A 72089-nucleotide genomic window follows, 5' to 3' on the forward strand; every position below is an offset into this window, starting at 1 on the left:
CTTTACACCTTTCTGTTCGGTAAGGTCAGCTGTTTATTCTGATATATGGTTTGTTATGTGTTGAACGAAGGGTTCGTAAAGTATCCCACCGATATGAACGGGTAGGGAGATGGGCGCAGAACCTTCAGTAGAATTTATGATTAAATTGAATTATATTATTTACTTTTCTCATGAACCGTTCACCACAGCAATTAACAGCTAACATCGTTTAAAAGCTGAGAAAAAGCTCTTTCATGTGATGTGATAGGCTACTTGTGATGTCTGTGTGATGAGTAGGCTCGTTTGTGAGTAGTTCAAGTGAGAAGAATGGGTGAATTTGGATGCACTTTCTTTCTTGCCGTGTGCTGTCACTTTCTCCAATGCGTAAAATACTAAATCAATTTACGCTGTGAACGCTTATTTTGACAGGCCATAGGCTAAATAAAAATTGTTATTAGTCGGACGCAAAACAAAATATCGAAAGAAGGGGACACCAAGGCCACCGTGGCCTGTAAACCTCTGATTTTCAAAGGGGCATCATGGCCACCTCGGGCAACGATGGCCATGGCCGTCGTGAAATTCCTACCCTGCACACACATACTGCACACACAATAACGAAGCCAACTCAGGATGCTAACGATCGACATGGTTCGTGAAGTTAGTTGTATTGCCAACGTGCTTGTTTTTAGTGTGGCAGGTTTTACACACCGCGTACTTCTTGTCTAGTTTCCCATTAACTCATTGAATGCCAAGCTGTTTTCAGGAGCGTTGTCCTAGAGTGCCAGCAATCTAGACCATTGTTGATGATTTTTGTACAGCCACAGCATATTCTGTGTTATAGCTATGAACACGTACAATAGCTCGATTAAAAGGTGAGACTTTAAGCTCTCGGTGGGTGCAAACCGTGTATTTCTACACACCTCTGTTCCTGAGAAATCGCAAGCTAAACAGTGGCTAGTTTTTACCAAAATCACAGTTTTTTCTAGAAATGGAGATATAACGTCTTTCATGAAATATGAAGTGTTGCCTGTTACTTACTTGTGTGAACTTTCCAGGAAGTGATCATCGAGACCTGGAGAGACTGCCACCTAGTGATAGACCCACGAAAATGGCCTGGTTTTGACCTGACGTGCATGCGTCACTGATTCGACCCAAAGCGGCAACCGAGTTATGATAAAATGTCCTAGCCTGGCTAGCGCCACCAGCTCATCATCGTCTTGCTTGTTCTGTGATTGGTCTCCTATCTCAGGCGAAAATTTGCTCCATGGTCTCCAGGCTGCCTTAGCAGCATGAAGCAAATCGTGCGCAAGGCAGCATGGGAACACCCAGGCTAAAATATCCAGATAAAATGTCCAGATTGTGCGTTTTCATGAGTTTCACGATCGTCATATATTGAATTTCCATTCATCACAGAGTTCCCAAAATCACATATAAGGTGTGTTAGAGTGTCTAGTTTCGTAATTAAAAAAAAAGCTAAAAACGTAATATTACGTTTTTGGCACTCAATGAGTTAACTTCGTAGAATCCGAAATGTGTCCAGATGTCCGCTTTGCAAGCTTTGGCTGCGTTTTTAATTACCCGTCTATCACGTTCATCTCCCTCCTTCATCTTGATTCTTTAGTATTGTTGTTATGCTAACTAGTGCGGCCGCTTAGCATGTAGCTACAGGCTGCGCATGTCACTACAACGTTGCTCCGGAAATGCCCCCAGAAGTAATTGAAACTTCACAACTTTATTGTCCACTCAAGGCCAGAAAATAAACAGTGACATAATCGATTATGGCACGTTGCCGCATCGATGCTGAATCGTGCATGCCCCGCATTGCAATGCATCGCCGAATCGATTATTGTTGACACCACTAGTGTTTACATCCATATTGGACACGTCTCAGAGTAATAGAGACCAACACACTGGGTGCAGATTTGCAATTACTACCCAAATTTTTGTACAGACTGTGCTCCACCTAGTGCAGGGGTCGGCAACCTTTTTTGCCTGGAGAGCCACTTTAACCAAATGTATTATTTTTTTAATCTCAGAAGAGCCACATAAAGACGGTTAAAAGAAAAAGTTTGGATATTTAACGTACAGTTACTTTCATTCAACAGAGGATTTGTAAATACATTTTCTACTCGTTTTAAAAGTAATGTGCAAGTAACTTGAAATGTAAAGTGGAATGACAGAAGTATCGGCCTTAGGCTCCCCATGCAGGCTGAACACCACCCCCTATTTTCCCAGTGTCCTTTGGTAGGCTATGCAAAGTAACATCATAGGTAACACAACACTCAATTTTTGTTGACATGTTATTTTGCGAAATTGAACATTAGGCCTACCAGAGATTAGATTTGGTGATGGCCTTGGAGTCTGGCTGGCTCATATTCAGTGAGGTGAAGTTTCATGCAAGAATTGAGGCTGTCACCATTTAAGAGCAACTCCACGCAAAACTGGCATATCCATAACGCCAACGAAATAGGCTACCATGGCATTGTATTGGCGTTATATGGATGTGACAGTTTTGCGCAGAATTGCCCTTAATAAACGTGAGTGCAGGTTTGTCTTTATATTTTTCATATGTGAGAAAGATTTCTCACATGCAAGTGGAACCGAACAGGGTTAACACAGCAAACTAACTCGTTGCAGTGTGTGATATATAACGGGCAGTCCATTTCGCGTTTTCAGAATCAGTCTTCGGATGGAAACTTTCCCATTTCAGCCCGCTTGTGTTTGCACTCACAAGCTGTGGTCGCTGACGTTTCCTTTTTGACATTTTCCTTATCTAGTCTACAGCAAGCGCACACATCAACAATAACAATTAAAGTGTTCTCGTTGACTGGAGGGAAATCTGTGATTTTGTTTGATATTGACATGGCAACAAACCACGAATGTAACAATATTGTGCAGCTACAGTTACAGAGTCAAGTGAGGTGGAAAGATATATAGGCTAAATTACTCAGATAGACCTACAATATTATATTTTGAAAATGAACGAACTAAAATAAAAGAAATTTTAATTAAATACTCATTAATTATTTTAAAAAGCTGAGCCGCATCAGAGGGATTAAAGAGCTGCATGCGGCTCCGGAGCCGCGGGTTGCTGACCCCTGACCTAGTGGATGTGTGTGTATGTCTATGTGCTTGTGTGTGTGTGTACAACATATCACCACAATTTTTGCTTCTCCTCAGAGTCCAAAGGGGTTTCCACTGGTGTACCTCTGCTGTTTTCTCCTGGTGATGACATCACACTGCCCTGTCACCTGTCAGCCCTAATCCCTGCTCTCCCCTTGGAGATCAGGTGGTTCAGAAACACAGACTGCATCTACCTGTACAGGAATGGTCAGGTGACAGAGGGGAGGGGCTACGAGGGCCGAGTGAGTGTGGACCCCCAGGAGCTGCAGAGAGGAGACGTGTCTCTGAGACTGAGGGGTACACAGGAGACAGACAGAGGATGGTTCCTGTGTCAGGTCATCCAAGGAGAACACCAGGAGGAGGCGAGAGTGGGGTTCTTGTATCCTCGTAAGTCTCCTGTCTCTGTACTTCAGTGCTATCCAGGGCCTTTAGCTCAGTGCTGACTAAAGGTGATATGGGCAGTGCAGGCATAGCATATGCAGATACATATTTGCACATACACAGAAGGATGGAAAATATCAATAACCTCATAACATTGGCACATTTATCTACCAGTAACCTCATAACATTGGCCAGGGTTGGGTCAGATTACTTTGAAATGTAATCCATGACTACAAATTACATGGCAATTTTTGTAATCAGTAACGTAATCAGTTGGATTACCAAAAACATGTAACGTAATCTGATTACTTTAGGATTACTTTTAGATTACTTCAATAAATATGTCCCTTAAGTAAAAGACACCACCACTGAATCGATGAAAGAATTCTCATTATATTTTCCTCTTTATTATTTCATTACATCTAAGAAATCTCTTTGCTCTGAGTAAAGCATTCCTGTGTGAATTAACTGATCTTTTCCTCCAAAAATCTTAATGTAGCCCCTTGTTTTAGTGTTACCATTTACTTTGAGGTCACCAGGTCCCAATGTCTGACACCCAACACCCAAAACTAATACATATCTATAGCTATTCTCCACTTTGGGGGTGGTGTTTTGGTGGTTGAAATTTTCACCCCATCCCAAAATTCATCACTTAGTCATCATGGATGTGATCATGGATCACTATTCTCTAAACATGCACAACCCAGCTTAACCTTTATAAGGGCACACCTGGACAATGAATTTAGCTTTCGCTGGATTTTTTTGACCCAGGGACATGGCCTGAGATTGAATGACACCATGTCCATTTCAATTGTGGGGGTGAGAAATGTATTCCTTTGGGATGTTTTCAACCAGGGGGACCTGCTGACTTTCTCAAAGTAAACGGTAACACTAAAACAAGAGGCTACATTAAGATTAGAAGGAAAATATCAGGCTGTGTGCCGAGAGACCTGCTGATCATAGATACTCTTTGATCCTGTGAGGGAAATTTGGTCTCCCAATCCGTGAATTAGTGAAGCACACAGAGCACACAGTGAGATGAAGCACACAATGAGCACCTCACTGTGTGCTCATTGTGTGCTTCATCTCACTGTGTGTTCACTGTGTGCTCTGACCCGGAGCAGTGAGCTGTCTGCTACATTGGCACATTTGTCTACCAATAACCTCATAACATTGGCACATTTATCTAAAATACCAGTAACCTCATAACATTGGCACATTTATCTACCAGTAACCTTATAACATTAATTTATCTACCAATAACCTCATAACATTGGTACATTTATCACATTTATCTACCAATAAGTATAAGTATATATACTTTTTTGATCCCGTGAGGGAAATTTGGTCTCTGCATTTAACCCATTCGGTGAATTAGTGAAACACAAACAGCACACAGTGAACACACAGTGAGGTGAAGCACACACTAATCCCGGCACAGTGAGCTGCCTGCTTCAACGGCGGCGCTCGGGGAGCAGTGAGGGGTTAGGTGCCTTGCTCAAGGGCACTTCAGCCGCGGCCCACTGGTCGGGGCTCGAACCGGCAACCCTCCGGTTACAAGTCCAGAGTGCTAACCAGTGGGCCACGGCTGCCCCATAAATAAGTTAATAACCTCATAATATTGGGACATTTATCTAAAATACCAATAACCTCATAACATTGGTACACTTATCTACCAATAAAATCATAACATTGGCACATTTATCTAAAATACCAGTAACCTCATAACCTTGGCACATTTATCTACCAATAACCTCATAACATTGGCACATTTATCTACCAATAACCTCATAACATTGGCAAATTTATCTAAAACTAGTGAGAAACATCAGATTTGCTTTCCAGCAAACATAAGTAACAGGAAAGCATGCACTGAAAACTAAACTTAGGTTGCTTATATACTGTATGCAATACAATTAAGTGAGCATAGAAGTTACAGTATGTCTGCAAATAAGCATGCAGGAATGGAATGGAATCATCTTTGTGTCCATTCCAGAGGTGCGACCATCTTTGTGTCATGGCTATCTTGTCCTGGTCTGCTTTATTCATGTCATATTTCATAAACAGTTAATATTGTGGAGGTACTTCTAGAAAGTTGTACTTGAGGAATTATTTACATTTCTGCAAATTCAATTGCTAATTCCGGATAATGGAATCCACAGTGTTCTACAGCTTTCACTTAACTAGTAATAATGCACTTTGATGTTACAAGATTACATACAAAACAGCACACTACCTTGTTTGTATTATGATGTGTGACCCAGCTGTTTTAATAATGTAGTCAATCTAATACTCAATATTACCTTATATCACTGTTTCTTTAGGGGAAAGAGGTGCCATACAACCTGGTAAGTGCTAGGCATTTTAGTTTTTACGATATACATTTCAACTCTAAAATCTAATATCTTAGCCACACGTTAAAAAAGACAGCTTGAATTAAATAATCAAAAATGAAATGGACTCCATAGAGTAGTATATGTACACATGGTAATATAAGTCTAGCCTACATTATATTACATTCACTTAAGTCAGGTGTATTGCATCCTGAAAAAAGACATTCTGTTAAAATGCTTGTGTGTGTGTGTGTGTGTGTGTGTGTGTGTGTGTGTGAGTGTGTGTGTTTCTTTGCACAAATGATCACAATCCTTCTTCAGGAGAGAGAGGCTACAACAGAGCTGGTGAGTGAAGAGGGAAGTTGGCAGTTTGGATGGCTATTTTGAATTTACTGATTTGTTTGTTTTGTTGTTCCCTCACACACACATTAATACTGGTAAAATCAAAGCCCTTAACTATGTCTGCAAAATTGAAAGTATATGTTCTACTGTGAAGTTATTCTCCCTATGTAGCACAGCTTTAACTACTAACCAGAAGTAGAAAAGTCCAGCTTCAGACAGTAGAAGTCCTACCACATATCTGTGCCTACCATTCACTGACAATAAACCAACTGATTTTAATTAGCACAACTTTTCGGCCAGGTAGAGCATTTAATTGATGAGTTCACCTGTGTTACATTAGTGGCACCTTTGTTAAAGTTGGCTAAAAACAGGCATAAAAAATTAATGTTTTTACATTATAAATAATAAATTTGCTTCCCATCAATCCTTATAAAATAAAAACTATAGGAATCTTGTAGTATTTGGGGGGGGGGGGGGGGTGAGTAATCTCATTGGAATACTATAGGAATACTATAATATTTTGGGACATACTATACAATTACTACTAAGACTACTATAGAAACACTATAGGCGGCTAAGGATATTATAGAGGTATTACAGAACATCACAGAAGTATTATACACTACCATAAAATTCTAATAGGATTACTATAGTTATTTTTTGTAAGGGAAGGTTGAATTTGTCTCCTTGTTGTTTCCATTGTGAGATTACAATAAATCACCAAAATATTATTTTTTATACTTTACCAAAGGCGTCAATTATTCTGGAAGGTACTGTAAGTGCACAGGTAGAGCCAATACATGGTTGGACCTTTACTTTCTGAAGCTGTATATTCCCACCTCTGCTACTAACTATACAAATCAGTGGGCACGTTGGACTTATTGCAGCTCTGTGCAGATCTGGCTGAATCATACAGTGCAGACACGCATCACGTTCAGCCAGATTGGCAAAATGCTGGAAGAAGTTGAACGCGCCAACTGATTTGACATCCGAAACACAAAGTAAGGCAATGCGTGCCTTCAGAAACAGCCCTTTCCTCATAGCCGTGGGAAGTAGGGGTGCTGCCGCACCCCCTGCAGGAAAGCACGCGTATTTATATGTCATACCACTCACGATCAGAAAAAAAGAAGCTCTCCGTCCCCCTGTCTATTATTTTATTATGCACTAAAAAATTTTAGGCCTACATTAGACCTGGGAGATCTAAACAAAAACTAAACAAATTAACAAAACAAACCTGAGGGAGATATCCTATGACGCTAGCTTTATGGTACGACAATATGCCATATTAAGTAGGCTAGCTGAATATTACCGTGAGTTTCCCAAGGAGCTGAACACGGGCCGCCTCAATCTTCAGCTTAAAATGATGCATAGTGTTAATTATCGGGGAGTCTCGGTGCACCACGGTGAAAGGTGGCATGGATATTAAGTAAGCTCCATCCACAAACAAGAGCTCTCTTCAGCGAGGTAGATGAACTTATTAATTCATCTGTGTCTTTGCGTGCCTGTTTCAGTGGCCTCCTCAGAGCGTTCTTTCTCTTCTTTTTGAAAGTGTAGGTTAAAGGCTACGCTGTGCGTTTATGATGTCAGCATTTGTTGTAGGCTATATTTGTGATATGTGGATCAATTTAATGTAGGCTAGCCTATGAATATTGCGTTGTGTAGGCCTATGTTATGCATATGTTTTGAGTCAATGTGTTCTGTCTAATATGCTGTGCGATAGGGTCTAGCCTGTTTTGACACCCATGTCAGAAGCGTCAATAATTATTACGTTTTATTAATGTTGGTGTTCAACAGTTTTATATTTCTCGTGTTCACCGTCGATTTCGGTGCAAGGCTACAGCAACTTTGTTACCTTACTAGTGTAGCGTCAGATAGCAGACGGTTACTTTGTTTGCGTTAGTATCAATCTGTGGATTGCGACATTTTGTCGCATTTTTTCTGTAGTGTAGCCCCGCCCCCCCAACCAAAACTCACTTCCCACGGCCCTGCCTTTCCTATCCGAAAATAAGTCCCAACAGGGCGAACAAGACCCTGATGCGCCAGCAGTAATGCCGGAAACGTCACATTAAATTAATTACTTATTGGGAGCCATTGGTGTAGCGGACTTTCTTCATTCATTCAGTATTGCCCTTTTCGTGCAGCCCCCAACTTTAAAATTTGGATGTGCATGCTTTATAGTTATTTTTCACAGTTATCGTTAATTTGTTTTTTAATGTGGTGTTTTTTTTTTAACTATTTTTTTTCTCTGTGCACTCTTGCTGCAGCTCGCAGAGGGATTACAGCAGAAGAGAGAGAGGTGATGGAGGAATCTGTCAGGGCGCTTAAGATATGTAAGCAAGTTTCCCCCTACGCTCTCAGTCTTCATTTATTGGGAATTCAGGATCCCTCAGGTCCTGAAACAGTGGCCTAAAGTTGGCGATGTATACAAGCTAGTTACCATACAATAGGTGAATACCAACCTCAAAGTGCTTGGTGGTGGTGGTGGAGCATCGTCTTGTCATGACAGATAGATTTATTAATCTGTCTATCTATATGATCTATTTATGATCCTCAATGCATTTCATATGAGTAATGTCTGTAGGCTTTAGGCCTAGAATACCAAAAGCTGCAGAGAAAACAAAAAGTATGATAGCAAATTATAAAAATGTACAAATTCCATTTATTTATACACTTCACTGACAAAGTGGCATTTAGGACACATTTGAGGCAAATAGTTTGGTTACACTTTACTTGACAGTATCGACATAAGAGTGAGAGTGACATGACACTGCCATGAATGTGTCATAAACAAGTCATAAACATTTATGACATAACACTTCTGTTGTGGCATTCGGTTTTTGTCATAACAAGTTAGGGTTAAGGTTAGGGTTAGAGTTAGGGTTAGGCTTCATGTGTCATGACGGTGTCATGTCACTCTTATGTCGATACTGTCAAGTAAAGTGTTACCAATAGTTAATATGTTAAATGTTATCCATCAAATTTAAACTCTTTATGTTTTGAATATGTTGTATGTTAAGGTGTAACTGTAGTTTGTTTGAAGTTGAACATGTAAATTCTTATTGATAGGGAACAGCCATTTGATTTTGTGGTTGATTTTTTAATTTTGTTTCCAGTGGGAGAAGTAACTGGAGGGCCCTCTGAGCCCATATTCTGCGATCAAGATCCTCCTCACAGTAGAAAACGGAGGAGTTTTGATCTTCCTCTAAACTGTAAGTCTAATTTACAACTAAGTACATTTACAATTTCAAACTCTATTCAGTTTACAGTTTTACATCTGGTGTGTGTGTGTGTCTGTAGTAAATTGTGTCTGTGTTTCCAGTTGGAGGAGAGAGTCCTGGTCCTGCTGTGTCTGAGCTGAGGCTGGTGCTGCTGGGGGGGAGCACAGCTGGGAAGAGGGCAGCAGGAAACACCATCCTAGGCACACACACACTCACCTGGGCACTCACACACACATCCACAGAGACCCAGCACAGTGAGAGCAGACAAGGGGAGGTGGCTGGGAGACGGATGACCGTGGTGGACACTCCAGACTGGTTCTGCATTGGACTCTCTGAGAAGGACATGAGAGAGGACGTGGGGCTTTGTGTCCGTCTGTCTGCCCCAGGACCTCACGCCTTCCTCCTGGTGATTCCAGCGGAGCCGTCTGAAGGGGAGGAGAGGAGGATGCTGGAGAAAATGGAGGATATTTTTGGGGAGGGCTGTTGGGGACACACACTGATCCTCTTCACCCATGCTGAGGGGCTGAGAGAGAGGAGTGTGGAGGAGTTGCTCCAAACAGGGAGCCAGGACCTCCAGCAGCTGGTAGAGAAATGTGGGAACAGGTGTCACCTTCTCAACGTTAAGGGCAGGCCTGATGACACTGAGATCACACAGTTGCTAATAAAGATAGAAGAGATGGTGTCAGGAAACAGAGAGAGATTCTACAGCAATGAGACTTACCAGGAGGCAGAGAGACAACTCAGAGAGATAGAGAGAAGGATGCAGAAAGAACGAGAGGTGAAGGAGAGGAAACTGATGGAGGAGAGAGAGAGAAGAGAGGAGCATTTCAGAAATGTGCAGGAGTCTCTGAAGAGGATGGAGGGAGAGATCCAAACGCTGAGTGAGAGAATGCAAGCTCAAGGCAGTGAGGGATGGGACGAGAAGAAGAGGAAAGAGACAGATACAGAGTTACACAGACTAGCTGCAGTACGAGCTGAAATGGAGGGAAAGTTGAGCAGAGAGAGAAAACAAGTGGAGAAGGAACAGAGACACGAGGAGGAGAGAGCGATGCGAGAGGGTTATGAGAGAGAGGCCAGAGCTGAGGTGGACAGCAGCCTCAGGAGCATCCTGCTCCCTGAGCTCCTCAGAATCAGCACCGTGAAGGCCGACATGGAGAGAGAGTTCAGCAGACAGATGGAGGAGAAGAACAGAGAGATGGAGGAGAAGAACAGACAGATGCAGGAGAAGAACAGAGAGATGGACAGAATGAGGCAAATGCTTGATGACAGAAAGTCAGAGTCCGAGGATATGAGGCAGGCCATCCAGAGACTCAGCACGTCTCTCCTCAAGGTCATGAGCTCAGAGGAACAGCTCAGAGGAGATGGAGCTGCTCACAGTTAAACGGCTGTGTGCTGAAATGTAGAGAGAAATAAAGAGAGAGAGAGAGCATGTCTCCCAGTGTTATGGCATCAGGAACAGGAGAGAGAGAGAGAGAGAGAGAGAGCATGTCTCCCAGTGTTATGGCATCAGGAACAGGAGAGAGAGAGAGAGAGAATGTCTCCCAGTGTTATGGCATCAGGAACAGGAGAGAGAGAGAGAGAGAGAGCATGTCTCCCAGTGTTATGGCATCAGGAACAACACAGGAGAGAGAGAGAGAGAGAGAGAGAGAGAGAGAATGTCTCCCAGTGTTATGGCATCAGGAACAGGAGAGAGAGAGAGAGAGCATGTCTCCCAGTGTTATGGCATCAGGAACAACACAGGAGAGAGAGAGAGAGAGAGAGAGCATGTCTCCCAGTGTTATGGCATCAGGAACAGGAGAGAGAGAGAGAGAGAGAGAGAGAGACACTCTCCCAGTGTTATGGCATCAGGAACAACACAGAGGAGATGGAGCTGTTCTCAGTTAAACACTGGGAGGGAAGTTCCGGCTGACTATGTTTATACACATAACAGACAGACAGACAGATAGATACTGTAGATAGATACAGTAGATATGACTCATTTGAATACTATGCTATCACAATGATGGCCCCGGTCAAACTCTATGCGATAGTCATTTACCGCCCACCAGGCCAACTAGGTGGATTTATGGACGGGCTGGACACTGCTATCCTCCATCCCTGAGCATGACTGTCTGCTACTCGTCCTCGGCGATATGAACATACCCTTAGGCGCCCCAGGCTCAGCGGACCTTATGGACCTGATCCACTCTTTTTTATTTTAAGTATATTTTTTGGGCTTTTTGCCTTTATTTGGACAGGACAGTGGAGAGTGAGACAGGAAGCAAGTGGGAGAGAGAGATGGGGTGGGATCGGGAAATGACCGCAGGTCGGATTCGAACCTGGGTCCCCATGGGCACTCGGACCCGTATATGGTACGGGCGCTGTAGCCTGCTGCGCCACAGCACCCCCCACTCTTTTGACCTCAAACTGGTTTGCAGCCCACCTACTCACAAAGCTGGCAAAGAGCTTGACTTGATCCTCACTCAGAAATGCACCACAGACACCATCATGGTGATGCCTTTCCATCTTTCTGACCACTTCTTCATCTGGTTCAACGTCAGCCTGACAGAACAGCCTCTCGGCTCCTCAGCCGATGGTCACATCCGCAACCTGTGTCCAACCCACTTCTCCTCTGTGCTCGCCTCTGGTCTCCCTCCACTCAGCACTTTCTCCTCTCTGGACATTAATGATGGCACAGACTCGCTCCACACTGAGCTCAAGCCTGGACAAACTGTGCCCTCTCGATCAGCTCGATCCAAACACTCTCACCCATGGCTAATTGATACCCTCCGAACCAAACTCAGAGCCGCAGAGAGGAAATGGCACAAATATAAACTAACCGACGACCTCCAAAATGACCAGACACTCCTATCCTCCTTTTCAGCCACCATCACTGCTGCTTAGATAGCTTTCTACAATGACAAAATCAACAGTGTCACAGACACTCAGAAACTTTTCTCAACCTTCCAATCGCTACTCAACCCTCAGCTGCCTCCTCCTCCCTCCAGCCTTACTGCGGATACCCTTGCCTCATTTTTTACAAAGTGATGGCAATCAGAAGTCGATTCTCTACAGGTCCGCAGGACGCGACAGAATCAAATATTGGCACTCCTACAACCTCTGGCAGTTGCTGGCACATCTTTTTCTGCATTCACACCTCTCTCCGAGAGTGAGGTATCTAGACTCCTGACAAGTAGCCGTCCTACCACATGCTCATTGGACCCTATACCTATGAGCCTACTTCAGTCCATCAGCCCGATCATCACACCAGCTATCACATATGAAATCAGTGCTTTGCTAACCTTAATTTCCAACAGCATTCAAAACGGCGCGGGTAACACCATTACTTAAAGTGTAATTCCAGCGAAAATTGACCCAAGGGTGTTTTTCTGCATACATAAAACGAAGTACCAACAACCTAGTTAGCGAACCTGGAGTTTATTACAGAAGACTGTTAAGAACACTTACCAGTCCCCCTACCAGCACCGCAGTCATGCTACTGTATGCAGAGAAATGATTTTGGTCACCTCTATTAACGATTTACGGCTCCCATTGACTTCCATTAAACAATGGGGGAGCCGTAAATCGTTAATAGAGGTGACCAAAGAATTTTCTCCGGATATCGCGACTGCGGTAAGTGTTCTTAACAGTCTTCTGTAATAAACACTGGTTCTTCTCCCACCTGCTTGAATGCCCTCATACAGGCATATGCTACCCTGCTATCCCGACCGTTGTGCTCCTTAGACGTATGAGGGCTACTGTAGCTCTGCCACCAGTACGCTCAGGCCAATCCAAACTTTTCTCATTTGTTGTTCCTCATTGGTGGACCGCGCTACCAGTTCCTACTAGAGCAGGAACATCCCACTCCATCTTCAATGCGAATTCTAGCACTTATCACCTGACTAAAATTAACACTTGACTGTATAATAACAGCACTTACTGATGCATCTTTTGTTATTGTACTCAACGTTTTAAATTATGCTAGAATTGTTGAGAGAATTGTTTTAAAAAGCCTTACTGTTTACCATGTTGTAAGTTGCTTTGGCTAAAAATGTGTGTCTAATGTACATAATGTAAAAGATAGAGAGAGAGAGAGAGAGAGAAAGAGAGAGAGAGGCCAGACGTTTGACTTCAGCTAGTGTCATGTGAGTTTCACTATCAAATGACGTTCAGCCTTTGCCAGTTCAGCATTTGGTTCATGTAAAGTTGTTTTATCTATTGTAAAACTAGCCACTGTGTTGGTTTCACTATCTATGTTAACTTCACTCAAGAAAATGAAATAATAAAAACAGTGGAAATAGCCAAAAAGGCCGAGCAGAAACAGAATTAAAATGTCCTACTTTTTGGAGAAGAATGAGAATAATTTTAACATCCACATGAAAGCAATAACTAAATCAGCTTTTTAACATTGTCAAACTAAGAGGTTTTATGTCAAAACATGATTTAGGAAAACTCATTCATGTATTTATCACCAGTAGGGTTGATTACTGCGATTAACTTTCCACATGTTTTCCTAAAATGACCATCAAACAGTTTTAGGTGACTGGAAGAAGGTTACACCATTTTTTGCTTTAGGCTAGTAAGAGGCTGACTGGTGTAACCCACCTCCAGTGAGTTATGTAAGGGATAACGACCGCCGAGATGTCCTGTTATACGGATTTAATAGACGAGGGCGAGCTGCAAAAAACTCTCCGACGCGCAGCGGAGTTGCCTCCGCCCGAGTCCATTAATTCCGTATAACAGGACACACCTCGAAGGCCATTATCCCGCTTATCACCCGGTTGCCACTGTAAAGCAAAGGAAACACGCGGTTTTGTTTAAAAAGAAGCTCAAGTTCTTGTTGTACAACTTTCATTGGCCCTTTAAACAGTGATAGCATGGACAGTTAGCTCGTTTACAGTTGATTCCATTGTTGCGAAGCCTGCAACCGTAGTCCTACTATGGTTGTTATAGTTACCATTCATAAGCATTGATATGGAACGGTATCCTGTTATTCAGAATTAATAGCCACCCCACCAGCCAATCAGAAAAGAGTATTTCTTCTCTCCGGGTGATAAGCTAAGATAACAGTGTCAGACTGGGTTCTTGCACAAACTGAGAAGAGAAGGGTACAGTATATCCTCTATCTGTTGTTGTAGAAAGCAAATAAGCTAAATTACCAAAATATTGATGTGTTCCTGTTCTTAGATTTAAAACTAAACATGTTTTTGTATTTTGTCCTTTAATGCTTTTATTTACTATAATTTACTATTATTTGCCTTTGTTTATATAATGCACATTGAATTGTCTCTGTGTTTGATATAAATGTGGGGAAAATATGTTTCCCCTTCAAACCAAGCAGAATGAAGAAGTGAGGCCTTGTGGCATAGACAGTTTTGTGCATAATCATCACAAATGTGGCCATCAGCAACCCAGTGTCCAGTTCCTATCATCCCAGAGCCTGCCTTTGCTCATTGTCATTCCGTTATATGCAACTGCAACCATGAGAGAGCCGTGGTTCTAAAGCCCATTTCACAACTAAACCATTGCAGAAAGGAGTTGCAGCGATGTGAATTAAATGTTGCACGTCATTGCAAGGTTTAAGAATGTTGCAGCAAGTTGCTGGTTTATAGAATGTTGCAGCTCATCTCGTCGTGAATTTTTGGTGTGAATTGGATTTTAGGGTCACTCAGCTTCTTCTGACAGAATGATCCTCAGAACCATGGCTCTAGTTGCTTGTTTTGTATTTGAACAAACAGCATCAGAACAGAACAGTATGGTAATCTGTGATTCAATTAGTCTTACAGTACGCTTACAGTGCAGTAAGGGTTAGTCACCGGCAGAATATTACCAATGAATTCTAAAAATATAAAAAGCATGCAATGTCTATGTAGTCCACCATGAAGAATTCTGGGGTATTCTCAATGTGTTCATAACATGTTACTTCTGTTTGTAGTATACAACGGGGAGAGGTCCATACCATTGTATATAACGCTTCTGTCGGGAAGCTCAAGTAGCCGCTTCTAATAACAACCACGACTGTGCACAGTTTTACTGTTCTGTTATCCATTGTTTACCATTGACAATAAATCATCATTTGATCGCCGATCCTGATCCAACCGTCAAGCTTTTATTGACCATCTTAAATACAGATGTGACCCCTTCTTAACGGTGTGCACAGGCACTAGTTACAATCAGTATGTAAAACAATGGCGCAAACAGGATCCTGAATTCTCAGTGGTGGAATGGTGAGCTGGCTGAGATTCCTGAATACCAGTAGTGCCTCCACTGTAAAAATACTACACTTACCTTAGGCTAGTGTATAATGTATTCCTACAGAATAAAAATATATAATGTATGTGTAAGTAGTAATCACACTAGTGGTGGATGCATACAAAAAGGAATTGCCAAACGAAGTATAATGAAATATAATAATCAAATATTTATTTAATAATAATAGCCACGTAATAAAAGTGACAACCCAATTGTAACGTAACTGAAACCCGGACATAGTCATTTCAGTTACGCCAGCTTATTTTTTGTATGTGGGAAAGAGACTCGGACTGAACTTTTAAATGAAAAATGAATGTATTGAAATGTTCAAGTTCTCAACAGTATTTCAGACCGTGGCATATTAAAAACGTCAGGCCTACAGTAGCTGTAGGTAAGCCGCGGTCAAGGCGCAGTTGAACAAAGGAATCGCCCCAAACAATACAAAAAAAACTCCATTCAAACCAAACTCAATATGCAGTTGTTCGTTAACCCACTTTCTTACAATATCATACATATAAATAGCAGTCAGCTTCAACAACCCTCTATTGAGCTCAGGAACATTAAATAAATGTAGGCTACCAGTTTTCCGACAACGTCGGTCTTAACATAGGCCGACAACACAAAGTAAATCGTTCTCCTAGAGCATACGATGTCTAATCAAAAGAAAGAAAATGAAAGAAAGAAAATATACAGTATGAAACAAAATCAAAAGTTAGAGTAGGTCAAAATATCAACTGAAGGAGTTAGGGGTGAAAGAAGTGAGACATTTGTTGTGTGGGCGCCGCCACGGAAAAGTAGGCTATAGTTTGTTGTAACGAAGAATTTAAATGGGATTGGAGCAGCGGTAGGTATTAAGGGCAGGTGAAAGGGTTTTTGGAGGCTACAAACGGGCTTAGGGAAACCGGTCACAGCAGAAAAAGTTTGGATCAAACCCGGCATCCAGCGCTGTTTGTCCAAGAAAGCTCCAATGTACTCCCTGCTGAATTCTCGGGAAAGGGTATCGGGGTCCAAAAGCGCTCCCAGGGTTTAGAATAATCCACCAGAGTATCCTAATAGAATCCACACGATCCTTTCCGTTCTCAGTAAACTTCTCCCTTGCCGCAACTCATCCGCCATCGGCCCACACTCCCTTCGCCACAGACTTCATTCAAATAATGACAGGCCTACCCTCAGGTTCACGTCATCGCGTCACGTCCCAACACAAACAGAACCCCTCAACTGCCACCAGTCTACGCCAAAACCCACCAGTTACTATTTAATTATTATATTATTATCATTTAAGTAGGCAGGCATAGCTAACCGCTACACTCTTCCCCCCAAGGAAGAACAACCCATTGTTGATAAAAACCGTCTACTCAACCGAAGCCATGAAAATCGTCGTCGTCAGACTCTTCCAAGAAAATGTTGAGCACTCTCTGCTTTTCTTGAGCATCTTTTTCAGCAGCAGTGGGAAAACAAGGTTTCAGATTATTTACATGGATCGTACACAGGTCTTCTCCCGTGTCTTCTCTGACGACTTGGAAATTCACAGGGCCTAACTGCTGTATGACTCTGTAAGGTCCTTTCCATTTGGGCGCTAGCTTTGCTGTAAAGTGCTTTGCTGCTGAGGATTGAGCATGGTTACGAACCCACACTCTTATCTCTGGGTTGGTAAGTTACTTCTCTTCTTTTTTTATTATAATTTCTCAGCTGTCTAGATTTTGCCTTTTTGCTGCTGAGGTGTGCATTTATTTGTAGGTTTTTGATGTGCTGCATCACTTCATAGCCAGAGGAATCAGGTGATAGGGCTTGTCCCTGTACAAGTTTATCCACAGGAGTTTTCGCCCCAAATGAAGCTCTGCAGGTGACAAGCCTGTCGTTTCATGTACTGAGGAGTTTAGTGCAAATCTGAATTCAGGAAGGTATTGGTCCCATTTCCGATGATTATCCTCGACAAATTGTGAAATCATGCATTTTATGTTCCTGTTTACTCTTTCAGTCATGTTAGTTTGTGGATGGTATGCGGTAGTGAGTTTATGGGTAACTGTCCATGTTTCACAGAGTTCTGTAAACAAGTTGGAGACAAATTGTGAGCCTCTGTCCGATAGAAGAAAGTCTGGAACTCCCCAGCGTGTGAGAATTTCTTTTTGAAACAGCTTTGCAATGACTGGTGCAGTAGCAGCACGCATGGGAAATAATTCCACCCAGTGGGTGTAGTAATCCACAAATACTAGTAAGTACTCATGGCAGCTTGGGCTACGGGGAAAAGGCCCCATAATATCCACTCCCAACATCTCATTTGGAAAAGTTACTTCAGTCTGTTGTATTTTGCCACAAGGTTTTTTATTTTCCCCTTTGTAGGTCTGACATTTCAAACAGGATCGGATGAAGTTCTTGACGTCGTCCCACATTTTTGGCCAGAAAACTACGTCATGGAGACGTTTGTATGTTTTAAACATGCCTTGATGGCCACACAACGGAGAATTGTGATATGCCTGTAGAATGGTGGTTATAAGTGGTTTTGGCACCCAAAGACGGTAATGGTATTTATTGTCAGCTAGGTGAGATTTCCTATAAACCATATCCTCAATCACAGAATATTTGGATTCTGAGACTTTACAACCCTCAGCTAAGGCTTTGATGATGCTGGATATTTCAGGATCTTTCTGTTGTTCCTCCCACAGTGTGGTCATGGAAAAGGGAAAGTCTTCTGTATCCTTCTGACTGGAAGTCATCATACAGGCAGGGCCGAGTGGAATCCTAGACAGAGCATCCGGTGCCACATTGAGTTTGCCTTAACGGTATTCAATTACAAAATTGAATTTTTGGAGTCGAAGTGCCCATCTTATAAAACGACTAGATGTTTTAGTGCTGTTCATTACCCACTGTAAGGAGGCATGGTCAGTCACCACGGTAAACAACTTTGGTTCCAAATAATGCTCCCATTTCTCTAGAGCCCAGATAACTGCCAAACATTCTCTCTCTGTAGCAGAGTAATTGCGCTCTGCTTTGTTTAGGGTACGGCTTGCATAAGCGATCACCTCCTCGTGACCGACTCCCTTCTTTTGGGCAAGGATTGCAGAGGTAAGGTGGCTTTTGAGTATATCAAATGACTTCTGACACTCATCACTCCATTTGAAGGCTCGTCCTTTTCTTTTCAGGGCATTGATTGGTTCAGCCACTTGAGAGAACCTTGGCACAAAGCGATGGTACCAGCCAGCTAAACCCATGAAGCGCTGGACTTCCTTTATGTTCGTATGTGCTGGGTAGGATTTGATAGCCTCCACTCTTACTGGATCTGCGGCTATCCGATATGACATGACCCAGGTATTTGATTTGCCGGAGACAGAACTTGAATTTTTTTAGATTCAATGTAAGTCCTGCAGCTCGGAGTTTCTGAAGTACGGCGTTTAGATCTTGGAAGTGTTGTTCAACTGTAGAGGAATATATCACTATATCGTCCAAATACTGGAAAAAGGAGGGAGCGTTCTTGAGTCCAAAAGGCATTACCCTGAACTGAAAAAGGCCAGCAGGGGTCACAAAGGCTGTTTTCAATTTGCTGGAGTCATTCATGGCGACCTGCCAGTATCCACTATTGAGGTACAAAGTGGAAAAGACTGAGCACCCAGCTAGTGATTCAAGTAGCTCATTGATATTAGGCAACGGGTAAGCGTCCGTTTCGGTCACTGCATTCAATTTCCGGTAGTCAACGCAGAACCTTTGACTTCCATCTTTCTTTGGGACTAGGACAACAGGAGAAGACAAGCCAGAATATAATGGTTCAACAATCCCATCGTTGAGCATTTCTTGAAGCTGCTGTTCTACAATCAATTGTTTTTCTGCAGACATACGGTATGGCTTCTGCTTGATTGGAACCTCGGTGTTGGTGTATATATGATGTTGCAACAGTGTGGTTCTTCCTGGCTTCAAAGAACAAAGTTCAGGCTGGGACTCCAACAGTTGTCTTAGGCTTGTTTTTTCCCAGTCATGTAAGTCAGCATTTGTAACTGCACTGTCAATGTAATCCTGAGAAGTTAGTGCAACAAGAAGTGGAGTCAAGCAAGGAGGAGGAACAGAGGACAAGAGAGTGAGTTTGGGAGTAACACTGCAGTTGGGGGCTTGCTCGTCACTCAGTTGAAAGAAGTAGATCTCTGGTTTGTTTTTAAAACTGTACTGGTGGTCAGATGCATGGATTTGTAACCCACTGTAATATAAGTAATCAAGACCAAGGACTACTCGGTAGGCCAGTGCTTTGGGAGAGAGCACTGCCACTGGCAAGGTACAGACATTATTGCTTAGGTCAATGGTTACCTCAGCCCAACCAAGAGGAGTCTCTGTTTCCCCATTAGCCAGGAAGAGTGGACCAGTGGTCCAAGGCTTTAAGTCGTGTTTAGGCCTGTTAAGTGCCCTCCATACGCTATCAAGAACCAGAGTGTAACTAGCACCTGTGTCAACGATAGCCCTGCCGCTCCATGTGTCAATGGCAACAGGGACCACCAACTGTTGGGGTATGCCACAACCACCAGGTCCTTGCTCGGTCTCAGCTCTAGCTGCCTGCCGTTTTTCTGAAGAACCTTTGGAGGCAGAAGTCACAGACATTTTTCCACCATGCGGTTCCGGCTTTGGAGATCTTTGCATGTTTTTGGAAGATGGGGCCGATGACGATCTCCAGCAGGGGAATGGTACTGGGGACATGAACCAGGTGAGTGTTGGCCTTTGCACCGCCAGCACATTACTGGAGGTTTCTCTGTGGGTTTATTTATAGTCACTCTCTGTTGTTGTGAGTTTCTACTGGTGTATGCTAGGCGTTGTTCATACTGTGCTTGTTGTTCTAGGTCTTTCTCTAGCTGGTGACCAAGCCTCACAAGCTTGTCCACAGAATTGACTCGTCCACGGAGATGACTTGCAAGCTGCGGCCTAACATTCTTCAGGATCATTTTCACTATCTCCAAATCAGCAATGTCAGGATTCCAATGCTTACAAAGAGCTCGATATTGATGCAAATAATTTTGTATGACCGTTTCCTGCCCCAGACTAGATGGAGGCTTAGCCACATTTACATTTAGAGAGTATCCTCTCCTTTGATCTATGATGCAGATGTAGGTGTGAAATGCTCCCCACTGGCTGGGCACCATTTGCTCCTACCATCTGTCCACAATCTCCTTTGTTCTGTCTTTGGGTTAGACAAAGACCTTAGGGTTAACTTTAGCTGAATTATATGTTTGTGTTATTAACTGTAAATGTATTCATGTTTGGTATCATTGTAATAGTCTCAGTACAAGGATTGTAATGATTTGATTGTGAGAATGTTTGGTACATTCTATAAGTGATATTTCTGATATATAAGATATCTCTCCTCATGTTCTTCAGATAGGTGTGAAGTAGGTGTGAGTAGGTGTGTCTGATGCCAAGTGGAGAACCAACCAAGTGGGCTTGTTTTGCCTCCAATTCTTCCTTTGTTTAACCCATACAAAAGTGACTAGCTTGCAATGTTTGTCAGACTAACGAGAACTAGATGGAGAACTGAAGCAGAGAATACTGAGAATCTGGTGAAACACATGATGGGGTGACACAAACTTGCATCTCTCCATTGAGGGGCACTAGCCCCTCATTGAAAAGAATAAAAGCCTGGATCCTGATATATTCCATCGTCCTGACTGAGTCTTAAGAGAAATATGGTAGTAAAAAGATACTATCAATATGAAAATGCAAAGTCTCGAATAGACTCTTGTTCTCCTTGCCTCCGTTTCCTCACCCGGTCTGCTAACTCGTCTTCATAGTCTTCGGACAAGAAAGCGGAAAGAAAGTCCTTCTGAAACTCAGCCCAAGACACAACCTGAGTTCTGGCAATTTCCCACCAATCGCGAGCGGTGCCATGCAGAACAGTCATAAAGGTGGCAAGGATCTCTGCATCAGACAGAGGATGACCAGCCAGAAAGTCTTGACACTTGGACAAATACAGAAGAGGATCCTGATCATCATGTGATCTGCCATAGGTAGGAAACAGATGGTCTGTTTTGATGACACTGGGTTGTCCTGGGGCCAGGTGAATTGAACTGAGCAGAGGCTTTGAACGGGAAAGGAGGGAATTTGTGTTAGAAAAACTGCTTTCAATATTTTTTTCAAGAGCCTTCAATTTACAGACAGAAAACAGTGAACAAAACAGTAAGTTGCTCATGGCAACACATAATTGATAAAGCACGCTAACACAATGATCCATTTTTTGTGACAGGATATTATGAGTGGCAAGGAAACTCTGGTGATGGCCATGAATGTCCTGCTGAACTTCACTTTGCAGCTGTTCCACCATAAAGCGGACTTCACTGAGCTGTGCGGTGTCCTGACTTTTCATCTCCTCAGCAATCATGGTCTTTATTCCCTTTAGCATTTTGTCTAATTCAACATCTAGTTGGTCTTTATATTCTGCATTAGTTGTATCAAGTTTAATAAACTGTTCCTCTGTTTTGTCAGCAAAAACCTTCAGTTTGGCCTCTAAATGAAAACGACTCCGTCCCATTTGCTTTGACAGATCACACACCTGACTATTGCAGTAATCTAATTTCTCAAAAAGCAAAGACCAGTTCTCTGCATGGCCCAAAGACTGCAAAGCCAGTCTTCCAAGGGTTTTTCCAGGCGTAGGAAGGGTAGAAGGCAAGTCACGCTGAGCTGAGGGTGCAGAAGAACAAGTGGATGGAGAAGTAGCCATCTCCATGTCAGGTTCTTGAGCATCTCCTGGTGGTGGAGAACTGCCTGGAAGCAATCTTAGGGGCATAGAACCAGGACAATCAGACATTCCTGAAACTTTGGGTAAGTTTGGTGGGCTAGTCAGACGACTAGGTAGAGTAGTTGGCTGGGGAGGATATGGAAAATACACATTTTGCGGAGTGGCTATATTGGGTGGAGCAAGAAGACTAAGATCCAAAAGTGACTTGGAATGAGTGGAATCTAGCTGATCACCTTGGGCAGACATGATTCATTAATAATGGTCCTCACTGAGATGACTTACAGTAAGTGAATGCTACAGTGAATGAACACCCTATAGTGCACAGTAGCACAGGCTACAGATTAGAGTATCTGCTGAAAAAAGAGCAGGAGAGGGTAGAAAAAAACAGCAGCAGTAAGAGAACTACTCTAATATCTCACAATATTGCATTCAAAACACACAGTTCATTAGTTAACTAGATGTACCGTAGAGCGGTACAAAATATGACCGCCGCCCAGTCCAGCACATTTTTTCCTCAAAAATAAATGACGCTGAAAGGCCTATATGATTTTAACTCTCACTGGTATCTGCTAGACAACAAGTACCAAAACATGATTAGTTCATAGATTTCACATGTAAAATAAATTTTATACAACCCCACCCCCATCTTGCCTGTTCATAATTCTGAGAAATTATTGTGTGCATGTGTGCGTGTACATGTTTATGTTTATGTGTGTGTGTGTGTGTGTGTGCGTGCGTGCTTGTGTGTGTGCCTGCGTATGTGCCTGTCTTTGTGCATGTGCATGCATGCGTACATATGTCTACTGTGTGAGTATGTGTCATACGTATGATTACTGTGAATGTATGTGTGTGCGTGTGTATCTGTTTATGCACATGTGTGCACATAGAATGGGTTAAGATGACCCCTGGAGGCAAACATACAGAAAAAATTGGTCATCCTAGGCCCTACGATTCTCAAGATATTCACAGAAAACTGTGTCTGCCCTACCCTCCTTTCGGGGGTCCAGTCCAGCGGGGGGGCTACAGATCAAAACAAAAAATGATGGTTCCATGCTATCCATGTGGGGTTCATTGCCCACCAAGTTTCGTGTACCCCGGTCTTTCAGTGTCCTGGGAATCCTTGTAGGTGTACGGTCACTAAATGTACACATAAATTATTTTATTGTAAGGCCCCCCATGAACGAAAGTTCACAAAACTTGGCATGCATTCGGAGGGGTCATAATGATCCTACACTTTCAATTTCGTGCAGTTTTGACCATGTCAGCCAGAGATATTGTGATGAAAACACCTAATTTTTTGCTTTTTAATTTTTAACTAGGTGGCGCTACATGAAATAAGTGGTAATGGGATGGGTTGACATGTCCCCTTAAGACCAACATACAAAAAAAAGGTGGACCTCCTAGGCCCTACGGTTCTCGAGATATTCACAGAAAACGTTCTCCGGCCACCTACAGGCCAGTTAGTGTATAGTAACATAAATTCATTTATTGTGTGGCCCCCCATGAGCGGAATTCCACGAAACTTGGCATGCATTCAGAGGGTGTCATAATGATCCTACACCTCCAATTTCGTGCAGTTTTGACTATGTTAGGTCACAGATACCTGCGATTACAACACCTCATTTTTACTTTTTTGTGTTTAACTAGGTGGCGCTATACATGAAATGAGTGGTTATGGAATGGGTTGACATGGCCCCTTGAGATCAACAAAGTCAAAACTGTACAAAATGTAGGTGTATGAATGAAGTGTAGGATCATTATGACACCCTCTGTATGCACGCCAAGTTTCGTGGAATTCCGTTCATGGGGGGCCACAAAAAAAATGAATTTATGTTACTATACACCAACTGGCCTGTAGGTGGCCGGAGACAGTTTTCTGTGAATATCTCGATAACCGTAGGGCCTAGGAGGTCCACCTTTTTTTTGTATGTTGGTCTTAAGGGGGCATGTCAACCCATCCCATTACCACTTATTTCATGTATAGCGCCACCTAGTTAAAAATTAAAAAGCAACAAATTAGGTGTTTTCATCACAATATCTCTGGCTGACAAGGTCAAAACTGCACGAAATTAAAAGTGTAGGATCATTATGACACCCTCCGAATACATGCCAAGTTTTGTGTACTTTCGTTCATGGGGGGCCTTACAATAAAATAATTTATGTGTACATTTAGTGACGTACACCAACAAGGATTCCCGGGACACTGAAAGACCGGGGTACACAAAACTTGGTGGGCATGTACCCCCACATGGATAGCATGGAACCGTAATTTTTCGTTTTGATCTGTAGCCCCCCGCTGGACTGGACCCCCCGAAAGGAGGGTAGAGCAGACACAGTTCTCTGTGAATATCTTGAGAACTGTAGGGCCTAGGATGACCATTTTTTTCCGTATGTTTGCCTCCAGGGGTCATGTTAACCCATTTCATGTGCACACATGTGCACAAACAGATACACACACACACACACACACATACATTCACAGTAATCATACGTATGACACATACTCACACAGTAGACATATGTACGCTTGCATGCACAGGCACATACGCAGGCATACACACAAGCACGCACACACACACACACACACACACACACACACACACACACACACACACACACATAACATAAACTTACATTTCTCAGAATTATGAACAGGCAAGATGGAGGTGGGGTTGTAAAAAATGAATTTTACATGTGAAATCTATGAACGAATCATGTTTTGGTACTTGTTGTCTAGCAGATACCAGTGAGAATTGAGTGTGGATAATGCAATTTAGTGAGACAGTTAGAATCATATAGGCCTTTCAGCGTGATTTATTTTTGTGGAAAAAATGTGCTGGACTGGGCGGCGGTCATATTTTGTACCGCTCTGCGGTACATCTAGTTATCATTTAAGTAGGCAGGCAGAGCATGTCATGAATGTGTGTGTAGGCCTGTCAAACTCGATTCCTTTTAAGGATCCGGGTTATTCTGAGTCACTCACTAAACTGATCCGGGTTGAACGAGTCACTTGAGTCACTTGAGTCAGTATTGCTAAATCACAAAGAAATTCAGTCCTACGTTCAAGCAGTGCAGTGGGGTGCTTAATTTCGTTAAGTGCCTTCTCATGTTGGATGTGGATCCTCCATGATTTGAAACCAGGTTTTTGCAGTACTTGCATTTAGCCTAAGAGTTTTGCTCTCCTGGTCAAAGTGCATCCACACATTGTTCATCTTTTTGGTGCTCATGTTCAGAAACTTTGATCTTATTGACAGAGAGGGTAGCCTATATTATAATAATTAATTATGTGTTGTTGTTTTGTTAACAATAGAAAATTTGCCTAGGTCTAATGCTACTCTGCTACAATGTTTATTACCACTACTATATACTAATAGTAGGCTACTAGGAATCTATTCTAATAGGTATTATAGGCAGGTAATACTAGGCAACTAATATTATTAGCCTATTAATCATAGCTATATATATATATATATATATATATATATATATATATATATATATATATATATGTATATATATATCATGTTAGGTAGCCTAATATAATATCATATAATATAATATAATATAAAATAGCCTAATATAATAGCATCAAAACCTCACGGGAAAGAAAGCAGTTTGAGCCAGACTGTTTGTTTATTGTCTTAACCTAGCCTAAGCAATTGACTTTCAATGTAGACATAGAAACAGGTACGTAGAAATGCCCTGCAGTGAATAAATTATTGTTATTATTATTATTATTACTACTACTACTATTCTTATTAGGCCTATTATTATTATCACCTTGACACGAGTAGAAACTAGGCTACTTGCTCGTCTACAGATCCACTCATGACAATGTAGCCGGCTGATTCGACTGACTCGCACTCATAACAACATAATGTAACCGGTACGCCCGGCTGATCCAAATGACCCAGGTAGGCTAGCCTACTCAAGCAACTCCATACAGAGCTTACAATGTTTCGGACTGTCTTCGCGACCTAATTGCATTTTAAAGTAGGCTATGCGTGCAGAATATGTATTTCAGAAGTGAAAGCATGGCTTTTGTTGTGGATTTTCTTTTAACCTTGACGAGGAGTTACTCGCTCCTCTAAAGATCCACTCATGACAACGTAGCCGGCTGATTCGGCTGACTCGCACTCATAACAACAACGTAACCGGCCCGCTTGGCTGATCCGACTGGCTAGCCTACTCTCCATACAGAGCTTGCAATGTTTCGGACTGTCTTCGCGACCTAATTGCATTTTAAAGTAGGCTATGCGTGCAGAACATATGTTATTTCAGAAGTGAAAGCATGGCTTTTGTTGTGGATTTGTTTTTCACCTTGACGAGGAGTTACCCTAAAGATCCACTCATGACAACGTAGCCGGCTGATTCGGCTGACTCGCACTCATAACAACCTAACCGGCCAGCCCGGCTGATTCGACTGACCCGGGTAGATAGGCTACTCAAGCAGCTCCATGAGCGTGCAGTTCGGACTGTCTGCACGACCTAATTGCATTTTAATATGCTACATCTATACACCAAATCTAATTATGTCTAGGCTACATGCAGAACATTGAATGTTATTTCAGAAGTGAAAGAAATGGCTTTTGTTGTGGAATTGCTTCACCTCGAGGAGGAGCTACTCGCTCTTGCAGATCCACTCATGACAACGTAGCCGGCTGATTCGACTGACCCGTACTCAACGTAGCCTAACCGGCCGGCTGATCCGACTAACCCGGATTGCTACTCAGCCGCTCCAATCTGAGTCCCATGGTCTGTGAGTCTGCAATGTTTCCGGCTCTGCGGGAAGTTAACCAGTTATCTCGGACTGCCTGCTCACTCAGTCGCTTGAGTTGATTTGTGGAGTTGTGGTGGCCTACGAAATTGTTACATTTTTGGCAGCTACGATGGCTAGGGCTAGGAGGCTAGCTAATGTTGCAAGAGGTTTGTGTGTGGCGCTGTTTATCGTTTTAGATTGAATTGTAGTAGGACTCAACTGATCCGGGTTAATGATACTAGAGACTCGCGACTCATGGGTTAATTTAAACTCTTAAATTTAACTTAAAGAGTTGATCAATTTAACTTAAATTTATCAACTCTCTGCTAAGCCCATAGAACGCCCATCCTTTTAGGATTTTTTTGAACTCCCATAACTTCATATAACATATATCATGTGCCGATATTTTAGCTTCTGTGTTATCTACATAAACAATAAAAGGCAAAACAAGACTCGACTACCTCGTACGTAACGTTAGGTTCCCGTAAGAAGAATGTTTAGCATGTCCGGTTGAAGGGAAGCTAACGCACTGAAGGGAGATAACCGTATTGTTTGGATAAGAAGCGTAGTCCAGCCAGCACGGAAACTCGTGAACAAAGCTATGTAGCCTACAATAGCATTGTAGCCTATGTTAAGGTAAAGCATAGAGGCAAGTAAACCTAATGGAAAAACAGTAGTTTTACCGTTAGGTAGTCTAACGATAATCATTTCAGAGGTTTTCGATGGATTGACGTAGGTCAGAAAAGTGGAAAGAAGATTAGCCTCAAGGCTATAACTTTTTTGTTTTGTTTTACCATGACTGTTTTTGAAGATGATCATGTGTGGTAGTTTCAACATTAACACGACTTGATATCACTTGTGAGGATGATATTAATAATAATACATAAATAAATGTTTAACTTTGATGGCGAAGGAAGTGTGAGAAGAATTTCTGTGTAGCCTATCTATCATATGAGTTACAAGATTCAGTTCGATGGCTAACGTCACGAAGTTAAGTGCGAGTCTGCGCAGTACTGAGGGACCAACTGAAAAATGACTCGGTATCCTCCCATTGAGAACGACGGAGTCTGTTCGTCCATTTCTTTTACTGTCTATGGTCCTGACTCAGAGGAATGGGAGGCAGCTATGTCCCAGCTAGCCGAGGATGCGACTCCGGTGGAGGATGTTGCTGCAGTGAGCCTGCACACCTCAACAGCAGCAGCGGGTAGTTGGCGGTTGGCACTCCGGTGGGCCCAGCACCAGAGGCAAAACGCAGTCGTCCCTGGGAGGTCTGGCTCCGGTGGGCCCAGCACCGAAGCACAATAGAGTCCGTCTCCAAAGGAGAATGCAACAGCGTCTCCTAGTTAGCTAATGTTAGCTAAACTGGCAGCTAACTAACTGGTTACACTGAAGATAAACACATAAAATCAATAAATCAGTCCCGAGACAGGTCATCCCACACCACCGCACTGATGCTCATGCATGTGGGCCTAAACACACCGAACAGTGCGAAATGCAGCACTGACTGGCGGAGCAGAGAAAACGGTGACCTCTCTCTTATCAGGGCAACTGGGACTATCCCCAGAGCCCGTTTACGGAGAGCCGGATCACTCCCTATTAACTCCATTGTACCTGCAATCTGCTGCAGTTCCACTAGGGGCGATCACGAATAAGTGCAAAAACAATGGGGGTCTATGGAGCTAGACGGCTAAATGTGTCTCTTTCACCTGGTTGTCGTTGACAAATCGAAGATTGGATTGTGGTTTCTGCAAGATCAATATGGATTATAGGTCAAAAGTTGAATGAACGAGTACTTATGTCCTTTCGATTTCTTACAGGTTGGGTCGTTGTTGCCCACAACTCACTAGCTTGCTGCTAATGAATGATGTCATTGACGCATTTGAAAGGCTTTTTAGAACAAATAAGTGACTCAAAAAATATAATACTCAGCGGTGTATATTTTCTCTGCCCCCTCTTTCGCATGCAACATTCCAATTTCTGGCCAAAAAATTATATCCCGAGAAAAGTGGATTTGATGGGTACAGCTCCATAGACCTCCATTCATTCTGCACTTATTCGTGAGCGCCCTCATGTGGAACCAGAACAGGAACTGCAACCAGTTCAGAAACCGGAAGTTTCCCGAGATTGGCGGTTCTCCCCTTATTAGACATTCTCTGCTATCCCCTTGCTGACGGGATAGAATGTTCACATTCCCCGCGATTTCGCGGGCATAAACAAATAATCATTGGCTGGTTAAACAATTCAAATTATTATTGGATAATATAAAATTCAAATAAAAACACAGAGAACAAACACATCTGATTGGTCTGTACCGAATTCCATATCAACATATTGCAAAAACATAAAGCATTATGGTCATTGTAGTGACAAAAATTAAACAGTGCGGTAATAAACACTATAAACAGATTTTACAGGTGCTTACACAGACATCAGAACTAAAACACAATGCAACAACCAGGGAATCCAACAACCATTGAGTCGCTCAGACATGTAGGGCAGGCAATTCACCCACAGCAAGTCCTGACCAATCAGATTTGTTTTCCTGCAGTCTCACCTAAAACCAAAGATATATAATGAAGAAGTGAAGTCATGTGGCACATGCTGTCTTTCTCACAGGAGTGTTCAGTCTCCTGGATAAATGTTAGCATATATTGAGGAGGAACAAAACCAAATCTCAACTTCATTCTGACATCATGCATGTCCAGGCGTGTCTGGCATTACATTAATACACAGGATTAGATGTTAAAATCCCTTGTGCCAAAATCCAAGGTAAAAACACATTCAGAAGCCCCTGCTCAAGTTTAACAAATCTTTCTTTTTCACAAAAACCTTCCAGAGTGTTAACATATTCTCTGTGCACCACTGTCATCATCATCATCATCATTTCTGCTAGTAAGGAGGTCATGATTTATGTGCAGTTTGCTTGTTTATCTCTATTCATGATTATGCAAAAAACTACTGGCCCACATTTCAAGGAAAGATGTAGCATAGTCACAAGAAGAACCTGATAAACCTGTTTGACCAGGTATCATGGCCAGCCTAAAGATATTAATGTTTGTGCCACTGTCTTAATACTGCTGTAGTATATATATACACATTGGCAGGGAGATGCCAACATCAGTAGGGCCTAATTCTTTCAACAAAGGAAAACAGGGTTTCTCTGATCACAAGAAAATAAACACCCATTATGTCATGTTTTTGTGGCAGCGGTAATATGAAGACAAGGGGGACCTTCAAACGTTGGAAATGCCATTCAATTCAATCAAACGTTCTTCAGTGTTTTGGGAAACAGTACGTATAGTAACATTTCTACAGAGAAGCCTAGCTTGCTCTGGTATATATATGTATATGTAATAATGTCATTATATGTTGCGTATCATAGCTAATATCTAAGGTTGTTTCTCACACAGGTGAGGCAGAGATGGTTCTCCTGTTGTTGTTGTTGTTGTCCTCCACTGTGTCCGTTCTGCAGGGACAGAGAGCGGTGCTCCACTGCCATCCTTTCAATCCTCCATCCTGCTTCTGTTCTCTCTCTCCTCCACCCTCCTCTTAGTCTAGAGGAATACGCCTGGATTCAGGGGAAAATAGGGCGGGGGGAATGTCTCCTTGTGAATATGCACATGTACTGGGTGTTTCATGAAAATACCGCCGACAGCGGACTAACAACCAAAACGATGGCGTTTAATTTGCCTTTGTAGCCATCTCTGGCTAGCCTTTGCTTAGGCAAATGAGACATAACTTCTGCAGAGGTTTAAAGCAAATGTTGTGACGGACTTCAATTTCTTCAAAAATCGACTCGAGGAGTTCAGGCATGATGGTGTTGAACGCCGAGCTGAAGTCCACAAACAGAATCCTGGCATACTGTACGTCCCTGGGGAGTCGAGGTGGTGCAGGGTGAATTGCAGTCCCATATTGACGTCGGCATCTGCCGACCTGTTTGCCCTGTAGGCAAACTGCAGGGGGTCCAGCAGGGGTCCTATTCTCTATATCCACATATTTACACATAAAATGCATGGATAAAAATTTACTCCATTTTGTGCATTATTCAAAGTATTTTCTGCAATTCCTCATGTTTATTAGCCTGACGAGCCAGACCCACATTAAAATGTAGGGTCTGGGCACTCACCCTTCGCAGTGCTCAGTCCGAGGGGCGGGATAATTGGTTGTCTTTCAAATTCTCTCTGCACGCAATAGGACAGCGCTATGAGTCCCATGCGTTTCCCACCAGCGGAGCTAGTTGGCTAGTTCAAACTTTTGCCAACTTAAAAAAAGCTTAACTCGTGTCACACTGTTCGCCAACAGCAACATTATCTTATTTGTTTTCAAGTAGCAGGGAATTCAAGCCAAACCGTTGCAACTCTGCCATCAATCATTATGTTAAGCCCGCCGAGCTCGAGCTCACAAGCTGCCGCTAGGGTGCGTCTAGATTTCTAGGCTACATGTTTATCATCTTGACATGTACGTAGCTCCTATAGTTCCACATCATGTCAGCTGGCATGAACCCACTGCAAGCACACACAGCCAGGATGCTTGCAAGGAAAAAAGGAGTTTTCTTTAGTTTATACAGCGTTCAGTCTTTATTCCAGTAAAACACACTCCTGATGGTGCTACACTGAAGACTGAACACGAGCTTCTCAAACTCTGGCACATTAGATGTAAATGAATGAGGCTTCTAATACCTAAAACAACCAAACACACCTAACACACATACTACCACGCACTTCATTTTCTTCCTTCCTTTCCCACCTTCTCCTACCTACTCCTCCTACACTTTGACTTTGACTAGTACTTATAATGTCTGCTCTCTCATCCTCTAATAGTGTTGACTGATGTTGACTAGTTCTTATGATGTCTGCTCTCTCATCCTCTAGTAATAGTGTTGACTGATGTTGACTAGTTCTTATAATGTCTGGTCTCTCATCCTCTAATAGTGTTGCCTGATGTTGACTAGTTCTTATAATGTCTGCTCTCTCATCCTCTAATAGTGTTGCCTGATGTTGACTAGTACAATGCTCTCCTCTAGTAATAGTGTTGACTGATGTTGACTAGATAGATAGATAGATAGATAGATAGATAGATAGATAGATAGATAGATAGATAGATACTTTATTGATCCCCAAGGGGAAATTCAAGGGTTGGTAGCATACAGACACCACACACAATAAAGACAGTAGAAGATAAACATGATACTAAAATACTAAATATGCTATATAAGCTAAATCAAATATCAACATAGTGTGCTTAAGGATGATCAAGCATGACAGGGCAGGGACTGAGCCTGTGATTCAGTGTGCAGCTGAGGATGATCGCTTCCTTGTTGTCCCTGTCAAGGGTGCCATGGTCGTGGACCCCTCAACAGACACAAGCAAGATGCAATTTACAGTATTTACAAATACAGTTGAAAGGGTGGGGATATTAATATGGACATATAAGAGAATAATGTATAATGTAGACAAGATAATATAACAAAACCATGTCAGTGCAAGAATAGGTTGAGGCAAAAGGGTTACAGTCATTGGTCAAGTATTGAGTATAAGGTATTAAGCATCAAGTACGGCCACAGTACTACTAGACTATAGTTCTGTCTGCGCTCTTATCCTCTAGTAAGAGTGTTGCCTGATGCAGTAGTGTTTCCTAGATAAGGTCTCCTCTGTATTCTAGCTTGAATCGTGTTATTCTTTGTTCTGTAGCTTGAGTGTTGTTCATTGTTCTGTAAGTCGTTCTGGATAAAAGCATCTGCTAACTGAATCAATGCAAATGTACTGCCATCAGGTAACAATGTGGGTGATAACTGAGTTTCGGTGGCCGTCTGGCTGTGATGGTTCTGCCCACACCTCCTCCCTCCTCCTCCCGTTGCCCCATTGTATGACTGATGGCTGTCGTTTGGCCTTTCTGTCTCCAGGTGAAAGCCTGACACTAGAGAGGGAACCTTTATCTAACATCAAAACACCATGTGGCAGACAAGTCATGTCATGTCAAGTCAAGACTGCAAAAACTAATTTCTAACCAAGTTTTATTAATATTATATTAAGACTATAAGACTACAAATCTAGTTGGTATTGATTTCAGCATAAAGGGATTTACTTAGAGCTCTCTTGCGAGATTATTTTGACTTAATTTAATAAATAACAGTTTAGGTTTAACAATTTGTATTTATTTTAAGGACTTTAAAAACAACACCATTTGACCAAAGTGCTGTACAATTGAAAGTGCAGGGGGAACAGTAAAACAACATAAGTGAAAGCAGAATCTGCAGTTATATAATTAGATTCAACTTATATTCAACTTTATTGTCATTGTGCAAAGTACAAGTACAAAGCCAACGAAATCGGCTGCCGTTTGGCCTTTTCTGTCTCCAGCCTGACACCAGACCCTTTATCTATATGCATTAACATCAAAACACCATGTGGCAGACAAGTCATGTCAAGTCTATGTATAAAGCACTTTAAAAACAACACCAGCTGACCAAAGTGCTGTATTATAATTGGAGGTTCAGACCCCTGATAGGCAGGTAATGATGAGGCATCAAACATGAGTAGAGACGCTAGTACAAATAACAGAACAAGAGCAGTATGACCTGCAGTGATATAATAAAAAATTATTAAAATTCAAATAGAAAATTAATGGATGAATTCCTCTTGGGGATCAATAAAGTATCTATCTATCTATGTATCTGTGTCTAAAAATACAATACAATGTAGATCACTTTGACGGATTTTGTAAGACATGTCCAAACATTGTGAATGTCCATTGATCTGAATGTAGTCTAATAATTTTCAATGTTCATTTGTTCTGGATGTAATCTTTGACTAAACTACTTTGCTTTACACATGCATGAGACTACACTAACCAATCAGAATCATTCTGTCACTTCAAGGCTCCTCCCTCTGATTTGTGTCAGAGCACAGGTGAACAATAGGCTCAATCATTTGGCCAGAGATGACCAATCCACCCCTCAGACTGGAGATCTGAAAGACTGAAGGAAGAATTTTGCAGAAGGACTCAGGACTCTACATTCCATTAGGACTCAGGAATCTACTTTCCATCAGGACATCATTGTTAGGGGTCATCACATACTTTACAGTGAGCTTAGAAAATGGCCTCCAAGCGTTTTTTTTCCGAAGAGGATTTCTCTTGTCCTGTGTGCCAGGACATCTTCAAGGATCCTGTCATCATGACATGTAGTCACAGTGTGTGTAAAGTCTGTCTGCAGAAGTTCTGGGAAACAAAAGGACACCAAGAATGTCCTATATGCAGGAAAAGATTCACAAATTCAAATCCGCAACTTAACTTGGACCTAAAGAACTTGTGTGAGACCTACTTACAGCAGAGAAGTCACAGAGCTTCAGCAGGGTCTGAGGTGCTCCTCTGCAGTCTGCACAGTGAGAAACTCAAACTCTTCTGTCTGGAGGATAAGCAGCCTGTGTGTGTGGTGTGTAGAGACTCAAGGGAACATAAGAATCACAACTTTAGTCCTGTTGTTGAGGTTACACATGATTATAAGGTAAGATGAGTTCCAATGTTTTATTATATTATGTTATTTCATGTTATTTAAATGATATTGGGGTTCATTCATAAAACCACATTAAGCCTTTGAGACTTGACCATAACTGCTCTAAATAGAAAGCTGATTTTGTTCTTTGTCTTTCATCGTGGCAATGTACTGAGTTTGAATGCATGTTTATTTGTGTTGTTGCAGCATAACTGTTGTATATTTCATGTGTCAGGAGCAACTGAGGACAGAGATGGCCAAGCTGAAAGAAAAGATGAAGAAACATAAAGAAACTAAACTAAGCAGTGATGAAACAGCAAAACACATTAAGGTAAAGAGAAGACTCACAGAGGATATGCTATTGGCATTTTGAATGTAAAATATTGTATATACATGATGTATATATGTGCTATTTAAGACACAGGCCCTAAACACAGAGAAGCAGATCAAGGAGGATTTTGCGCAGCTTCACCAGTTTCTACGAGATGAAGAGGCAGCCAGGATAGCTGTACTGAGGGAGGAAGAGGAGCAGAAGAGTCAGATGATGAAGGAGAAGATTGAGAAGATGTACAGGGAGATCGCATCTCTCTCAATCACAATCACAGACATAGAGGAGCAGATAAATGCTGATGACATCACATTCTTGCAGGTAAGAACCCTCCCCTCACATCTGACACACACACACACACACAAACGCACGCATACACACACACACACATACACACACACACACACACGCATGCATGATGGTGTTGAACGCCGAGCTGAAGTCCACAAACAGAATCCTGGCATACTGTACGTCCCTGGGGAGTCGAGGTGGTGCAGGGTGAATTGCAGTCCCATATTGACGTCGGCATCTGCCGACCTGTTTGCCCTGTAGGCAAACTGCAGGGGGTCCAGCAGGGGTCCTATTCTCTATATCCACATATTTACACATAAAATGCATGGATAAAAATTTACTCCATTTTGTGCATTATTCAAAGTATTTTCTGCAATTCCTCATGTTTATTAGCCTGACGAGCCAGACCCACATTAAAATGTAGGGTCTGGGCACTCACCCTTCGCAGTGCTCAGTCCGAGGGGCGGGATAATTGGTTGTCTTTCAAATTCTCTCTGCACGCAATAGGACAGCGCTATGAGTCCCATGCGTTTCCCACCAGCGGAGCTAGTTGGCTAGTTCAAACTTTTGCCAACTTAAAAAAAGCTTAACTCGTGTCACACTGTTCGCCAACAGCAACATTATCTTATTTGTTTTCAAGTAGCAGGGAATTCAAGCCAAACCGTTGCAACTCTGCCATCAATCATTATGTTAAGCCCGCCGAGCTCGAGCTCACAAGCTGCCGCTAGGGTGCGTCTAGATTTCTAGGCTACATGTTTATCATCTTGACATGTACGTAGCTCCTATAGTTCCACATCATGTCAGCTGGCATGAACCCACTGCAAGCACACACAGCCAGGATGCTTGCAAGGAAAAAAGGAGTTTTCTTTAGTTTATACAGCGTTCAGTCTTTATTCCAGTAAAACACACTCCTGATGGTGCTACACTGAAGACTGAACACGAGCTTCTCAAACTCTGGCACATTAGATGTAAATGAATGAGGCTTCTAATACCTAAAACAACCAAACACACCTAACACACATACTACCACGCACTTCATTTTCTTCCTTCCTTTCCCACCTTCTCCTACCTACTCCTCCTACACTTTGACTTTGACTAGTACTTATAATGTCTGCTCTCTCATCCTCTAATAGTGTTGACTGATGTTGACTAGTTCTTATGATGTCTGCTCTCTCATCCTCTAGTAATAGTGTTGACTGATGTTGACTAGTTCTTATAATGTCTGGTCTCTCATCCTCTAATAGTGTTGCCTGATGTTGACTAGTTCTTATAATGTCTGCTCTCTCATCCTCTAATAGTGTTGCCTGATGTTGACTAGTACAATGCTCTCCTCTAGTAATAGTGTTGACTGATGTTGACTAGATAGATAGATAGATAGATAGATAGATAGATAGATAGATAGATAGATAGATAGATACTTTATTGATCCCCAAGGGGAAATTCAAGGGTTGGTAGCATACAGACACCACACACAATAAAGACAGTAGAAGATAAACATGATACTAAAATACTAAATATGCTATATAAGCTAAATCAAATATCAACATAGTGTGCTTAAGGATGATCAAGCATGACAGGGCAGGGACTGAGCCTGTGATTCAGTGTGCAGCTGAGGATGATCGCTTCCTTGTTGTCCCTGTCAAGGGTGCCATGGTCGTGGACCCCTCAACAGACACAAGCAAGATGCAATTTACAGTATTTACAAATACAGTTGAAAGGGTGGGGATATTAATATGGACATATAAGAGAATAATGTATAATGTAGACAAGATAATATAACAAAACCATGTCAGTGCAAGAATAGGTTGAGGCAAAAGGGTTACAGTCATTGGTCAAGTATTGAGTATAAGGTATTAAGCATCAAGTACGGCCACAGTACTACTAGACTATAGTTCTGTCTGCGCTCTTATCCTCTAGTAAGAGTGTTGCCTGATGCAGTAGTGTTTCCTAGATAAGGTCTCCTCTGTATTCTAGCTTGAATCGTGTTATTCTTTGTTCTGTAGCTTGAGTGTTGTTCATTGTTCTGTAAGTCGTTCTGGATAAAAGCATCTGCTAACTGAATCAATGCAAATGTACTGCCATCAGGTAACAATGTGGGTGATAACTGAGTTTCGGTGGCCGTCTGGCTGTGATGGTTCTGCCCACACCTCCTCCCTCCTCCTCCCGTTGCCCCATTGTATGACTGATGGCTGTCGTTTGGCCTTTCTGTCTCCAGGTGAAAGCCTGACACTAGAGAGGGAACCTTTATCTAACATCAAAACACCATGTGGCAGACAAGTCATGTCATGTCAAGTCAAGACTGCAAAAACTAATTTCTAACCAAGTTTTATTAATATTATATTAAGACTATAAGACTACAAATCTAGTTGGTATTGATTTCAGCATAAAGGGATTTACTTAGAGCTCTCTTGCGAGATTATTTTGACTTAATTTAATAAATAACAGTTTAGGTTTAACAATTTGTATTTATTTTAAGGACTTTAAAAACAACACCATTTGACCAAAGTGCTGTACAATTGAAAGTGCAGGGGGAACAGTAAAACAACATAAGTGAAAGCAGAATCTGCAGTTATATAATTAGATTCAACTTATATTCAACTTTATTGTCATTGTGCAAAGTACAAGTACAAAGCCAACGAAATCGGCTGCCGTTTGGCCTTTTCTGTCTCCAGCCTGACACCAGACCCTTTATCTATATGCATTAACATCAAAACACCATGTGGCAGACAAGTCATGTCAAGTCTATGTATAAAGCACTTTAAAAACAACACCAGCTGACCAAAGTGCTGTATTATAATTGGAGGTTCAGACCCCTGATAGGCAGGTAATGATGAGGCATCAAACATGAGTAGAGACGCTAGTACAAATAACAGAACAAGAGCAGTATGACCTGCAGTGATATAATAAAAAATTATTAAAATTCAAATAGAAAATTAATGGATGAATTCCTCTTGGGGATCAATAAAGTATCTATCTATCTATGTATCTGTGTCTAAAAATACAATACAATGTAGATCACTTTGACGGATTTTGTAAGACATGTCCAAACATTGTGAATGTCCATTGATCTGAATGTAGTCTAATAATTTTCAATGTTCATTTGTTCTGGATGTAATCTTTGACTAAACTACTTTGCTTTACACATGCATGAGACTACACTAACCAATCAGAATCATTCTGTCACTTCAAGGCTCCTCCCTCTGATTTGTGTCAGAGCACAGGTGAACAATAGGCTCAATCATTTGGCCAGAGATGACCAATCCACCCCTCAGACTGGAGATCTGAAAGACTGAAGGAAGAATTTTGCAGAAGGACTCAGGACTCTACATTCCATTAGGACTCAGGAATCTACTTTCCATCAGGACATCATTGTTAGGGGTCATCACATACTTTACAGTGAGCTTAGAAAATGGCCTCCAAGCGTTTTTTTTCCGAAGAGGATTTCTCTTGTCCTGTGTGCCAGGACATCTTCAAGGATCCTGTCATCATGACATGTAGTCACAGTGTGTGTAAAGTCTGTCTGCAGAAGTTCTGGGAAACAAAAGGACACCAAGAATGTCCTATATGCAGGAAAAGATTCACAAATTCAAATCCGCAACTTAACTTGGACCTAAAGAACTTGTGTGAGACCTACTTACAGCAGAGAAGTCACAGAGCTTCAGCAGGGTCTGAGGTGCTCCTCTGCAGTCTGCACAGTGAGAAACTCAAACTCTTCTGTCTGGAGGATAAGCAGCCTGTGTGTGTGGTGTGTAGAGACTCAAGGGAACATAAGAATCACAACTTTAGTCCTGTTGTTGAGGTTACACATGATTATAAGGTAAGATGAGTTCCAATGTTTTATTATATTATGTTATTTCATGTTATTTAAATGATATTGGGGTTCATTCATAAAACCACATTAAGCCTTTGAGACTTGACCATAACTGCTCTAAATAGAAAGCTGATTTTGTTCTTTGTCTTTCATCGTGGCAATGTACTGAGTTTGAATGCATGTTTATTTGTGTTGTTGCAGCATAACTGTTGTATATTTCATGTGTCAGGAGCAACTGAGGACAGAGATGGCCAAGCTGAAAGAAAAGATGAAGAAACATAAAGAAACTAAACTAAGCAGTGATGAAACAGCAAAACACATTAAGGTAAAGAGAAGACTCACAGAGGATATGCTATTGGCATTTTGAATGTAAAATATTGTATATACATGATGTATATATGTGCTATTTAAGACACAGGCCCTAAACACAGAGAAGCAGATCAAGGAGGATTTTGCGCAGCTTCACCAGTTTCTACGAGATGAAGAGGCAGCCAGGATAGCTGTACTGAGGGAGGAAGAGGAGCAGAAGAGTCAGATGATGAAGGAGAAGATTGAGAAGATGTACAGGGAGATCGCATCTCTCTCAATCACAATCACAGACATAGAGGAGCAGATAAATGCTGATGACATCACATTCTTGCAGGTAAGAACCCTCCCCTCACATCTGACACACACACACACACACAAACGCACGCATACACACACACACACATACACACACACACACACACACACCCACAGACAGACACACACACACACACGTTCAGCTGCACATTGTTAATGTTTATTCAGTTGATCTACAGTCAGTTTAGTGTTGGTGTGATGATCTCCTGTGACTGTGGGGTTGGTGTGGTTGGTTGGGGGTGTGATGATCTCCAGTGAGTCTTGTGTTGGTGTGGTTGGTTGGGGGGTGGGTCTGCGAGACTCTGTTATCTTTGGTGTGTGTGTGTGTGTGTGTGCGCGCATGTGTCGTCATCAGCAAAAAAATAAAATAAACACATTCGGTTTATTTTGTTATTTTCCAGAACTACAAGAGCACAGTGGAAAGGTGAGTGATCTGCCTCCTGTCTCTCTCTCTTCTCTGTGGTTCTGAACCCAAACCCACAGCAGCACTGACTCCTGAATGTTATTCCAGAGCCCAGTGCACACTGCAGGATCCAGAGAGGGTTTCAGGAGCTCTGATCAATGTGGCAAAGCACCTGGGCAACCTGAAGTTCAGAGTCTGGGAGAAGATGCAGGAGATTGTTCAGTACAGTGAGTAAAAGGGGACACATACCCAGACATACACACACTGTCAAACACACACACACACACTGTTGAATATATGGAGCATACCGTGATGCATAAAGGAAGTGTACATACTGTAGAGCACACGACCCCCCAACACACACACACACACACACACACACACACACACACACACACACACACACACACACACACACACACACACACACACACACACACACACACACACACACCAGGGATGTCACTATTGAAACACAAGGGGGGCTTAGCCCCAAGGGTTGTAGGTAATGCGTGTGTGAAAAATATTGATCACATCTTAAAATGGCTTCAATGAATTGGTATTAACAGGGACACCATGCCGTTAGTTTTCCCTTTCGCAATATTGCTGATTATAACATAACAGTCTGCGGGGACTGATATTGTATCTCGTCAGTGGCTCCCCAAGAAAATGTTAACAGGGGTGGTTAAATAAGTCCATTGCCAATCTTGGGTTGGCATACCAAAACAGAACAACTTGGGCGGGGGGGGGGGGGGGGTACTCTGTGCGCGCAATTCAACAGAGAATAATGATGTGACATAGTATTACTATATATTTTTAGATTTTTTTATCATCTTAGGGTGGCTTCATGTACACGTACGCTCACACATGCACACACACACACACACTCAGACACACATGCACACACACACATTTGTTCACTCACGCATATACTCTCATACATGTATTCTCACATATGCACACACACACACACACACACACACAAACACTTTTATTCGGTCATTTGAGTGAAGTGGGGTGCTAAAAGGGATACAAATTAATCTCATTTTGTGTGTGTGTGTGTGTGTGTGTGTGTGTGTGTGTGTGTGTGTGTGTGTATGTGTGTGTGTGTTTCACTCAGACCATATGTGTTTTTCCTTCGCAGCTCCTGTGACTCTGGATCCCAACACTGCAAACCCATGTCTCATCCTGTCTGAGGATCACACCTACACACTTTCACACACACTTTCACTGAGAGAGTGTTTCCATACTTTAATGGAGGTAGACTCTCTCCTCTGAGGATCTTACTACGTTTTGAGTAAGAGTGGAGCAGCCCAGTTAGAGCTGATAGTGTCTCTGTCTGGACCAGAACTGACCAGCATGGAGAAATTAGGGCCCCTGCTTTTCTCTTTTTACACCACTTTCTTAAAGGAAAAATCCGGTATTTAGCACTTTGAGTCCCTTTTCTGGTTTGTTTTGGATGAACTAGAGTGGTGGGCACCGAAATTTTGACGATTGGTCCTGTCTCGACCTTTCTGACTCGTTTTGAATCGCCTTTGACTGCTCAAGGTGGCTGCCAACAGGCATACTGTAGTAGGCTACTCAAACATGCCTTAAAACAACCCTTAACGTTCGTTTACAAAACTGTGCAACTCACCGAGTGGCCTTAAAAAGGGCCTTAAAGTGCTAAAAACCGGAATTTTCCTTTAAGTGAGACCATTCGCTCCCATGGATTTGACCAACACTGCTATGCGGACAATACTCAGCTTTACCTATCTTTCCCACATGATGACCCTAGCGTTTCCAATTGGATTTCTGCATGCCTTAAGGATATTTCAATCTGGATGAAAGATCGGCACCTTCAGCTTAATCTCTCAAAAACTGAGCTTTTGGTGTTTCCAGCTAAAACTAGTTATTCCCCAACAGATTAACATCCAGTTTGACTCATCCTCACTGACCCCAACTAGATCGGCACGTAACGTTGTAACTGATCACTGACCCCAACTAGATCGGCACGTAACGTTGTAACTGATCACTGACCCCAACTAGATCGGCACGTAACGTTGTAACTGATCACTGACCCCAACTAGATCGGCACGTAACGTTGTAACTGATGACCGACTTCTCTGAGCGTTGTAGCCTCAACTGCAAAATCATGTCGGTTTAACATTAAGAAGATCAGACCCTCTCTGACACAAGATTCCACACAAATTCTTGTACAGGCCATGGTCATCTCCAAGCTGGACTATTGTAATTCACAGTTAGCTAGCCTACCTACTTGTAGTAAGATCGTTACAACTTATTTAGAATGATTCATTCTGCCAAAAAGGACACATGTAACTCCTCTCTTAGTTACTCTCCGCTGGCTCGCTATAGTGTCCAGAGTTAAATTTACATCTCTCATGTTGGCCTATAGAACACTGACTGGATCTGCTCCCGACTATGTTAATTCAATGATCAAGATGTAGCCTATATCCCCAACCGCCAAACTGCGATCTTCTGATGAGCGTCTATTGTGCCGATCGTCTATTCTATTGCATCAACGCTAGGTAAAATTCAAGACTCTTTTCCTCAGTGGTTTCGTGTTGGTGGAATGAGTTGCCCAGTCCTCTCTGGTTGTGCATTTATGATTCGTTCATTTGATATTCAATAAAGAATCCAAAATCTATAATTGTTCCTATGTCAATAATGAATTTTAGACAAATCACATTTAGTTAGCCTATTGTAGTAGGGCAACATCAGATAATAGGTTGGTTGTCAACAGGTTTTATTATGTTTATAATGCTCAGAGGCACCTTGTCAACAGGCAAGGCAGGCAACAGCTTGAAGCCCCGAGCCGCTAGGTGGACCCCCGTGACCTGGTCTCAGCGCATTTGCCGGTGGGACAAGCAAGAATTTCGTCCATAGAGATGGAAGGATGGGTTATGAGATTTTGCGTGCTCCTGTCCTCTTACACAGTACATCTGTATATATGGGGCGTACCACCACGAAATGAGTCCAGTTTGACAAAATAAAACAAATGGTTTTATTGGATATTCATAGTTTAAAACAAGGGGTCATTTGTTCAAATCTGTTTAGCCAACTAAGAGATATTGGCCAAAATGTGAAGGCTATCCTCATCTAAGCAAAAATAACAAGTTTTGAGAAAATCAGCTTTAAAGTTTGAGGAGTGTAAATGAGTGCAGCTTCTAAATGCTCCATTTACGCAGGCTGTAAAACTCGTGAGGCTTGTGAGGTAGCCTATAATGTTCGATCAACTTCTGAAAACGAGGACAAAAATATGTCAATGAGTGATAGATAAGAGGTGTTTAAGAAATGTGTGTCGTGGGGCCTATAACACCTGCACTACCTGAACTACCTGTTTGGGTTGCCCGTGACCAGCCAAAACATTTAATAGCAGGGAATGTGGTGGGCAGACGAATGACTCCAAGACAAAGTATTATATACTCTAGTGTCTTTTATTAATGAATTTATGTTACAGTCAGGAATAATAGTAAAACATCCATAAGCTAATTTGGCATATCCTTCATCTCAGCAGTCCAGCAGTCACAGAATTAAAATAAAACCTAACCTAAAAGGTCCAAGCAATCCATACCGGCACCAGTCATAGCGTTACGCTTCTACCGGCCACTGCACCCAGAACAGAGGAACAGTGAGGTTGTAGGCGACGGACCAACATCCAAACAGCAACAGTGGGCCTAGCAGTAGCAGCGGGCAGGTTAATGGGTCTATTATCAGACATTGTGAACACCAGGGAGGGGTAATTGACACACAAAACACACATGAATTAGGCTACATGACACAGCACACAAAAACACACAAGATCAAATAATAAAATACATCAACATATTCACACCTGTGACACAGGAAGTGAGCTCATATATCAGCAATAGGCGTGTTCGACTTGAGGCAGATCTGTGCAGATCTGACTTGATGTGATGCATGCTGGGTTGAACACAATGCATACTGGGATGGACGCAATGCATACTGGTTAGAAATCCTGTCCGACTTCTGAAGCCGGAGAGGAACTGACCATGATGTCACCATATCACATGACTTTAAAAATTCCGCGGGAGTCTGAGTCTTAAGTCAGTTTGCGCAGTTGGCTTTCCTCGGCTGCACCAACATGGAACCGCCTCTGTGATGACATACCTTTCTCCTAATTGGTCCTCAGGCTCCAGACACAAATGACGCGGGTTAAGGATTGTCCCTACAGTCTATGGGATTTTCACATTCGTTATCTTATATGTTTGCTTTACAGTAATGTCCTTCTTTGCAAATGTTTTTCCGTTGTACATCTGGGGCCTGTACTACGAAGCGGGGTTTCTGGCTTATCTGGATAACTTCGAGAGTAACTTGATCACGTGTGGCGTAACTTCCCGATTAACCCGTACTACGAAAGGTGGATAGGTTTTAACCGAGGTATGCTGCCAGGGCAATTTACACTGCATCTCAAATCTGCTCCGAGCAGGTTATGTTCTTGGTTAACCCGAGGTTTCCGTTAACCACACCCTTTATAAGTACCACCCCTCCACTAACAATTTCTCCCGAGACATGTCGGCGTACCTGGATGATCCATACGACACGAGCGCAAATCGTGAGGGACTCTCTTCGCAGGGCGAGGGGTTTTAGAGACCGCCAGAAAATATATATAGCCTACCCGGACGATATTCTCTATGAAGATATAGATTGTCAGCCGAGGGAATTCGTTAGATGATCTAGGAAGACGTCTCATAGCAATGCCCGTACGTGGACATTCATGTGGTGATGCTGAACATCTGACCAAGAATACTGTATGTCCGAAATTAAATCGGACATAGGCCTACAGTATGCTGAACATCTGAGCAAGAATAAATCGGACATAGCCTACAGTAGGCCTAGGCCTAATAAATTAAAATCACCATTTTAACAAACGTAGTGAATTGAATGTCATATGACTGTACCCTGCACATAAAGGCTACACATTTCCACACCAGAATCCGACCGAATGCCTCCCTCAACCCCCTCCATAATCGGCCTTCCACTATTATTTGCGATGGCCAACTCCTCTGCTACTGTAAAACACTCTGGTGCCTTACAGTAGTGTTCAAAGACACCTTTTTCTTGTTAGCTGTAAAACAGAGGCCAAGTGAAGGCTATAAGCATACTAGGCCTACATGTTTTCATAATTAAGAAATATTAATGCAAGCTATGACTATATAAACCACTATTCTGAATAATGTGTTTGTGTTTCATTTTCACCTGCTGCCATGTGCGTTTGGCAATGGTGTTGCATCTGAAATGTTCACACACTAAATCAGTCAATGGGGCTACTTAAACATTCAATTATCCTTATTACTGTAATCTATATGCCCACTTCTAAATTGTGTTGCATCTGTAGGCATTTCTATGAACTAAAAATAAGTAATTTAATTATTTCAACTCATTAAATACATTCCGCAAGCTATTAATCCTCCGTAGGCTATTTGAAGAACATGTGGAAATAAAACTTTACTTTTAGGCATTTAGGATCTGCAATACGTTGCCAACAGCCTTGCCAGCTTGCTTTGTTCACTGCCGACGTATTTGATTTTTGTCGTTGAGTGGGTTTTAATTCCTCATAACTTGTCATAAATAATTGTGCATTCCTCATCCGTAAAATAAGGTGAACGCGTCATCACTGAAAGTGGTGATTTGCGCTGCAACCCGCCCCTTTTATGTGAACGCACACAAACTCCAATGAGGTTAACCCCGGCTCAACAAATCAACTTCATAATCAGCGTCGTAGTACCGATTAACACCACTAAAGATAACCAGGTTTTGTCAACCCCGGTTTAACAAAGTAACCCTGGGTTACATCTGGGTAGGTTAAGCTCCCTTCGTAGTACAGGCCCCTAGGTGCAGTTCAATGCAGTGTTCATGTATATGTTAGAATAAGTTAGATCATAATACTGTTTCTTCAGTGCATCATCCTAAATTGGTGAAGTGGCTAACACGTTAGTCTAGCGATCGGCCGACAGGGGTTCAAATCTTGTTAACCGTGAGTAGATTTTTGTGGTTTCTTCTTCACACCTGTCTGTCCAAAAATGAAAAGGTGCCAAACGGTGTGAAAGTAAATGTTCAAATAAGTAATGATTGGATTGGAGACCAAAGCACTATGCTACTTAATCCTTATTCAGTAGATTTGCTGCTATTCTCAATCCTTTGCATGCAGCATGCTTGATTATGTGTGATAATATCCACATAGAGTGATAGGCTATAGCTTCACTATTCCCTCTTTATTGGGTCCCTCCCCTCCCCCTTTCCTATCCCAAAAGACTAGCAGCAGGCCTACAGTGTCCCATGCACTGTAGCCTACTTACATGCACTGTAGGCCTACTTATAGGCTACTCTGTTTGATATGTCTGTATGTTTTGAAATGTCTCTGGGACGCTTGACATTTGGAGTGGATGAATGGACTGTAATTTGTATTTTTGTGTCATTCCTTCATACACTCATACATTCAAAAACAACAACGGAAATGAGCCCCAATTTGTGTTTATCCCTTTGACCAATGAGGACAATTTCATGTATTCATTCCTTTATTATAATACACATCCTTTGTATGGAAATATCAATAAAGAACTTTCCAACAATCAATTGGGATTTAGGTCATGTCATTTATTTTGTTGTGCAATCCACATAGACACATAATTAAACAATATTGTGTACATAGAAACATGGGAACACAAGAAAGGGTTCAAAATGATAAACAAAGTTGACTGGAATATTCAATGATATCCCCATATCAGCACATAATTTAGGGGGGGGAAATCATTAGACCCAGCCTACTTAGATGTCATTAACCTAAATATGTCAAAACTTACCTGTGCTTGCAAACTTACTCATGCCTGCATTTTGAAAACATGTTGAAGACAAAAATGTTTCCACAGCATAGTATTGGTTGGCTTTGTAGCTCCCCAGTAACGCGCAGACAAACGATGTTGAGTAAAAAACAGGGTGATCTTTATTCCATCGTCGACCATCAATCCCGTGAAAACTGACAATAAAACAACACTTATAACAGCTGCTTGCAGCAACCACATTGTATTAACACAGCAAGCTATCAGGCTAAGTTAGCTAAAACTTGTAAACATTCTCAACGTACCTCGTTGGCAGCTTGTTACCAAAAGGAGCTAAAACCAGATCTTGTATCTTGAATCTTCAACACATCTCATCACAACATATTCTACAATACATTTCTTACAAAACCAATGTAGTAACTAAACTTAAAAGTTACTGTTATTACATTTTCTTGTGGAAAGCGCTTATTACACTGCATCGCAGAACTTTTCTATCTCAGTGTCTCCCCAAAAAGGGTCCCACGGGTAGCGTATGCAAATTAGTTCCGCCCCAAGCTATTCAGAACATTATCATTAAGACATCACAATGCACATACATACAACTGTACAATAACAGTACTGAAATTACACACCACATGAATAAAACCTAATGTGTAGGCCACAAAACATGTTAATGAACTGATGGCAGTTACAGGGTTTGTTCATATTATGACGATTATAAGAAGAATATAATGGGGGGGGGGGGGGGGGGGCTTTCTTTCTACAATCAGTTGCTTAAATTAATTGATTATACCACAGGCATGCTGAATTTCCAAAATGCACGCTATTCACCGGTTGGTCACGTATTTAGGTTGGAACAGGTGTCCTATGTTAGGCCGTTACTCTAAGACCTTTATATATGGCCAAAAAGCTGCCACCCACTAGTGTCACAAGATGGAAACCCTAAAAATTCAGGACAAAGAGGAGACAGTGACACTTAAAGTGTCTAAAGAACTTGCCCAAAGGCTCAAAACTGGTGAGTGAACAGTACAATTGTTTTAAGGGGAAAAAGGGAATGTACTCAAACATTGATGACATAACTTATTCTCGGGATGATTATCTTTAGACAAAGAATTCCTGGCTTTGACGCTTAAGCAGGTCAGGGAGTCCGCAACCATACAAGGTAACCAAGTTACACCATTTCAAGTGACTTATGTTATTCTTTATAAAGCCTAACTTATAACTCAATCATACTCACCATACTCACCATGACTCTTTTGTTTGAATTCCGACTCTGCAGGCCCACCACCACCAACCCCCACTGTGGTGAGGCAGCGGGCACCACCACCAACCCCCACTGTGGTAAGTCAGCGGCCACCACCACCACCCCCCACTGTGGTGAGGCAGCAGCCACCACCAACCCCAACCCCCTCATCAGGCCCCATTGTGGTGAGGCAGCGGGCACCACCAACCCCCACTGTGGTAAGGCAGCGGGCACCACCACCACCAACCCCCACTGTGGTGAGGCAGCAGCCACCACCAACCCCCTCATCGGGCCCCAGCTCCACCTTCCCTAACCCCGTCCCTCTGTCCCCCACCATTGTGGTGAGGCAGCAGCTGCCACTACCATCCCTCCCATCAGGCCCCAGCTCCACTGCACAGCTACCTCATGTTGTCCGGCCACCACTCCCAGGTCCAAGCTCTGCTCCCAGACATCCTGTATCCCTGAACCCAGCACCCATCCAGCAGTCACCTTCCCACACCCAACCAGGTATTGTATTGATAATAAAAAATACACTAAGTACATTCAAATGCATATGTCTAATACAAATGTACCCGTATTCATATATTCGCAGAACTAAAACACCGGATGAACTTATTTCTCATCTCACTCCTCAAGTCACACCATCACCTGTACTGCACCAACAAACATTCCTATTACACGGAAATCACCCAAAAAATGGAGGAAAAGGGATACAGGATGTCTGTGGAGCAGCTGAGAAAGAAAGTTCAGAACATGCTGTCTACCTACAAACGAGTGAAGGAGCGATGCCGGGCAACAGGAGAGGAGAGGATTGCATGGGAGTACTATGCAGTAAGAATAATGTGTTTTTGTTACCTTACCTCATTGAGATTTGAAATTGTGTGCAAAACATTTCCATTTCACATACACAAAAGCCATGTATGAGTTGTCATTTCAGCCTTGCAATTTACCTTTCTGTCTGGTCACACAGCACATGGATGACATTTTCGGGGGATCAGGGGTAGGGAGTGCTCCGGAGGGCACCGTAATTTCCACTCCCTTGTTCCCCAGTCGGCTGGATCCACAGCCTAGGCAGACCGGCTCCCAGCTGCCAGAAGATTCTGCCTCTTCAGACCGGGCCACCAGCAACATCAGCCATACAGCAAGCCGAGCCTCCTCTCCTTTCTTTGACACTTATGAAAGTCATGCAGAGAGGAGGATGGCTGCGCTCGAGTCCCTGGTGCGCCCGGATCTGGAGGGGCAGAGAAAACTGGAAGCGAAAAGGAGGAGGAATTTTGAGAAGAAGGTTCTCTCCAATCTGGCAGACATCACGACTGGCCTGAAGGAAATTGTGGAGGGCCAAAAGGCAATAGTGGAGGGTCAAAACCAAATTCTTTCTGCCCTTATGGACTTGAAATAAAAAAAGTGTCTGCATTTCTGGAGTTGTGTCGTCTTTGGGTATTCTACATTTTAACTTGTGTATGGCAGTGGTTGGGAAGTCACAATCTAAACAATATGACTACACCTCTGGGGACCACTTACTCCGAGATCCCCTGCTGATTTTGCCTGGTTTGTATTCTCCCAGTTACCATGAGCTGCCACATGGAGGCACAGCAGGAGTCTTGATGATTGATGGGCACTGTTTTTATTATGTAAATACAAGGTAATAAAGATGCTTGCCTAAATGTGGCAGAAATATTCCTGATTTAAATATTACTGCCATGCCATCTACTTCAAACCAATCACCCTATGCTGTTGCTCCCAGTCCTCCGCTGATACTTTAGAGTGTTCCGTAAACTGTTTAGGCACCATCTGTACTCTACATCTCCTTCATGGTGTTGACGTGGCAAGTATTCATCTTCAAATTTAGCTTGAGGAATAGAATAACAATACAAGTTCTACAATGAATAAACTCTTTCAATATGTATGGAACCCAGTGCTTCAGGGAATGTAGTTCTCACAATCTTAAAGAGTATCTTGCTTGTTTGCCAATGTCTGCAGTGCAGTCATTACATGATACACCTCATGGACTTACAGCTTTTGCATTTAGGGCTCAAAAGTATCGTAAATGAACCATCATACCAGCATATTCTTAATTTCTATTCAGAGACCCACACAATGCTCCACCAGCAACTATCACTAATGTGCAACAGGGGATAGGAAGATAACTAGGCCTCAGCACCTCAGCATGTGCCTAATTAACAAATGTTAATTCATTCATCTATTGGCCATGTCAGTATTTTAGTGTAACCTGCTAGAATAGCTTCACAACGAATACAGTATTCAGCTTGCATTTTTCTAGTGTTAAGAGTTTTCACAGGCCTCAAGCCCCCAAGATTAGTACATAATTTAGAACGTACAGCTGACGGGAGTCACAATTTGTGTTTTTTTAGGAAACTGAAGGTGAAGACTCACCATGTTTACACCTTTTTGGAGGAGATCCAGATGGTGTTGGAGATGTTAGAACATTGGGAATTGGGTGGGAAGCATTGAGAAGGTAACAGGCCTGTTCTATTTGTAATTACATGAGATGTGCCATCATATCACCCTGTGGTGTGTTTCCCACCAGCTCACAAAAATGAAGGAAAATAATTAAAAAGGGGGGTTGCAGATTGATTTTGTGATACCAGAATTTGTTGACAGAAAAAAAAGGTGGAGTTGGTGGAGTTCACATGTTGTTACATATGGCATCCCTCTAAAGGGCAGCCTGCTGGTTGTGGTATTGTGGTGGATGATGGGCATGATCCATGGGCTCCACGTCTGGTTCTTCAATGTCCTCTGGGTTCAGGCTGATGTTGTGAAGAACACAGCACGCAGACACCGCTGAACTTATGTGTTCAATCGACCTCATGTACACATAGTGGAGACGCCGGAATTTGGTTTTAAGAAGCCCAAATGAGTGTTCAATGACAACTCGTGCAGTGTTTAGCCTTCTAATAAATCGCTTCAGCCTACCTGTAAGGTGCCCGTTATCCCTGTAAGGGGTTAACAATTGTGGCAAAAGCGGGTAGGCAGAGTCCCCCAACATGTGCATACCCTCTGGTATGACAAAGCGTGGATCTTCCTGTAGCGCTTGGGCAACTGTAGAGAGCCTGAAGGCCCTGGCATCATGCCAACTGCCAGGGTGGCCCACATTTATGTGGCAGAATCTCCTGCTACTATCACAAAAACCTGTCAGGATAACAGAATAGAACTGCTTTCTGTTGTAGTAGGCTATAGGGTTCTCCACATGTGGCTTATTGATATGGATGTGGCACCCATCCACAGCACACACTGTGTTTGGGAACCCAACCCTGGCAAAGCCCAGCTCAGACCTTTGAAGGGCCTCCCCCACAGGCCAGCTGATGTGATGCCCCATGTGTTCATTGATCAGGGCACAGAAGTTGTGCAGATGCCATGACAGAGTGGATTTATTCATGTTGAATCTGTCTGACACACTCCTATAGGACTCATGGTTAGCAAGAGTCCACAGACAGGCCAGGACACTGTTGGTGATGGGTATTTTCGTTTCAAGTGGATTCTGATAAAATGGTTGAAGAGTACCAATAACATCCTGGGTAGTAAACATGACAGAAACAGTCATTAAAAATGTGTTGGAACTTGTATTAGTTAGGCTATAGCCTCCACATGACCTACACACCTCCACTTGTGCTTTAGAAAGCCTGAAGTGAGAGTGAAACTCTTCCAGGCTATAACGAGGGACGACCTCCTCCACATATCCCTGAATTTTTGGAACGATCCTGCAATCAATCAGATTTGGGACACATTGCATGTATTGATGAACTGGAAAAACTGCTTACAATAAATGCACAATACTTTAATGAGTTTGTGTTGTATGTCACATGACAATAGCAGATATTGGAAGGAGCCTATAATTGGTATTGTCATGACGGACAGGATTGAATATCAAAGAAGCCTCATATAGGTTGTCAGATAATCCCTCCCTAAAGTCCTGCCTTGGATCATTGTTTACAACAAAAAGTTTTGTTGACAATATTGTTAATATCTGACTGGTTATCTCACTGTATAAAATAACGAATGCTTCACAGGCTATGCCCACTGGGTGTACATGACATGTAATGAGTTAATGACTATGTTTTGACAGTGTAATGCATTCTGATCAACATAGACATACATGACATATTTGATAATTGATAACGCACGACACAGCCTATTATTCAATTTCATGATTGAACAAAACCATTTGCAGTGCTTCTGGCCTGTATGCAGTAGACTAGGGATGTAGTGCATTTCATTGTCAGTGCCATGCGTTGTCAATGGGAGTCATTGAGTGACCATATACATTCATAACTTAACAGGGCTCAACATTTAATGGTGGCCCTTGGCTACCAAATTGTTGGGTTATCCATAGTGTGTTTTGAAGTAAAATCAAAATAAAGCAGGACTGACTGTAGAGGGTGCTGTTGTCATCATAGACTGTTCTATATAAGCCACAGTCTATGGTTGTCATAAATACATAGGGCTGTTGCATTTGATAGGCTACTGCCTAGGCTAGGCCTAGCAAAATATGTTACGGTCACCACCGGTAGGTCTCGAACACGGGTCCCTGGAGTAACAGGTACTGACATTACCGCAACTCCACTCCTCAACTCCATACAGGAGAGAACATGACACCTTTACAACAGGTAGAGTTATAATCACATAGATCACGTAGGCCTATAACATAACATCACAAATAAAGCATCATGTAAAACGTTTTAATCACCTTCGTTCTTCGAGGTTTTCTTGTTGTTGAAACGGGTATAATTTCCGCTAACTCCAAAGCTTCTATTTCATCGGCAACAACGAATGCAAACGCCTCGAGATCCGCCATTGTTTACAGGAAGTAGACCTTGTCCGACTTGTCTGCAGCGTTTTTATACTCCACCCCTACAGTCGGCATAAGATCGCGTTGACGTATGCAGTCAGCCAAAGTCAGAGTCAGTGATGCCAGTAACGCGTTACTTAGTAACGCGTTAGTCTATTTTGACCACTTTTTTCGGGAACTAGTAATCTAACGCGCTACTATTTACAAACCAGTAATCAGATTAAAGTTACTTATCTAAGTTACTGTGCGTTACTATTTTTTTATTTTCCTTAGTAAAAAGATATATTCTTTGCTTTCTTCTTGTCTTGGGGATTAATGTCATGTAGGCTATGCTCACGTTTTCAGCATGAGGACAATTCACGTGTAAAACCATGCAGCGACACAAACGTAAACAACAATGGAGGGAGAGAGAGACATTCTGTACTGGCGACAAAGTGCTGTCTAGCTAGACGTCCCAAGTCTCCAGAAGTTTTGGGAGTCTCCCACATATTGATAGCGGCTTCCTGACGCCTGCAAATTACATAAAATCTCCTGGAACCTAGAGCGAACAAGAGCACGCAAGCCAGACCGGACTTAAAATCGCGTGTGCATATGAGTTTAACGCGCACACAACGGAGAGGGAGAGAGAGAGAGGAGTGGTGTTTGTGCCTGAAGCGCATCCAAGACAGAGAGCATCCTGGTCTGTTTTGCTAAATCAACCAATCAGTTTTCAGTGTAAGTGTGCTTATATCTCTTTTCTCCCAAACTTAATTAATCAGTTCAGTCAGTGTATCTAGGAACAGGAGCGTCATGGCAGCGTCAGCGCCCCTCAAAAAGGAAGATTTAAGACCCATTTCACATCAGACTACACAAAAGTGTACCCAATTGTCTCTTAAGATTAACACATAATGATAGTCTTGCACACTGCACTGTTTGTAACAGGGACTTTAGCATTGCTCGCAGCGGGTTAAATGATTGCAAAAGACTTGTTGAGGTAGGCCTAAGTTTAACAAGTGTAATTTCATTTGCATATTACTCAGGCCTATACAAGATGGTTAGTTGCCAAGGCTACATGAAAAAAAAATCTACAAAAAAATCTACATATTTTACTATAACAATTTCTATCAATAGGCCTTCCTTATTTTGGTGTTGGTATTATTGAACACACATCTGAATTTCAGTATTTAAGTAGGTTAGGTTGGGATGTCTGCTATACATGGCTGACATTACTGTTAAAATGCACTTCCAGTATAGTGAGTATTGGCAAAACCGGTTATCATTTTTATGTTGAGGCGGTGGGGGTGTTGTCGGCAGCTGCTGAAAGTAACTAATAAAGTAACTTGTAATCTAACTTAGTTACTTTTAAAATCAAGTAATCAGTAAAGTAACTAAGTTACTTTTTAAAGGAGTAATCAGTAATCAGTAATCAGATTACTTTTTCAAGGTAACTGTGGCAACACTGGTCAGAGTCCATCTCGAACAAGCCTAATGCTTTGATGTATGAAGTCCAAACTTGAAACAGGGACATGGTAGTTGATTTTGAGGACATGCAAGAAAAGTGGTCTCATTTGGCCTCTAGGGGCGCTGTAATAAAGAAAGTGAGGTCATATCTCAGCAACGCTTTGATGTATGAAGTCCAAACTTGGTACAGGGACATGATAGCTGATTGTGAGATCACACAAGGACATTGGTGTAATTTGGCCTATAGGGGCGCTGTAACAAAGTAAATGAATTGATATCTCAGCCATTCTTTATCCAATTGCCATGAAAGTTGCTGTGAGTGCTTGCTCATGCCATTGCAATGCCATTCCTGCTAGTGTACTGCTAGGCCCCCACATTGCTGCTTGCATATTTGGTCTTTGTCTGTGCTCTGCTGCACACCTGTGGCTAATTCGTCCTTGCCTGTGCTCTGCTGCACACCTGCAGCTAATGGGTCATCATCAGTGCCTGTATTTAAACCCTGCTCTGAGGATCATTCACCGCTGGATTATCGACTCGCCTTGCATTTCTCAGGAGTCTAGGGCTCTCTCTGAAACTTCTCTTGTTCTCGCCTGCCTGCTCTGGATTATCTTTCCTGGATTTTGGCTTCACATTTTGCCTCCAATTCGGTTTGGTTTTACTTTTGTTGAATTTTCTGGAATGCTTGGACTGAATTTGAACCCTTGGCTGCTGCTTCTCTGTGTGACTGAGATCCCTTACATTTGTATCCTCTGAGCTTTGACCTTGACCTCGGAGTTTGGATCTCCACTGTCCTTTGTTTCATGTAAAGACTTTTTGTTATTTTGCTGTATATGACAAAGTTCTCATTTAAAGAACTTGTTAAACTGAGTTTAATTAGTTTCACTCTGCTGCAACAGCCGTGACAAAAACAGAACATAAAAACTGAAGATTAGGTTCCTATATAGCAGAAAACAGAACATTACTGTTTGTTTGTGAACTGCCATACAACGAAAAAGAAAGAAGGAAAAAAAGTAGCTCAGTTAGCAAAATGGGCCGCTGCAAAACAATTAACAAAAAATTAAACAAAGCAGTTGGAAGTCTGTGGAGGAAGAGAGGCCCTGGTCAAACATTTCCTCAACAGCGGATTGTGTGAGGACACATCATGGAGCTCACCAATGTGGACCCAACTTACGAGGCAGATCCTGGGTAAGGAATGTACCACCTTCAGGAAATGGCTCCACGTGGTCTGGTCCTTAGACAGTAGGAACATTAAAGAGGATGTCCTTGCCGCAAGGGAGGCCACCAACTCAAAAGCAACTTTAATGTGGCCCATCTCCCATCTATCAACCATCTGACGATGAGTGTCCCTCGGAGCCAACTGGGAATACTAGTGATGGTGATAATACTGAATCGCATGGAAATGACAGCCCGTCCCAAAAAAATAAGGTGGAGGAACAAACCGGTGAGGAAGACAAAACCAGGAAAACAAGGAGGTTAACAAACCCAGGGTCTAAACTTCAGAATTAAAATACCACAAAAAACCCAAACCCAATAGCCTAGAAATCTAGACGCACCCTAGCGGCAGCCAGGGCTAGTCTAGCAACTCTCCGTTGGCTTGTGAGCTGGAAAAATTAAACTTCTATCAGGCCAATCAAATCGTGTATAGAGACGTTAGGTGGGCTTAACATAATGATTGATGGCAGAGTTGCAACGGTTTGGCTTGAATTCCCTGCTACTTGAAAACAAAGAAGATGGATGTTGCTGTTGGCGAACAGCATGACACAAGTTAAGCTTTTTTTTTAAGTTGGCAAAAGTTTGAACTAGCCAACTAGCTCCGCTGGTGGGAAAACGCATGGGACTCATAGCACTGTCCTATTGCGTGCAGAGGGAATTTGAAAGACAACCGATTATCCCGCCCCTCGGACTGAGCACTACATTTTAATGTGGGTCTGGCTCGTCAGGCTGCAAACCCCAAAAAGAGACAAACAAATTCAGGAAGCCTTGGACTAATATTTTCTATGAACAATTACACAAATACAACCCCTGCTGCCCAGTGGTTTTCAGATACAAAGTTGACAAAACCTGGTTCATAATTGGTGTTAATTGGTACTATGACGCTGATTAAGAAGTTGATTTGTTGAACTGGGGTTAACTAGAATTTGTGCGCATTCACATAAAAGGGGCGGGTTGCAGCATTTCAAAGATGACTCGATCACCTTATTTTACGGATGAGGAATGCACAATTATAATGACAGTATACGAGGAATTAAAACCCACTCTACGACAAAAATCAAATACGTCGGCAGCAAACAAAGCAAGGCAAGACCATATGGCAACGTATTGCAGATCGGGTAGCCTAAATTCCTAAGTAAAGTTTTATTTCCACATGTTCTTCAAATATGTGTCAGGCTACGGAGGATTAATAGCTTGTGGAATGTCTGAAATGTGTTGAAATAATTAAATTGCCTATTTTGAGTTCATGAAAAGGCCTACAGATGCAACACAATTCAGAAGTGGGCATATATAGATTAATAAGGATAATTGAATGTGTAAGTAGCCCCCATTGACTGATTTAGTGTATGCCTAATCCTGTGAACATTTCACATGCAACACCAGTGCCAAACGCACATGGCAGCAGGTGAAAATGAAACACAAAAACATTATTCAGAATGGTAGGTTTATATAGTTTTAGCTTGCATTAATATTTCTTAATTATGAAAATATGTTGTATGCTTATAGCTTCCACTTGGCCTCTGTTTTACAGCTAACAAGAAAAAGGTGTCTGAACACTACTGGAGGGCACAAAAGCCATGTGACGTTTCAGATGACAAGTTGCGGCAATGTCCAACACAGGAGCTCAGAAGTCCGGTTTAGGCCTGCCACATATCTAAAGAGGGGTGAGCTTGCCAAGTGCCTGTACAAGGGTGTGAGCAAAGCATATAACAGCTGCCTAGTGAAAATCTCACCCGAGGAGATAATTGCCAGCAACGTCACCAGGAGCCTTACCCGGGATATTCTGAAACTTATCTCCTCCGAGGAGAGGCAACAGGACCGACTCCACACTGACTTCTTGATGGAGCTTTCTCTCACCCAGCGGGTTCTCCAGGATGTGGACACTGGCTACAAGCACATACCGGGTTACATTCAGCAGTTGCAAATAGATCCACTCGGTATCCATTTGTACACTGAAAATGGCCTGCAAATCTTGGTAGCACACCTAAACAAACAAAAAAATCAAAAAACAGTGATTCACCTTGATGCTACTGGAGGCATAGTCTCAAATCTCCTTCCAGAGCAGAGGGGTGTTATATTATTGTAAGGGTCCTGTCCTGTTCGGTTCTCCCGGTCTAGTGTTTTATTCCATCATGTCAGCTCCTCATGTGACTTCCTGTTAGCTTTATTTATTTCCTGTGTACCATTTCATGTGCTCCTTTGTTTTCCCTTGCCATGTGCTCCTGTTTGTTATCCTTGTATGAGCCCCTCACCTGATTTTACTTTGAACTCCCTGACCATTGGTCTTCACCTGTGTCTCATTCCCCAATGTATTTAGTCATCATGTTCCCTCTGTTCCTTGTCGGCCTTTGTGTTTATGTTATGTTCTACGTGCAGTGTGGTTTATTGCTTATTCTAGTTATCCTAATAAAGTTTCCTGATCCAAGTATGCCTGGCCTTGCCCTGCGTTTGGCAGCGCACCTCAAAATAATTTTTTTTATTTTTTTTAAAAATCAACCAACACTGCTTCACTTTGATGCTACTGGAGTCATAGTTTCCTAAATCCCCTTCCAGAGCAGAGGGGTGTTTTATTACTGTAAGGGTCCTGTCCTGTTCTGTTCTCCCTGTCTAGGGTTTTATTTCATCAGGTCTGCTCCTCATGTGGCTTTAGAAGGGTGTTATATTACTCACTGGTTCTACCTGGGAATAGCCGGAATTCACCACCACTTCCCGTCACCAAGATGGTGAGCAACGAGCAGAACATTCTGGCAATTTCATCATGGTAACGCAATCTCTGCTTGCCATAGGGAAATACACCTCCAGAGCCATTTATCAAATAGAGACTGACTACAGTTGGGCATTAATCCAGAGTGTCTTGCTGGCATGCTATAAAGAGAATGTATATGTACCTGGAGAGGGCTATGCTACTCTGTGCTCACCCGGGTCCATCTGTGTGCGGCGCAAATCCTCAAGGCTGTCCACAATGGCCTCAATAAATGTACCACCGATAAAGGCTTACTCGACTTTGTAACTTTCTGTTTTGCACTGCTGTGCAAACGTTTCAGTCCATAGAGACTATCCTCAGTGCAAAAGAGCAGCAGCATGAGGAGCCAACCTATAAAACAGTCCAGAGCAGGTGCATACAATCAGTGGCCAATGGCCTAGTAGCTCATTCAATTCAACAGCTGGTGCAAGGCATGGCAATCATTCAATCAAGGACTTGGAATTTTGTGGCATTTACCCATCTCCTAGAAGACATGGTGGGAAAGAAGACAAATATGTATTGCAATGTGCAATACCACCTGTGGGGTGTACTACGAATCTCGATTAGTGGGTTAGCGAGGTATGTTGCGCTCAAAGCCAGGCTATGCCATGACACGAAAGTGGATCTGTTTTAGTGTCGCTATATCACCATGGTATCTTATGCTGTCAACCAAACCTGGTCGGGAGGAGGTTATGTGCTAAATTATAGCTCAAATCGTGTAATCTACCGCACACTGACCAATCAATTGTCTTAAAAACGAAGTTATCTCACGTGTAGGATTCTGTCATATATCTTACAGGTGGAGCTCCGCCTCTACTAACATTTTAATAGTGCTGTGCGTGCATACCATACAACAATTGATGACAATTGATTTATTTGATGTTATAGGTTAGACACAAAAAATGACCGCAGTGTAGATTAAGCTATCGCCCATGAATGCGGAAGTAATTGTTTTTAAATAGAGGCGGTCTTGTGCGTCTCCACGTTACACGATTGGCCAGTCATCCCAACACCGAGAACGCGCACAGATCTGAGCTGAAAGCCTAGTTTGACAAATATATCACATAACTGCAATCGTAGTATCACTTAACGTATACCCCTGAGTCAAGGCTTTGTCAAGCCTTGATATGTCTACATAGCCTAGATATGTCTAACGTGCTTCGTAGTATACCCCACTGCATACCTGCCAACACTCCCGTTTTTCCCGGGTTTCTCCCGTTTTTAGCCCTATCTCCCGGACCCCTCCCGGTTTGTTATTTCTCACGGGAAACTCCCGTAATTTGCATGGCCCAAACTCCTTTATGAATCGGACCAATATGTTTGTCTAATGTTGACCAGTTGCCAGATATTGTATCAAATGCATTATATTCACACAACCCACACACACCATATACAATTTCAACCCGTTTGTCACCTTAATCTGGCAACCTATAACCCAGTTGCGCAGTCGCGTTTAAGCGAGCCGATAGACATGGCAGGTGAAGGCGGTCGCGGTGTCCCCACAAAGAAACCGAAGTACACTTGTAAATTTCAGCAATGTTGGACGCAACAATTTACGTGTATCTTACCCAGTCATATCGACAACCTCCACGCTTTTTGTAAGGTGTGTCGTGTTGATTTTAATGTAGGCCACGGAGGGAAAAATGACATTAGTCAGCACATTAAAACACAGCGGCACCATCGCGCAGAAGAGGCCAGTAAGGGCACACAGGCGATCTCATCCTTCATCACGACAGACAGAGGCAGACAGAGGCCGAAAACGTGATGCAAGCCGAACTGAAGATGGCAATGTTGATAGCACAGAAAAAAATCTAAAGAAATATCAATAAATTAAGTTATGTCTCCCCCCCCCCCCCCCCCCCCCGTCTCCCGGATTTTGAAAACCAAATGTTGGCAGGTATGCCCCACTGGCCATGCACGTAATGGTCCTGATGACACAGGCCACAACACTGCAGGAACTTGATGAGGTGGGCATCAGTGCTGCTGTGGTGTTCTCCAGCCCCTGCAAGAGAGAGAGTTGCGACATTGGGTGTTCAAAATTCGTTAAGGTCACGTGGTTCATGTAAACTTCAAAAAGTTCCCAGAAGTGATTGACATTTACTGCATTAGCTGCAGCTGCTCCAGTTCGGTAGTACCGATTTTGGTCGTTATTTTTCCTATCGACGGTACTCGCGACGTCTAGCGATTAAGTTCCATGTAAAAATCGGCCGGATTTCTCCTTTATGATAGAGGTTCTTCTTCTTCTATAGGGTTTAATGGCAGTTTGCATACTGAGTGCACTACCGCCATCTTCCGGGCTGAGGTGTGATCCAATCGGATGATGCTACTTTATATCCAGTTTTTTAAAATAAATAAAGAAAAGAAAAGAGGGTAAAAAAAACAACTAACAGCCTTAGCTGTGGACTTGTGCTAGTTATACTCAGTAAGTTTTCCATGGTTAGATCTTTCTTTACCACTCTCTTCATGTTTTCCCTTTCTCTGGTATAATGTGTGCAGTCTAGAAGTATGTGTTTTACACTTTCTATTACTCCACAGTGTGTGCATACTCCATTCTGATGTTTCCCTATAAAATAATCCACTGTTTAAACTTGTATGTCCCATCCTCAGTCTGGTAAACCATGTTTCCTCCTGCCTTTCCAATCCACTGATTTTACTAGCTGTTAACTCTTTGTGTATGTTGTACAAATGTCTGCCTTTTCCCTCCTTATCCCATCTCTCCTGCCACATTCTGTTGATTTTGTCCTTAATAATACTTTTAATTTCTGACCTGCTTAATGTGAATTCCAGTTCAACCAGTTCTGATGTAATTGCTTCCTTCGCCAGCGTGTCTGCCTTCTCGTTCCACTCCACTCCCCTGTGTGCAGGAACCCATACAAACCCTACGCTTATGCTCTGTTGGAATATTTTTAAAATGAGTTGATTAATCTCATCTAGTAGATCCTGTCTACATGTAGACTTTCCACTCTGAATGCATGTTAGTGAGGACATTGAGTCTGAAAAGATTATCACCTTATTGGGTTTTACTTCTTCCACCCACTGTAGAGCCATAATTATTGCTAACATCTCTGCAGTAAAAATGGCCAGATGGTCTTGTGTCCTTTTTTAATATTAACATTGTACTTTGAAATGTGGACTGCAGCCCTTTTTTCCTGTGTGATTAAAATCATCATTGACTGAGGGGTAACCAACGCAAGATGGGTAAGCTAGCTAGGCTATATCTGAGGTAGCCTAACTATTCATGGGTTTCATCAGGTCCCACAGGTGTATAAAATTAAGCACCATGCAGTCTGCATTCATAACTAAGTGCTTGAGTGTACACCTGTGGCAAGGAATCTGATGAAACCGATGAATTGTTTGCAGTCATAGGCTACTCACAAATAAACTAAATATGTTGAGTTTTATTGTATGAAATCGGCTATAGCTGGTGCTTATTCTAGACTAGCTAGTCTGCTTCTTTGGATATTGTTGATAGCCTGTTTGCTGCTCATTAGTCTATTTCGTCAGAATGTGTGCTTTTAGGAAACGATATATGCCATTCAATTTCACATTATAGTGCTACCACACATTCTTGGCCTCAATCAATAGGGTCTCATTTGAAATCATAAATATGTGGCACTTATAGCCTAGGCTACACTTAATCTACACTTAGCGTAATATGTTTGTAAATGAGCAGAATTAACTGACTCTAGTAACTTAGTGATGTGAATCGTGTTATTTTAGGAATGGCTCATAGATTTTTGCAAGTGGTGTTTTTTTAGTTGCTAGGACCCCATTGAATACAAAACAACCTGTTTCCGATTTTTTTCTCATTTTCAGTGCCAAAATTCAAGATGCCAGACAATACTGTATATGCAGAAAAATAATATAAAGGCTTAAAATGGTCAACTTTTTGATAAATCTACACCTAATAAGGTAGACAACAAGTGAGACACAGACTATTTTCAAAATATATATTGCATCATTTGCCAACAAATTGGGAGAAAAATGAAAAAGGGAAAAAATCTGCATCTTGTTTCATTATTGAAGAGTTCAACAAAACAGTCAGTCATTGTCACTCAAGTATTTATCCTCACCACTGTCACTGTCTTTTTAATTAAATAAATCCTAATATTTGCTGACTGCTATCTCTACATTTCCTACATTGTAGGCTAACCGTGTAAAGAATTCTGACACTCTACCCAATGTAGGCAAGCTATAGCTGGCTGTAGCCTAACCAACAAAGCATCTGATCAGATGAAGTTAACTAATGTATTTTTGTTAGTCTACTTCAGCAATGCAATATTGAGAGGGAGAGGAAACCCACAATTATGTTAGCCTAGGCCTATAGCCTAGCCTACAACGTGGCCTGGCTTAACAATAAAGTAATCTTGAATCTTAAAAAATAGGCTAGGCTACATATCTACTTTTTGTCTTGTTAGTGAGAAATAGGCCTATTGCTTACCTGTACTCCATCCATCTTGCATCGTAGGCCTACCACGTCCTCACTGTTCATAGACTGTGTTATCTCATCATCCTCATTGTGCACTTTCTTTTAAAATTGATTTGACCCTAGGTTGTGCTGTGGAAATTGTTTTTAATTTACGCATCTTTGCCCATGATTTCTTATAGATAGAAGCCAAGGCCAAAAGCATGCCATATGTCTTGCTCATTTGGGGACATAGTAAGGCAGTCTGGTCTACAGTACACTGACAGCAGTGCAGCCTACATTGTTAACCTCCCTTAAGGGAAGGAAAACCAAGTAGTTCGCAACCAGAAGAATGTCTTCAAGAACTAGGTTTTCAGAGACACAAGAGCGTTCTACAATGAGAACACTAAGTCAAAGAAAAATAAGTCCCTTCAGGGCGAAGCAAGACCTGTATTTTACCAATAATGACCGGTGTTCTATACATTATCCCTTACAATCCATGGTCTTTGTTTAATGAAATATTGCTGGCTTGCAATTTATTGCCTGGGGCCTATTGCACAAAAGCAGAATTAAGACCCCGTTTACACGTGCATGTGTATTTTTTATAAACGCCTATAAAGCCTTTCATTTAGACGCAAACGGAGAATTCGACCCGTAAAACGGTTATCCAAAAAAACTCCGGCCAAAGTGTTTTTTTTTTGAAAACTCCGTTTATGCGTTTGGTTCTAAACTGTGGTAAACGGAGTTTTGGTCAGCCGTCACAGTATGCGACAGAAGTACACCAAATGTGCGACCAATGTTTACATTTACATGGTGGTGTCTAGAAGGGATACAGCTAAGGGTTAGGGTTAGGATTAGGGTTAGGTTACTTCCTGTCCTGATACTGTTTATTTCTATGGAGATTTCACTATCTGTTACGTGACTTCCGTTGTTAGCTGTATCCCATCTAGCCACAACCATAGACAGTAAAAGAAATGGACGAACAGACTCCGTCGTTTTCAATGGGAGGGCACTGAGTCAAATAGAACGATTTTTCAGTTGGTCCCCCCAGTACTGCGCAGACTCACACTTAACTTCGTGACGTTAGCCATCGAACTGAATCTTGTAACTCATATGATAGATACACAGAAATTCTTCTCACACTTCCTTCGCCTTCAAAGTCATCAAAGTTAAACATTTATTTATGTATTATCATCCTCACCAAGTCGAGTTAATGTTGAAGCTACCACACATGATCATCTTCAAAAACAGTCATGCTAAAACAAAACAAAGTTATAGCCTTGAAGCTAATCTTCTTTCCACTTTTCCGACCTACGGTCAATCCATCGAAAACCTCTGAAATGATTAGTGCCCTTTTAAAAAAAAAAAAATAGGTTTACTTTTTTATTATAATTAGGTTCCCTCTGTGTAATGCTTTACCTTAACATACGGTCGTGTATGCTAGGTTTTGCTTATGAGTTACCGTCAGACAGTAAGGTGGATTGAGCTTCTTATCCAAACAATACGGTTATCTCCCTACGGCGCGAAAGAGAGATTACGTCAAAGCTAGCTTCCCTCCAACCGAACAAGCTAACCGTTCTTCTTACGGGTAACCAACGTTACGGACGAGGCAGTGGAGTCTGTTTTGCCTTTGTAGTGTTTATGTGGATTACACAGAAGCTACAATATTGGCACAGGATATATGTTATATGAAGTTATGGTATTTCAAAAAAATCCTACAATGAATGGACTTCTATGGGAGTTAGCAGAGAGGTGGTCCCTCCAGCCTACGTCGATTCTTCTACTTCCGGGAATTCGCCTGCCCCCTTGGCCACAACCCATTTTACATGTTCTCACGTGCGACTTTTCAGGGTTCTGATTGGTTGATGTGAGCTTGTGCTTATCGTTAGACTGCCACTGTGGTTTGGCGTGCTCATGACAGCATGTATGTACATGGGTTCGTGTAAACACATTTTAAAAATAAACGGTCTTGTGTAAATGCAGTTTTATTTGCAAACGTAGATGGCCAGATATTCGTTTAGGAAAATACCCTGCTTCGTGTAAGACATCCGGGAAAAGTTACTGAGCTGCGCTCAATGAATCCAAAACAAGAGCCTACAGGCTTAATTGGTTGCACAAAGACCAAGCCAGGATGAACAGACACGGATTCATCAAGCCAGGTGAAACCAATCCTGGATAAGTGCGCGGTCACGGCTCCCTCAAATTAGCCCATTTCACAAGATGGGGCCGCTGTGTAAATGAACTTCAGCAGGAAGACGTTTTACCCTGCCAATTAAGGCATCATTAACATCAACGAGGCCGGACACCTGGACACTGTGAAATAGGCTTATAGACCCCGCCACCGATCACAGATTCACTGAATCACCATGGCAACTAGAGCGGCTTCATTGCTTCTTCTACGGTGTAACGTAGGTAGCGATAGCCTTTTCACAACAGCAACAAACCGCAACACCTCTGTTTAGGAGAATATTGCAACTAGTGTCGCGACAACCACGCGCAAAATGGTTACGGCGCTCCCGTGACGTCACATTGTGGCATGACATAGATATATACACTAGATGTCGCCTTGATTACTGCTGTTCATTGGAACGAATGCGTCAATCGAGACGCCATCTTGCTTCAGTGATCCACTCCTCTATAATGCATTAGCGTCAATCTGGGCAAAGATCTAGCGAAAATAAAATCACCATAAATCGTCAAAATCTCAAGCAATTATCTAGTTTTTTGGGTTGTTCCAACTGACAGGCATGTATTTATGGTTGAGTCTAGATAAAACTAAGCTTAAGACGATAATAAAGATACATTTTACCCGTCTAGCCCCATAGACTCCCATTCATTCTGCACTAGCTAGCGGCGGCCCCTAGAGGAACAATGAGTAAACTGCAACCAGGTTCGATACAATGAAAGTAAACAGGCTCTTCGTAGACAGGCTCTGGTTGAGGCCACATACCCCTCGTCTCGTTTACTCATGTAAGTTGTAATCTCACCAGAAGTTGCTGTAGATCTGTAGAACATTTACCTCTGCTACTACATAGGCTACGCCAGTCGTTAGTTTTATAATCATGGGTCAGTGCCATGGGCAAACGAGATGTAGCTGAATTCATAAATGAAAAAGCCATGAGAAAGGTGATTTTCTTACGTTTCAACAACAAAGAAGCCGATCTGCCATCATTGTGAGAAGTTCCCAAATTTGTCGCTAATCGTTAAAAAGGTTTTCTATCGCTGGGGATGGCCAAACGTCGCTAAATAGGTAACGCTGACAATACAGGAGAACTAGTTTAGCGCTTCAGATCCCTGTACCAAGATGGCGGCGGTGTTGACGCATGCTGAGAAGCAGAAGGCGACATCTAGTGTATATATCTATGGTGGCATGACAGGTCGGGAATGGCGATATGTAAAAGTTATTTAATGATCACAAACGTTTAAATAATGACAGTGGGTCTAGTTATATGTGATAACAATGTGTGGTGGGCAGTGGAATAACTATTGGTTTCCGTTTGTGGTGACTGCTGACTGAGATAAGGGATGAGATTAAATAGATCCTGGAACTTAGCCTGGTCTGGAGCAGGCTAGCTCCACAGAATAAATCGCCATGGTAACTTATACCATAACATATCCTGCTGCCCCCTATCCCGCTTTTGTGCAACTGGATCACGGATAAATTGAGCCAGGATAACCAAGATATCCCGGCTTAATCCCTTATCCTAGTTTTGTGCAATATTAGGCCCCTGCTTTTGCTGTTTTGTATGATGGGACTTGATGACTGTTGTTGTGTTGCCTTTCTGCAGCAAATGGATGCGGCACCACATGCCCTTGACAATACTGTGGTAGGAGCAGAGGTGGCTAAACATGACTAAAAGTCAACTGAGGGTTTGAAGGGTTGTCCTGAACTACCAGAATGCACTACACAATAGTGTTTGTCCTCAAGAGTTCCCCTGCTGTGCTGTAAAGGCAGTCTGAAAGTGCTTGCCTTTTTGAGAATTGGCATGCAGGGCACTTAAGCTACCACAATCAAGTCATCATGCTTTTAAGCAAATGAATCACAAAAGTTTAAACGTCCTCAAAGTTTTAGTAACACCAGCAGTGGCGTAACTATAGTAGGTGCAGCAAGTGCAGTCGCACCAGGGCCCGTGACCTCCCGGGGCCCGTCGCTACCCCCGCCCTGCCTCTGCCTATTTTTTTTTTGGAACTTTAGAATGTTAGAGCACGGAGAGTGAAGCGTCACTTTGACGATCTATCGGAAGATGAGCGCTTAACCGATGCAGAGAGATACTTCAAAGTGCAGGTATTTAATGCAACTCTGGACATCATAATCAGTCAGCTCTCCCAAAGATTTGCAAGTATGCGGGAAACTTGTCATGTGTTTGAGTCTTTACGTCCTATGACCCTTCAACTCGCAGGTGATGATGATGAACTGCTTGAAAAGGCAAGACGTTTGTCAGACCATTATAGCAGGGACATTGCACCGACATTCCCAACACAACTCCTCTCATTCAGGTCTTGCTTTAAAGCAGAGATTTCACAGAAGTCATCTAATTTTCAACTTGCCAAAATGCTTGTGGTAGATTATGACAGTGTAACATCCACTTTCGGGGATGTGTGTACTCATGTTGTTATTGACATTGCCTGTGACTGTGGCAACAGCTAAGCGATCTTTTTCCAAACTCAAATTTATTAAGACCTAAGGAGCAGCATGGGGCAGGAGAGGCTCCGTGGGTCAGCTATCCTGTCCATTGAAAATACGAGAGCCAGAGCATTAAATATTGGGAACATCGTTGACGATTTTGCACAACGAAAGGCTACGATGGCTTTCTTCTAATGGCCTAATTCACGCATTTTGGGGATTGTATGCATATGAATGATTTTATTTGGTTTCTGGACGGTTAAATAAGTTAGGTTACATTATGTTTGTTTCTGCGCAGTGCGAGTTTATAAGCAAGCAATCTACGCTTGCAGTTTCAGCAGAGGGTTGAAGAGGTGCATTGAGTGTTCCCATAATTCCATGCGAGTTGATGTTAATGCAGTAATATTAGATTACCCTGGCCTGCAGGCTGTTAATAAAATTATTTTTTAATGTTTTCACATGTAATGGATATGTAGTCGTGTGTTTCTTATTTGAAATTGTAATCTGTAACTACTAAACTACTTCGGTGCCTCAGGCCCTTTGCATAAACAATTGAAGTCACCCTTAATGTGTATTGCATGTATCAGAGCTAATACATCCTGGGCCAAAGTTCGTCGATATGGGGCCCGCGTAGCGCTCTTGCACCTGGGCCCGTGGTTTGTTACGCCACTGAACACCAGACATATAACTGAATATTTTATTGAAATATTAAATATGATAAAAAACATAGCCATTTTGTAAAAAGTCATATACATGAATGCACAGAATAGGTTTCACTAATAAAAATGGAATGTATGTATGTGTGTATGTATGTATATAATACATATAGAAAGCATTTGTAGAAATTGGCAAATTTTCAAGCATGTGAAATCCCTAACCACTATGGGCTGTATTTTGGGTCACCAGCGCATGGCGTAAAGTTCGTTATTCACCGGCGCAAAGGTGAATTCGTTATTTTGCACCTTTATTTTTTAAGCATTGCGCCCAGGGGTGTGGCAATTAACAACCTAGGGAGGGACCTGGCGCGTTGTCTAAAAATCGCTATCATACACCACCTAAACCTGGTCAGAAGTCAATGGCGAGTTGTTCATATGCTATTTTAAGAGCGCATGTCAACAGTCATATTGGCAGGTGCATGCACCATCCTTCTATCATTCATGAACGCACACCAGCGCATGTCCATGCAAAGCATTACAAATTGCACGATTACAATGGTAAACATAATTAGAATAAAGATATTACGAAATACTGTACATCTCATGATGAGTAGTTATTCACCATCATTTGCAAATTGGTAATGACGGTTAAAAGTGATTAGGGGAGAGGCGAGAGACACGTATGGAGCACAGCTGAAGACGCACTGTCACGAGATATAAGCAACTCCTCTGCAGGATAAATGTTGTTTTATTCAGTCATTTGAGCAACATTGGGGTAAGTGTTGCTTTTTCCAGCCTATGTTTTCGATGGTAACCCATTGTCAGTCAATAGTGAAAGTAACTGCATATAACTGTCTTGTCGTTGACTGACTCCTTGGTGAAGTTAGTTTCACTTTGCCAATGAGTTCAAATAATAGACGAGTGCAAATGCGTGAAGGCTATGCTAGGTTTTAGTAAAGCATGGTTTAAGAATGACTATTCCATACGGTCTCGCAAGCAGCCTCCTTCAAATGCGCCGTTGAATGCCAAAATACCGATGCATTTATTTGACATATCGCGCGTTGCGCCGTTAAAGGGAATGACAGATGTCATTCTCATTGGTTTAAAATGATGTTACGCCCCAAACACACCCATATGACTGATTAAAAGACCTAGGAACACCTTGTTACGCCATGCGCTCCACTTTTGAGAACGAAACCCCTCCCAATGTGAACTGGACATCCTACTAAATTTGAATAGACTTTTGACGAGTGACGATGCACTTTAGAATGTCATGATAGGGCCCCATATGGGCTGTATTTTGGGTCACCAGCGCATGGCGTAATACTCGTTATTCACCCGCGGAAAGTTGAATTCGGTATTTTGCACGTTTATTTTTTAAGCATTGCGCCCAGGGGTGTGGCAATTAACAACCTAGGGAGGGGACTCGCGCATTGTCTAAAAATCGCTATCATACACCACCTAAACCTGGTCAGAAGTCAATGGCGAGTTGTTCATGCTATTTTAAGAGCGCATGTCAACAGTCATATTGGCAGGTGCACGCACCATCCTTCTATCATTCATGAACGCACACCAGCGCACGTCCATGCAAAGCATTAAATTGCACGATTACAATGGGAAATAAAGATATTACGAAATACTGTACATCTCATGATGAGTAGTTATTCACCATCATTTGCAAATTGGTAATGACGGTTAAAAGTGATTAGGGGAGAGGCGAGAGACATGTATGGAGCACAGCTGAAGACGCACTGTAACAAGATATAAGCAACTCCTGCAGGATAAATGTTGTTTTATTCAGTCATTTGAGCAATATTAGGGTAAGTGTTGCTTTTTCCAGCCTATGTTTTCGATGGTAACCCATTGTCAGTCAATAGTGAAGGTAACTGCATATAACTGTCTTGTCGTTGACTGACTCCTTGGTGAAGTTAGTTTCACTTTGCCAATGAGTTCAAATAATAGACGAGTGCAAATGCGTGAAGGCTATGCTAGGTTTTAGTAAAGCATGGTTTAAGAATGACTATTCCATACGGTCTCGCAAGCAGCCTCCTTCAAATGCGCCGTTGAATGCCAAAATACCGATGCATTTATTTGACATATCGCGCGTTGCGCCGTTAAAGGGAATGACAGATGTCATTCTCATTGGTTTAAAATGATGTTACGCCAAAACACACCCATATGACTGATTAAAAGACCTAGGAACACCTTGTTATGCCATGCGCTCCACTTTTGAGAACGAAACCCCTCCCAATGTGAACTGGACATCCTACTAAATTTGAATAGACTTTTGACGAGTGACGATGCACTTTAGAATGTCATGATAGGGCCCGTCATGTTTAACTGACACAAACTCAAAGTAATGACTGATGAAATGTGCATCTCTCTCTCTCCCTCCATTGTTGTTTACGTTTGTGTCGCTGTGTCGTGAATTGTTCTCATGCTGAAAACGTGAGCATAGCCTCTACATGACATTAATACCCAAGACAAGAAGAAAGCAAAGAATATATCTTTTTATTAAGGAACATGACAAAAATAGTAACGCACAGTAACTTAGATAAGTAACTTTAATCTGATTACTGGTTTGTAAATAGTAGCGCGTTAGATTACTCGTTACTGAAAAAAGTGGTAAAAATAGACTAAGGGCAATTCCATGCAAAGGTCATCCTTACCATGGAAAAAAAAAGTTGTGCATACGCAAATAGAACTGTTGTTAAAATCTTCATTTAGGTCTATATTTTTATTGTTTGTAACTGATCTGATTGAATTTGATGGAGAATGACACTCTTTTTACATCATAAATATGGTGTGCAACCATACAGAAGCAACATATTTCACATGGTAATATTATACATATTTCAAAAGTGGATAAATGGACCCAATGTTCAAACAAATTGTGTCATTTGACAAATTCCAGATTGACAAGGGAATGGTAGAGTAATGTCTATGCTCAGCTTGCCTTTAAGAGCACAACTCCTTACATTTGTAAGGCTTTTGTTTTTAAGTCAGCAAGTTCCATGGCCATGTCACATCCATAACGTTTTATAGGAAAAGTTTATGCTACACATACAGTGTTGATGCGACAATGTCCATAGTGTCTGTGCAAAGCTGATTTATATCAATGTAAAGTGTGATGACCAAATTGTGCCCCTTTCTTACTTTTAAAACCTTTAATGGTGCGTTATGGATGTGACGTTATGGATGTTACATAATGTGAATTTACAAGACTGGGGACTTTATTATACCTCAAAGCCGATAAAACGTCTGTTCTGGTGGCATGTCAGTTTCAACGCATTTCAACTTAGTGTTTACAATTGACATTTCAAAGATTATTAGGTTGATCAAAACCACAGGGAGGCCTTGCCTAACCATTAGCAAAACAAACATAATATTAAAATACCTCCAGTGATTAGCCTAGCCATAGCCTATTTTCAAGTGGCCTAATAACGAAAATCTGAGCGATTATCTTCCTGTAACTGTCATACTAATGTTGTACAGTAACTGGATTATCGTGTTAGCTGGTGAAGATGGCTGACTTTACAGCTGGAGTTAACATAGCAACCTCCTTCTGTTGCAGATCTGTTCAGCCTGCCGTTCACGTCTGCTTAACACAGTTTAATTTTGACGCAATATGACAGCATTTGAAGTGTCAGGTCCTCTGTAGCTAATACCCACAGAGTAACATAAGTAAGGGCAGCAATAAACTAGATGTACCGCATAGCGGTACAACATATGACCATATGACCGCCTCTCAGTCCTGCATATTCTCTTCGCAAAAATAAACCACGCTTGTCAATTTGTCTCCATCTCCTACTCCTGCAACTCATGTGCATGTAAATGTGTCCATATGTGAGTTTGCTTTTGTTTATAAGAGGGTGTGTGTGTGTCTGTGTGTGTGCATGTGCGTATGCGTGCCTGTGTTTGTGTGTTTATGTGTGTGTGTGTGTGTGTGTGTGTGCGTGTGTGTTTGCATGCCCACATGCGTATGCGTGCCTGTGTGTGTGTGTTTATGTATCTGCATTCATGTGGGTGGGTGTTTGTGCATGTGTGTGTGTGTGTGTGTGCTTGCCTGTCTGTATGTGTTTATGTGTGTGTGTGTGCTTGCCTGTCTGTATGTGTGCGACTGTGCGTGCGTGCGTGTGTG

General features: G+C 42.2%; 1 protein-coding gene across 1 annotated transcript; it reads left to right on the forward strand.

Annotated features, from left to right (window-relative positions):
• Positions 1–9665: 9665 nt before the first annotated feature.
• LOC143100940 (uncharacterized) lies at positions 9666–41448 on the forward strand. Its single transcript, XM_076264531.1, has 9 exons — positions 9666–9959; positions 34397–34573; positions 34797–34892; positions 34980–35210; positions 38821–38997; positions 39221–39316; positions 39404–39634; positions 40017–40245; positions 41163–41448. The coding sequence occupies exons 1-8, from the start codon at positions 9666–9668 to the stop codon at positions 40041–40043; spliced, it is 1329 nt and encodes a 442-aa protein (XP_076120646.1). The 3' UTR covers positions 40044–40245; positions 41163–41448.
• The last annotated feature ends 30641 nt before the right edge of the window (positions 41449–72089 follow it).

This window comes from Alosa pseudoharengus, unplaced genomic scaffold (genome assembly GCF_046254945.1).
Source record: "Alosa pseudoharengus isolate Yale_2024_CS ecotype anadromous, Long Island Sound unplaced genomic scaffold, YU_APseudo_1.1 YU_APseudo_1.1_scf_3, whole genome shotgun sequence".
Taxonomy (NCBI): Eukaryota; Metazoa; Chordata; class Actinopteri; order Clupeiformes; family Clupeidae; genus Alosa; species Alosa pseudoharengus.

Coding starts and splice junctions, on each gene's coding strand:
- LOC143100940 (XM_076264531.1), top strand. CDS start 9,666: ATGACCGTGGTGGACACTCCAGACTGGTTCTGCATTGGACTCTCTGAG. Junction 34,893..34,979: donor AAACAGCAAAACACATTAAG/GTAAAGAGAAGA, acceptor GTGCTATTTAAG/ACACAGGCCCTAAACACAGA. Junction 39,635..40,016: donor ATGACATCACATTCTTGCAG/GTAAGAACCCTC, acceptor GTTATTTTCCAG/AACTACAAGAGCACAGTGGA.